At 37.4% G+C, this 60,948-nt stretch overlaps 1 protein-coding gene across 1 annotated transcript; it reads left to right on the forward strand.

Annotated features, from left to right (window-relative positions):
• The first annotated feature begins 18,194 nt into the window (after window positions 1-18,194).
• On the forward strand, window positions 18,195-60,505 carry RAB21 (RAB21, member RAS oncogene family). Its single transcript, XM_047065067.1, has 7 exons — window positions 18,195-18,601; window positions 30,822-30,881; window positions 31,629-31,736; window positions 35,194-35,257; window positions 41,689-41,743; window positions 42,442-42,530; window positions 57,494-60,505. The coding sequence occupies exons 1-7, from the start codon at window positions 18,452-18,454 to the stop codon at window positions 57,634-57,636; spliced, it is 669 nt and encodes a 222-aa protein (XP_046921023.1). The 5' UTR covers window positions 18,195-18,451; the 3' UTR covers window positions 57,637-60,505.
• The last annotated feature ends 443 nt before the right edge of the window (window positions 60,506-60,948 follow it).

Consider the following 60,948-nt stretch of genomic DNA (forward strand, 5'->3'; position numbering starts at 1 on the left):
CAGGTGCCCCAAGAAAGATATTCTTTTTCACACTTTCCTGTTTTAACCAAAACCTCATTCTTAAGCTTTTGGTACCATTTTTCTCCTAGTGAGAAGAATGGGTGCCTATTATTAGGCATAAGGATCCCTAGGCTCTTTGGCCTTATCAATAGTTATTCCCCTACAAACATGACCTTCATGTATCTAGGCCATCTAGACTATTCCTAGTCCTAGAATATGTCCTATGCTTTCCCATATCTCCACATTATTCCATACTTGAGTGTTCTGGCGGAAGTTCACTGGCATCTATAGGCAGACATATGTACTTTCATGTTAAAAATTAGATCCTCAAGTGATAGGAGTATGGTAAAATGATCTCTGTGTCCACTTGACAAATTCCTTTACTCTTCCACTTAATTCATATCCCCATACCCACAGCCAAATACACTTAAAGCCTTTGAGGAAAGAAACAGGAAATATTACAAGTAGTAGGTGCTCTCTAAATGTTGAGATCACCATTGTCCCTGCTCAGCCTCCCTTGGGTGGAAGAAAGGAAAAAAATTGGCTTAAAATGAAGCATGGTCTTGGGGCACTGGGTGGTTCAGTCGGTTAAGCATCTGACTTCAGCTCAGGTCATGACCTCATAGTCCATGAGTTCGAGCCCCATGTCAGGCTCTGTACTGACAGCTCAAAGCCTGCTTCAGATTCTGTGTCTCCCTCTCTTTCTGACCCTCCCCCGTTCATGCTCTGTCTCTCTGTCTCAAAAATACATAAACATTTTTTAAAAATTAAAAAAAGAGAAAAGGAAGCATGGTCTTAGCTATCTTTATGTCATGTTTGCTGGCCTACTTTCCCTAAGAGCTTAATGAGTTTCACCAATTTTTACATAATTAACAAAGCAGGTAAAAATGTGCTCCTGGAAGATTTTCTCACTACCCATCTTCCACCACCAGATTTTTGTGACCTAATCATAATCAGGGTTACTAAGGTGCTCTGACTTTGTTGGTATGCAATTCAAAATGCAGCCTTCACAAGATACAAATGTTCTTATAATTAGCATTTTATTTATTTTTATTAAAAAAAATTTTTTTTAATGTTTATTCATTTTTGAGAGAGAGAGAGTGCACGCATGAGCAGGGCAGGAGCAGAGAGAGAGGGAGACACAGAATCTGAAGCAGGCTCCAGGCTCTGAGCTGTCAGCACAGAGCCCAACATGGGGCTCAAACTCACAAGCCATGAGATCATGACCTGAGCCAAAGTCAGATGTCTAACCAACTGAGCTACCCAGGCACCCCTTTAATTAGCATTTTAGAACAAAAGAAAATATAAACTTTTACACAAAACAGTTTGGCTTTAGTTTTTAAACTTATTTTGTAACGGTGAAACACATACAAAGTAGACAGAATAATATAATGAGCCCTGATATATCTATCACTCAGCTTCAATAATTAATATTCTGCCATTCTTGTTCCATGTATACTACATTCATGTATACTCATTCCCAATTCTCACTTGATTTTTTTATGGTACTATTTTTTGAGGTAAATATTTCTACATTGAAATACACAAGTATTTTTAATTGTACAACTCTGACAAATGATATGCCCATGTGAGGCACACCCTATCAAGATACAGAACATTTCTATCACCCTAGGAATTCCCTTGGTTATTTCCTGTCAATCACTCCCCTTCCCAGAGGTAATAACTATAGATTACTTGTGTCTGTTCTAGAACATCATATAAATAGAGTACAGTACATACTCTTTAGTGTCTGGCATTTTTTTTCATTATAATATCTGAGCTTCATCTAAATGGTTGTATGTGTTAGTGATTTCTTCTCATTGCTAAAAGGATTCCATTGTATGTTGTCATAAACAACCTCTAAGATGGCTCTTGGTTTAGTCTCCTTCCATACTGAATAGAGCTAGTCTGTGCAACCAATAGGATATTGAGGAAATGATGTATATGACTTCTGAAGTGAGGTCATAAAAGACATTACAGCTTCTACCTTGCTTTCTTTTGGATCATTCATTCTGGGGAAAGCCAGCCTCCATGTCAGGAAAACAGTTAAGCAACCAGTGGAGAGGCCCACATGGGGAGAAACTGAGGCCTTCTGTCAACAACCAGCACCATGTGATATAAATCCTCCTGTCAAGTCTTCTACTTGGCCAAATTCTTGACTGCTGCTTCACGAGGGTTTCTAAGCCAGAACCACCCAGCTAAGATGCTCCTGAATTCCTGACCCACAGAAACTATGCTCATGAAAGATGTCAGTCCATAGTCTTCCTTTCTTGATAATGTCTCTGATTTGGTATTAAGTAATGTTGGCCTTATAGAGTAAGTTAGGAAGTGTTCCCTTTGCTTCTACTTTTTACATCATTGTAGAGAACTGGTTCCTTAAATTTCTTCCTTAATTGGTTGATAAATTCACCAGTGAAACCATCTGGGTTTGGTGCTTTCTGTCTTGGAAAGTTATTAATTACCAATTCAGTTTCTTTAATACATAGGCCTACACAGATATTTCTTTTCGCGTGAGTTTTAGTTTATTGCGTCTTTCAAGGAATTGGTTGACTTTATCTAAGTTATCAACTTTGTGGGAATAGTTGTTTATAATATTCCTTTATTATTCTTTTAGTGTGCATGAGATTGGTAGTGACGATACCTCTTTCCTCTGTGATATTGGTAATTTGTATCTCCTCTTTTTTTCTTTTTAATTTCTATCCTTTCTTCTTGGTTAGCTTGACTAGGGGTTTTTCAGTTTTATTGATCTTTCAAAGGACCAACTTTTTGTTAATTTTCTCTGTTGTTTTTGTTTTCAAATTCATTAATTTCTGTTCTAATTTTTAGTATTTCCTTTCTTCTGGTTTAATTTGCTTTGGATTTAATTTGCTCTTCTTTTTCTAGCTTTCCTAAATTGAAAGCTCAGACAATTGACCTTTTTTTTCCCCTAAAATGCATTGCAGGGATTCCTGGGTGGCTCAGTCAGTTAAATGTCCGACTCTTGATTTCAGCTCAGGTCTTGGTTTCAGGGTCTTGAGTTCAAGCCCCACATTGGGCCCCCCACTGGATGTAAAGCCTACTTAAAAAGAAAAATGCATTTCAATGTTATAAATGTCCCCCTAAACACTACTTTCACTGCAACCCACAACTTTGGACAGGTTGTATTTCAATTTTTACTTATTATAAAACATTTTTAAAATTATTTTTATTATTATGAAGTAAGTTCTATACCTAACGTGGGGCTTGAACTGATGACCCTGAGATCAAGACTTGCATGCTCTACTGACTGAGCCAACCAGGCACTCCTTAAAATATTTTTTAATTCCTTTTGAGACTTATTCATCGACTCATGTATTATTTAGAAGTGTATTGGGGCGCCTGGGTGGCGCAGTCGGTTAAGCGTCCGACTTCAGCCAGGTCACGATCTCGCGGTCCGTGAGTTCGAGCCCCGCGTCGGGCTCTGGGCTGATGGCTCAGAGCCTGGAGCCTGTTTCCGATTCTGTGTCTCCCTCTCTCTCTGCCCCTCCCCCGTTCATGCTCTGTCTCTCTCTGTCCCAAAAATAAATAAACGTTGAAAAAAAAAATTTTTTAAAAAAAAAAAAATTAAAAAAAATAAAATAAAAAAAAAAATAGAAGTGTATTGTTTGATCTCCAAATATGTTGGGATTTTCGAGCTATCTTTGTTATTGATTTCTAATTACCTTGTGGTCTAAGGGCAAACTTTGTATGATGTCTATTCTTTTAAATTTGTTAAGGTGTGTTTTATGGCTCAGAACGTGGTCTATCTTGGTGCATGTTTCACGTGAACTTAAGAAGAATGTGTATTTTGCTGTTGATGGATGAAGTATTCTATAAATGTCAATTACATCCAGTTGATTGATAGCACTCTTCAATTCTACACTATCCTTCCTGATTTTTTGCTTGTTGCATCTGTCAATTACTGATAGTTACTGAAGTCTCAAACTCTAATAGTGGACGTATCTATTTCTCCTTGCAATTCTATCAGTTTTTGCCTCACGTATCTTCAAGCTTACTAATTCTTCCCTCACCCAGGTTCCAGTCTATTGATGAGCCCATCAAAAGCGTTCTTCATTTCTGTTATGTGTTTTTTATTTCTAGCCTTTCCTTTTGACTCTTTATTAGGATTTCCATCCCTCTGCTTATATAACTCATCAACATTTTCCACATTGTCCACTTTTTCTTTAAAGCACTTAGTATATTAATCAGTTGATTTTAAATTCCTTGTCTTGTGGAGCCTGACTGGGTCAGTCAGTTAAGTGTCTGACTCTTGATTTTGGCTGAGGTCGTGAGCTCACAGTTCCTGAGTACAAACCCTGAGTCAGAATCCCCACTGACAGTGCAGGGCCTGCTTGGGATTCTCCGTCTCTACTCCTCCTCCATTCACTCTCTCTCTCTTTCTCTCAAAAATAAATAAACTTTAAAAAATAAAAAATAAATTCCTTGTCTCATAATTCCAAAATCTTTGCCATGTCTGAATCTGGTTCTGATGCTTGCTGTCTCTTAAGGTTGGTTTTTACCTGTTAGCATGCCTTGTAATTTTTTGTTGAAAGCTCACATGATATACCAGGTATGGGCCTTTGGTGTGAGTTTTTATGTTTACCTGCTAGGAGTTGGGCTATGTTTAATGCTTGCTGTGGTGTCAGAGACTAAAATTTCCCCTAGGGTCCTTGTTTTTGTCTCCCCTATTGTCTTTGGGTATTCCTAGAATAGGAATTTAAGAATAGTCTGAGTCTTGCAGTTCTTTCAGCCTTAATCTCCAGTTATTATTATTCAGAAGGCCTCTTGATGAGGTGGCAAAATGTGGGAGAAGTGTTATATAATCCTATAATTCAGTCTCTGTCTTCTGGTGAGCTTGAGTTGGTTATTTCCTTTCCTTCCCCCTTGTCAAAGGCTAGAGGAGGCTGGACTTGGGTATTTCCCTTCCCCCAGGTGGGTTAGGCTTTGGGAAAACCCCAGTCAGTTAGGCTTCAGTAAAACAGTTTTCCTTGAAGGACCACTTTGTGAAGGAGAACTGAGAGCTCTTTAGCACTCTAAAAATGATTACTATCCTCCTCCCCCTCAAGGGATTTTTCTCTGCTCCTTACAGCGAAAATTTGGTATAGCTCTTCATGGTAAAATTTAGGAAAGTGTAAGGGCCTTCCTAATCCTGGGCCTCTTAGGTGTTTTAAACTCTCAAGTGAGTCGGCAATGAGTTTCCAACAATCTTTTTAGTTGTAGTTTAAAGTTTTCTCACTGATCCTGGCTCTAGCTGCTGGTTTTTGCTCCTGGGCTTCTGCTCCCTGTAAACTGTGATTCTCTGTATCCATTTGTCTGTCTCAGTTTTTAGGGCAGCAGTTTGCCCTGTGACTTCAGTTCTCTGCTAGATCTGAGAAAAGTTGTTGATTTTCAATTTGTTCAGCTTTTTTCTTGTTGGGAGGTTGGAAGTGATGACTTCCAAGCTCTTTACATGTCAGGTGGGACCAATGTGGTGTCAGTGTTAACCATTTGTGAACTATGTGATAATGAGTCTCATTTTCTCATCTGTGAATAACAATATCTACTTTGCAAAGTTGTAGCTATTTGGGGTTTGTGTATGCAAATCACTTAGCCAAGGTATAGGAGTTTAATGAGTGGTTGCTTTTTTATTGGTTGATGGCACACTTTTCTGAGAATCTGGACACATTCCAAATAGTAATATAATCTGGACTAAGGATTGCAAACAACCTTTCACAATGATTTAACTAAGTCTTTATTTATTCACTTCTTTCATTTGAAAACTAACACTCAGTTCAGTTTTCAACATCTTCTAACACTTATTTTATATTATCATTCAGTAAAAATTATTTTTCTGAATGATGAGTGTATTAAATCTTCATTCATTCCATATATATAAATTACTTTCTTGAGCTTCTTGTTTTATATCTGCAGCAGCAAATCACTTAGTACCAGCAAGTTCATCAGAGTTAGAAACGGAAGAAATGAGAATGAGTCCTAATTCCCTCACTAATTAGCTGAATGATTTTAGGCAAATCATTTACATACTTGGACAAGTCATTTACATACTTCAGTTTCTTCATTCAAATCACAAACTATTTGAAACAGATGATCAAAAACCCCTTTCAGGACTAAATTTCAAGCTTTTTTTCCCCCCAGTAATCTCTACATTCAAGTGGGGCTCAAACTCATGACCCCAAGATCAAGAGTTGCATATTCTTCCAACTGAGCCAGCCAGGCACCCCTAAAATTTAATCTTTTAATCATGGATCAAAATTAAGAACTAACACTTTGTTTTATCATTATTAAATATTTATTTATTTTTGAGAGAGAGAGAGAGAGAGAGAGAGACAGGGTGTGAGTGTGGGAGGGGCAGAGGGAGAGGGAGACACAGATTTCAAAGCAGTCTCCAGGCCCTGAGCTGTCTGCACAGAGCCCGACGTGGGGCTCGAACTCATGAACCGTGAGATCATGACCTGAGCTGAAGTCAGTTGCTCAACCAACTGAGCCACCCAGGCGCCCCAAGAACTAACACTTTTCATTTATTGATTTATTAAATATTTATTTATGAGCTCTTGGGTATATTGCACAGTATTAGCCATAAGGTATTGAGATAAAGAAGTAGAACCAAATAAACATAAAGCTTATAGTCCAGTTAGGAGTCAGGCATTACACCAGTAATCACACAAGTAAATAATTACACATTGTGGTAGGTTCTGTGAAGGAAACTTCAGTGTTGGTGAATAGTGGGCCCTAGAAGGACTGATTTTATTGGAAGGTCACGAAATATTTTTCTAAGTGACAGTAAGCAATGGTCAGGTAAAGTGTAGGGAGTAGAGAGCATTCCTGGTATAAGAATAGCCAATTCCAGGGGCGCCTGGGTGGCTCAGTCGGTTAAGCGTCTAACTTTGGCTCGGGTCATGATCTCATGGTCCGTGAGTTCAAGCCCCACATCAGGCTCTCTGCTGACAGCTCGGAGCCTGGAGCCTGCTTCAGATTCTGTGTCTCCCTCTCTCTCTGCCCCTTCCCCTTCATGCTCTGTCTCTCTCTGTCTCAAAAAAAAATAAACATTAAAAAATATATTAAAAAAAAAAAAAAGAATAGCCAATTCCAGGTATAAGAAAAGTCCTGAGACAGGAAGAGCTTGACACATTAAAAAAAAAAAAATGCAAAGGTGGCTGGCTAGGCTGGAGCCTAGTGAGCAGAGGGGAAATGATGTAAGGAGGCTAGAGGCGCAGACAGGGACTGGATCCCCAGAGAGCCTTGCCTTGTCAGACTTTGGGTTCTCTCTTAGTGTAATGGAAAATAACTAGGTTCTTCCAAAGTTCCTTGAAGCTGACGTTTAGCCTCACTCTGTAGACCTTTTTCTCTTTAAGATCTGTACTCTGCAGAGCAAAAGAACCTGTCTGAAGAAATCATATCTACAATGACTAATACAAGAGTAGCTCAAGAAGCAAACACTGGATTGCCTTTGGTGTAGGGTTTAAGGCAATGGTTCTCATTGTTGGCTACAGAGTGGAATCCCCTGGGAAGTTTTAAAAACTCCCGCTGCCTTGTTTCCCCTTTTGAGAAATTTCATCTAATTAGTCTGGGGTACAGCAAGAAAATTTCTCAAGCTTCTTGGTGATTCAAATGTGGAGTCCAAATGGAGAACAATTGGGAGGGAAAGCTAGAAAGCTCAAAGTTTTAACAGTTTTTGTTCCACCACATATTCATCCATTTTCAGAAGGAATTTTTAAAAACAGCCAATATGCTTGTCAGGAAGTGTTCTCAGTATTTCACAAAAGTAGACCCTTATAATTCTCACAAGAATGCTGTGATTATTTTCCCCACTGGATAAACAAGGAAATTCAGAGTTTGAGTAACTTGCCCAAGGCCACATCATTAGTAAACAGCAGAGCTGTATTTGAACTAAGGCAATCTGGCTCCAAAGTCTTCATTCTTATCTACTCTGTTATAAGGTCTCCATTTTTGGAATCAGAAGAGAAGTGATAACCTGTCTGCTTTCTGCATTATCAGTACAAGTCTAATAACTACTTATTGGACTTCAAGCCCTCCAAAAAAACCACTTATTAGACTTCAAGTCCTTCAAGACCTGATCCCTGATAAGAAAAAGAGAAAGAAAAACAAAAGCACCCCGGGGGTACCTAGCTGGCTCAGTTGGTAGAGCATATGACTCTTGATCTCTGGGTTGTGAGTTCAAGCCCCACACTGCACATAGAGCTTATTAAAAAAAAAAAGAAAAAAGAAAAAAGAGAGAAAGAAAGAAAAGAGAAGAAAATCACCCTATATAGGTAAGACCAGGAAAAGAGTCATAAACAGAAAATAATTTCTCCAAAGAGAACAACTCACATTGTTTTTTAAAACTACTTAATGAAATTCAAGTGCAGTAAAGAAAAAGTACTAGAAACATATAAAACAGAAATCTCCAACTAAATATGTTGGTAGATAAACTGAAAAAGATTGGTCACTGTAGTGGCCTAGAAAGTAAAGTGTAAGAATGCTCTCAAAGTGCAAAGGAAAAGCAGACATGGAAATCAAGAGGGCAAACAAGCAACTAAGAGCAGAAAGGCAAAAGACCTAACATATAAACAACAGGCACTCTAGACAGACAAAAAGAAGCATTCAAGAGAGCTGAAAGATCTGATTTTGTAAATTAAAAAGGCTCCCAGAATTCAGGGTAGACTGAATTGATAAGAAAATATACATACACAACCTGATAAAAATTCCTGAACTCTATGAATAAAGAGAAAATATTATTTGCTACCATTTAGATAGAACAAATTGCTGAAAAGGAAAAAAAGAACCAGATTTGCATTGAACTTACTGTTAACTCCAGAAGCTTCAAGGCAGTAGAATAGGATCTTTACAATGGCAAAAGGCAAGATTTTTAATTTAGCTATGATGTAATTAAATTAGCCCCATCAAATGAAGGAACAGTCCTTTTCTTTTTTTTAAATGCTTATTTATTTTTGAGAGGGAGCAGGGGAGGGGCAGAGAGAGAAGGAAACAAAGGATCTCAAACAAGCTCTGTTCTGGTAGCAGACAGCTGGAGGCAGGGTTTGAACTCACAAACCCTAGTTCATGACCTGAGCCGAAGTCAGTTGCTTAACCGAACCACCCAGGCACCCTAAAGAACAATCTCGGAAAATGTGCAGTAATTCAGGGGTGCCTGCCTGGGTGGCTCAGTTGGTTAAGTGTCCTACTTTTCATTTTGGCTCAGGTCATGATCTCATGGTTTATGAGATTGAGCCCCAGTGTGGGGCTCTGCACTGACAGCATGGAGCCTGCTTGGGAATCTATCTCCCTCTCTCTTTGCTCCTTCCCTGCTCTTTCTCTCTCTCAGAATAAATAAATAGACTTTAAAAAAAAAGAAAGAAAGAAATGTGCAGGAATTCAGAGAATAGATCATTCATATGCCTCATCTAGAAAAATATTAAGGAAAAAAACAAATAAGCTCATGGGTCTGATTAAGTGAGAGAGAGCAAAAATAGACACAATTGGACATGAGAAAGAAGACATACAACATATTCAGCAGAGATTAAAAGGATTATGAGAATACACGACTAGCAATTCTATAACAACAAATCTGAAAGCCTTTGATGAAATGGAAAATTTTCTGGCAAAATATAAATTACCAAATATGTGCACTCTGTGTACAAATCACAATCTTTATAAAAGAGATAGTAAAGATGATTTAAAAAAAAAATTCAGTACTTGAAAAAGGCTCCAGTACCAGAGGAATTCCCAACTTCTAAAGAATAGGTAATTCTGTTCCTTTTAAAGAAAGTTATTGTTTAAACTAGAATGATTCCTAATTTATTTTAAGAAGGCAGAATAAGTTTATGGGGTGCCTGGGTGGCTCAGTCGGTTGAGTGTCTGACTTCAGCTCAGGTCATGATCTCACACTCCGTGAGTTCGAGCCCTGCATCAGGCTCTGTGCTGACAGCTCAGACCCTGGAGCCTGCTTCAGTTCTGTGTCTCCCTCTCTCTCTCTGCCCCTCCCCTGCTCATACTCTGTCTCTCTCTCTCTCAAAAATAAATAAAAACATTAAAAAAAATTTAAGAAGCCAGAATAAGTGTAAAATATAGCATTTAACTTCCCATATGTTAGGCATATTTTATCCAATTCTATAATAAACACAATCGGGGTAACAACTAATTAATACATTACTGGGACTCCTGGCTGACTCAGTTGGTAGAGCATACAACTCTTGATCTCGGGGTCATGGAGTCTCGGGGTCCATGTTGGGTATAGAGCTTACTTAAAGATATTTATATTACATTTGGGGAAAATGTTATTTTAATGCTAACTTCGCATCCAAGAATGTAGTGTGTCTTCCCATATCTTCAGGTCTAACTTTTTTTTTATTGTGCCTACCAATAAAATTTTATAGATTTCATATATTTAATCAATATTTTTCCTAAGCATTTTATATTTTTCCACTATTATGAATAAAACATGGAATATTTTTCTCATTATTTCTAGGTGCTTGTTGCCAGAAAACTGAAAAATCTAATGAATTTAGTATATTGCTTTGATACATAGCCACTTTACTAATCTCTTATTAATTCTACTAGTATTTTATTGAATACTTTTGGTATATAATGGGTAGAAGCAGTAAAGATGTTATTAATGCTGTCACATCCAGTTTCCCGGAAATTTAAAAAAAAAAAATTTTTTTTTTTAGAGAAAAAGAGAGAGTGTGAGTGGTGGAGAGGAGCAAAGGGAGAGAGAAAGAGAATCTCAAGCAGGCCCGCCCCAGGCTGTCAGCACAGAGCCCTTGCACAGCCCGATGCAGGGCTTGACACTCCGGCCCTGGGATCATGACTTGAGGAAATCGAGAGTCAGAAGCTCAACGGACTGAGCCACCCAGGTGCCCCTGGAAGTTGTTTTTTTAATGAAAACCACACTAGGGGGGCATTATAGGGACATAAAGAAGACAAATCTTGTTAATTTCTCTCCCCCGGCCCCAGCATCCTAAGGGATTCCACTGGGGAAGAGAAGAATGGTTGTGTTTCAGCCAAGCTTCATGTCCTTTCTAGTCGATCTTAATAAATAATGTAGCTCACAAAATCTGTGCCTTTGATAGGTTTTTTTGTTTGCTTGCATAGAAATGACAAAAAATAATATACTCATCAGTAAATGGTTTTCATTAATTCATTGATTTAACTAAGTATTTTTAAATGCCTACAATGTGTCAGGCACATTGTATGCATTTTGTGTGCACTGGGCATACAAAAATAAGAAACAGTCTCTGATGTCAGGGGCCTTATGAGATAGTAAGTAGACAAGCTCCTGAACATTTAATTTCGATATATTATATAATCGCAAAAATAAGAATATAGGTAGGGCATTATGGGAGCATTGTGACAAGAGATTCCTAATCCAGTTTAGATAGGAGTGGTTAATAAAGTCAAATACAGTAGAGAGAGCCAAACAGGTAACTAAGACATGTCTACTGGATTTTGCAATATTGAGATCATTTTTAATTATACCTGAGGAGTGCTATGGAAACAGATAGAGTGGTTTGAGTACTGAAAAAGTGGAGATAATGTATGAAGATATCTTATTTAAAAATGAATTTGAAGTGGAAGACTCCTTCAAAGATGGAGAGGCCATATAGTGTGAGATTACTATCTAAAGCTATACTGTTTACATTTGGAATTTGGCTCTAATGTTTCTTAATCTGATCTTAGTCAAGTTACGTAACCTTTCTGTATCTTGGTTTTCCTTCTCTGTAAACTGGGAAAGAAACTAATAGTACCCACCTCATAGCATTGTTAATGGAATTAAATTAGTAAATACATGTAAATAGAAGTATGGTACATAGAAAATACTGAATAATTGTAGCTTTTATTATTAGGTAGGAGAGTTGGAAGTTGAGGAAGAATATACCTGTTGACCTAGTTTTAGTGATCTCAGCAGAGTCATTTACTGAGAGTACCTGTTGTAGGTTTAATTAAGACCAGGAATACCAATTAAAAACCAGAGGTTGTCAGACTAGATTTAAACAAAACAAAACAAAAACAAGACTCAACCGTATACTGTTTACAAGAAACCCATAAACATAAATTAAAACTAGAAAGACAGAAAAAGATATACCATACAAACAATAATCAATACAGCGTTTACAAAGAATTACAACAGCTATATAGATATTTTTTTTAAGATTTTATTTTTAAGTAATCTCTACATGCAATGTGGGGCTTAAACTCACAACCCCAGATCAAGAGTCACACACTCCACTCGAGCCAGCCAGGTTCTCCTGCAATAGTTATATTACTATCAGACACAGTAGACTTCAAAACAAGGACTGACATCAGGAATAATGAGGGGTATTACATAATAATAGAGGGTCAATTCTCCAAGAAGATCTAACAGTAGTAAATGTATATGCACCTAATAACAGAGCTTCAAAAATAGACGAAACAAAAACTGATAGAGCTGAAAAGAGAAATAGACAAATCCACAATTGGGGTTGGAGACTTTGTCATAGAAGTATTAGAAAATCAATATAAAGATAGAGAAGATCTGAATAATTCTATCAATTCACTTGACCTAATTGACATTTATAAAAAAAAAAAAAAAACTTGTCCCAACATCAACAGAATGCACATTCCTTTCAAATAAATAGAATGTTCATTAAGACCAGATTCTTGACCATAAGACAATTTAAAACAAATTTAAACAAACATACGAAGGATATTCTCAAATGATGACAATTAAATTATAAATCCAAAACAGAAAGATATGGCAAATCCTCAAATATTTGGAAATTAAATGACACATTTATAAGTAACTATTAGTTTTATATTGCTGCTATAACACATTGCCACAATTTTAATGGCTTAAAGTAAAATAAATTTATTATCTTACAGTTCTATAGGTAAGACACAACATGGGACCCCACTTGCCTTTTCCAGCTTCCAGGTGCCATCTGCATACTCAGTTCATGATACCCTTCCCATATCTTTAAAGCTAGCAATGCTGGATCATCACTCTAACCTTGTTTTTGTTGTCACATCTCCTTTTCTGCTTCTGGCTTCCACTTTTAAGGATCCCTGTGATTACACTGGGCCTGTCTGGATAATCCAACATAATCTCACTATTTAAAGGTCAAATGATTAGCAACATTAATGCCATCTGCAACCGCAATGCCCCTTTGTTGTGTAACCTAACATATTCACAGGTTCCAGTAATTAAGGGCTGGGAGAAGGAGAAGAGGGATGTTATTCTGCCTTCCACAACAACCGCATTTGCTCAAAGAAGAGAAAGCTTCAAGGGAAACGTAAAATGTGTGTGTGTGTGTGTGTGTGTAATGAAAATACATTGTGCTAAAATTTGTGGATACAGCCATTATAAATACTTGTAATAAAAAAGAATAAAGATCTCAATTCAGTAATCTAAGCTCCCACCTTAAGGAACTGGAGAAAGAAGGTCAAATTAAATCCAAACAAGCAGAAGGCAGGAAATAATAAAGAGTAGAAATCAATGAAATTGAGAACTGAAAAATAATTGAGAAAAATCAATGAAATCAAAGCCAATTCTTAGAAAAAACATAAATAAAATTGATAAATCTCTAGTGAACCTAACCAAGAAAAGAAAAGAATACATAATAAGCAATATCAGGAATAAAAGGAAGATCAGTACAGACGTACCGACACTAAAGAATAATAAGGAAATATTATGAAGAACTCAAATTAGAACCAGAAGTAGAATGAGAAAAGCCTAATAGTGATAAAAGGGTATGGGAGGAAGCTGAAGCCAGAAAAGAAAAGAAACTGATAGGTAGCCCTGAGAATGAAGTTAATGACTATGAATTTGTATTGATGCACAAAATCCAGGTGGCTCAGAGAATTTTTCCAGTTTACTTGAAAGGTGGTGTTCTGTGATGATGCAGTAGAAATATAAGGATATAAGACAATAAAGCATGTTGGTAAAAGAAGAGTTTAGTTGCTCAATATGGAGGCCAAGCCTGGTGATGAGGGAAGGCAAGGGTATGAGGGAGTTAGAAGTAGGGGGGATGGAGAGACCAAGAGAGGGCTGATAGATGGACTGGGGATGGGGGTGAATTTTCTGCATTATAGCTCCTCTGTAAATGTTCTTTCCTCAGCAGCTGTTCTTGGTTCAGCCTCATGGGGTTTACACACAACCTGGAATTTAGTCTAAATGATTCAAGGGAGGGACACATACGCAAATAGGGTTGGGGAGTCAGCAGCAGATGGAGGCTCAAAGAATTGGAGGTTTGTACAAAAGAAAAAAAAAAGATTTATTGAAAACGAAGGCATAAGAGAGCTGGTATTTGTGGAGGGTTGTTCATTTATTTTACATCTCCCATGTTCTAGGCATTATTCTGGACACAGGGTATAATGAATGGTGAGCAAGGCAGACAGATCTTTACTACCATAGGGTTTATGGCTGTAATACTGATAAATAAATAGGTAATTGTAATATTTAATGATATATGCTAGGAAGTACTTAGAAAGTGGCATAGAGGAATGGCAAGATTTTAAATGAGAACTTACCAAGCAGGAGTGAGTAGCCAATAGGAGAAAACACTCAAGCAAGTGGGACTGAATGTTATAATCCTCAGTGTATATATATACTTACAAACTTCCCATTGGAAAGCTCTCCAAAATCACAAATCTCTCATAAGAGCACTCAAATTATTTCACCAGGGCAAAACAATTTCTCTGGTAAGAGACTTTTCCATCACTATACTGATTTATTACTCAAGAAAATGGAAAAGTATAGTCATTCAGGCCTAGTTGAAGTGGACAAGTCTCTTTAGAATTTCAGCTCTATATAACTACTGATATTTAGTTTTAAGAAGAAAACTGGCCTGACTCAACAAGACTGCTAACATTCTGAACTGAACCTTTTCAGTAATTTAGAAATTGCTGGTACACAATTCTATTGCCAATCACACCAAACAAACACTTTCATCTGATACAACTTCATGTTCTGGTTATTTCAAAATACAATTTATAAATGTAAATATAAAATAAACATCAAAGGAGCCTGGGTGGCTCAGTCAGTTAATCATCCAACTTTGGCTCAGGTCATGATCTCTCTGTTTGTGAGTTTGAGTTCCACATTGGGCTTCCCACTGTCAGCATAAAGTCTGCTTCAGATCCTCTGTCCCCCTCTCCTTCTGCCCTTCCCTTGCTCTCTCTCTCTCAAATAAATAAACATTAAATAAAATAAAATACACATCACAAGTAAACAAAGTGGCTTCTTGTCCTACCTTTTTAACTATTGAGAGTGTATGTTTTTAGTGGAAATTGGTAAGTTGTAAGAATCTCAAAGTTTGGCTTAGATTCCTTCTTCTTCTTGTTTTTTTTTTTTTTTTAATTTTTATTTTAGAGAGAGGGACCGCACACAAAAGGGGGAGAGGGGCAGGGCAGGGGGTGGGGGTGGGGAGAGAGAATGAATATCACCATCCTGGGATCATGACCTGAGCCTAAAACAAGAGTTGGATGCTCAACTGATTGAGCCACCAAGGCGCCCCTTAAATTCCTTCTCTGACAAAAATATATATCTCAAGATACTTTTTTTTTGCGACACTTTTAATTAATATTGTCACCTTAGGGATAAATACCTTGGAAACTGTCCCTTCCTCCCTTCTCCTAGACTACATGTCTCTTAGAATATTCTCGTTTTCTATAACTCAGAAGAAAATCTCCCAATGGTTTTTTTCTTTTTCATGTTGAGGCACTTCTGAGTTAGTCTTGGGTGTGCTCTAGCCAACCTGGTAAATTTCATTGAGCTGCTTGTGCCCCTTTGTGGCCGCTGCTTACAATTACAGCTCAGTTTTGTTTGCCTTTGCGAAGCCTCTGAACTGTTGCCTCAGATGCATGAATAGTTGCCTCTGAAAGCTGGAAAGAACCACAGGAAAATGGGAAGAAAGCCAGCTAGAAGGTAGGGGCATATGGGCTGCACAAGAGGAGAAGATACCTGAGCAAGGACCAGATTCTGATTGAAAGCAGAAGGAGGTATGGATGCCAGGTTGGCATCAAACATGGCCACTACACATTACTGTAACTGTGTTGCCTCCCACACTAAAATATGATCAAGCCCCATGAAGGCAGAGACATCTTGCATGACACTCTGCAAAGATTGTTGAATGAGCAAATGGAGGAACAAATGGGTTTAGTCTATAGCAAGTTCACAGGAGAGAACAATTTTTCTTTCTATTGTCCTTTTGTTTTTTAAGTTTTATTTATTTAAGTAATCTCTATACCCAACATGGGGCTTGAACTCATGACCCTGAGGTCAAGAGTTCCATGCTCTTCCAACTGAGCCCGCCAGGTGCCCCTCTTTCTATTGTTAATTACTAGTACTAGATGCTTAAAATGGAAAATGTTTTGACAATTCTGTTTAACAAAGCCCCATATGTCCAAGAGCATTTTTCAAACCTAGTATTTTATAGGCTTAGATTTATGTGTTCACTTGTTGTAATTAATAAATGTTATTTATTACATTCCAAGGGCACTTGGGCACTACATTCCAAGATCTGAAGATTTAAAAAATGTGAAAGACACAGTTCTAGCCCCCAGAAGAGAGCACATCAGATTATAGTGTTATCCTTTCCAATCCATTTTTCAAATTATAGGCAGAGTGATTTTTTTTTAAATTAAATCTGATTATGTCAGCCCCTTGATTAAAATCCTTCATTGCTGAAAGGCTCTTTCAGTATTGGCCCCTGGCTTCCTTACAGGTCTCATCTGGAGCTCTTTTCCTCTCTGCATTCTTACCACATTTTCAGTTGCTGAACTTTAGATGCTCCTTCCTACGTCAACACTGTTGGACATACTGTTCTCTCTACTTGCAAAGCTATCCTCCCTTCTGGCCTAGATTACTCCTAACCAAATGCATGCATTACTCTAGAATGCAAAATGGGTTGAGTCCTGATATACCTTTGCAGGATACTCTGAACTGCTTTATCAAGATGAAAGCATTCATTATGTAATTGACTGTTTTTGTCTTCTGCTAAAATGTAAGCTTTAAAAAAAAAAAAAGATTTTCTTTTTAAGCAATCTCTACACCCAACTTGGGGCTTGAACCCAGAACCCTGAGATCAAGAGATGAATTCTCAACAGACTGAGCCAGCCAGGCACCCCTAAAATGTAAGCTCCTGATGATTGAGATGTTGTATCATGTTCAGTATAGTGCCTGGCACATGGTAGGCACCTTCAAATATTTGTTGAATGAATGGACTATCGGGTTTGAAGTGGAAAAGGAGTCTAATGAAAAAGAATATGTTTGCTTGAGTGACACTAGATTTCTAGTTGCCACATTTCAGAACACCTGTGTGGTTTCTTAGAAGAGTGTGTTTCATGAAAGAGGAGGGAGGCAGATCAGGAAAGATAAGCAATCATCCAAAAAGTCAGTTCTCTCCAGGTGGAATCAATATGGAATGTCAGAAGCTTCATGGAAGACAGAAAAACTGGGGAGCCAAGACATACTGGCTTAAGATGTATCATTCATTCATTCCCAAGTATTTCTAGAATTCCTATTATGTGCTTGGAACAGGAGTTAGAAATTCAAAGGTGGGCCAGTCTTACACAGTTCTTGCCCTTAACAAATCTACAGCCTACTGAGAGACAAATACTCAGCGAAGTAATTTCCGTGAAGTGTTGCTAAAGAAGGTATGTACACCGGTGTCATGAAATACCTAATTAGGGGTGGGGGCCGGGGGAGAAGGAGAGGGATGGACAAAGGGACAAGGATGGGCGGTGAGGCGAGCCTTTTCGGTTTAAACTGAGACCTGAAAAATGAGGAGCCCTGACGGTCTGCGGAACTGAAAGAAGTTCAACAGCTATGATTTGGAATCCCACCAAGAGTGTCAAGAGATTGAAGGGCACCTTGGTAGATTTGGCTTACAGCGACCCCGGTGTGAGGGGTCATCAGCCTGGTGAACATTCCCTGGGCACGAACGATAACGTTCTGCCTTTCCACATTCCAGCAGAGCTGGGCTCCCTTCAAATCATCTATCCCTTAATCCCGCAGACTTCCACCAACTGCGGAGTGCTGGTAACCCGCAGACAACCTAACTCAACCGGAGACTGCGCGGAGGAGCTCCAGTCACAGCCAATTCCACCCCGGGAAGAGGCTCCAGAAACCCCACCCACGTCCAGGCACGTTTTCCTGGGCCGAGTCCCAGGGGCCGCCCGCGGCCGCCACGGTCACGTGACCCGAAGTGTGACGTAGGAGGAAGGAGACGCCATTAGAGGGAGGCGGAGAGGGAGTGCTCTTCGCCTTTCCTCGGGTGCCTGACGTGGTGGCTGGGGGGCCCTTCATTCTCGGACTTCCCTCGGCCCTTCCAGGCTTCGCCCGGAGGCGAGAGTGGAGACGGCGCCCCGGGTTGACGGGTCGGTGCGGAGGGGCCTGCGCCGGCCGCGGCTGTGAAGGCGCTGCGGCGGCTGTGGGGAGCTCGGCGCAGCTCTAGGGCTCGGGCGGCGGGGAAACGGGATGGCTGCGGCCGGCAGCGGAGGGGCGGCGGCGGGCAGAGCCTACTCATTCAAGGTGGTGCTGCTGGGGGAAGGCTGCGTGGGGAAGACGTCGCTGGTGCTGCGCTACTGCGAGAACAAGTTCAACGACAAGCACATCACCACTCTGCAGGTGCGGGCCCCAGGGAGCGGAAGGTGGAGCCTTGGGGCCCCTACCCCTCCGGGGCTGTGAGGACTTTGCTGCCCTGGTCCCCTGGATCTGGGCTTACAGATCTCAGGCCTGTCACCGTCGTCTTCGTTTCGGAATGCTTTTCTGAATGCGTCCTAGGGACACGCGGGGTCGGGGCATCCTGTAGACGTAAGGACAGGCTGTTGGGAAGGGAGTGGAAGGGCCCTGAAAAGTCCCCCGTGTGGCTGCGCATATTGTGGAGTCCCCATCGCTTGGCTAGTTTTCCCCTTTGATTCACTTCCGCTTGTGCCCTAGGTGCCTTCACCCTACAGTCACTGACTGTCTGCCCTTTTTCTTTCGGAATTAGGAACTTAGCTGCGGATTTTATTTTGCGAACCTAGGTGCTTTGTAACTTCAGCGCTTACTGATGACTAAGTGTTTACGCAAGTTCCATTTTGTCCTGGCTTCGAGTAACCTGCTGATTGGCGAAAGAGTCATCTTTGGAGGGTTTTTGAAATGACCGCTTGCGGGCGTGGGTTACGCAGTTTCCTTGCTGCCTGCATGGGTCTGACTTAAGGGGCAGTCATACTGTGAGGTCCGTCGACCCACATGCACTGGGAAACGTCATGTGAATACTAGCCAACAGTTGGTCCCCAAACTAACAGCTTCGTTGCTGCTGCTACTTACTTTCTTTGTAGCATAGGGCCGGCTTTCTTCTGCAGTTACTTTAAGGTTGGTAGGAAAAGTGTTAAAATGTAATCGTAGATTGGGAGTGAAGCCAGCCCTTTGAGGCAGTTGTAGCCTCCTCCCTCTTCCAAAGAAATCAGTTTGCACGTGTTAGAAAAAAATATCCAACTGATCTTTCTCAATTTAGTTACAGGTAGTAAAATCGAGTGTACTTTTTTTTCCCTTATGTTTATTTATTTTTGAAAGAAAGACAGAGTGTGAGGGGGAAGAGAGAGGGAAACACAGAATCGCAAACAAGTTCCAGGCTCTGAGCTGTCGGCACAGAGCCTGACGCGGGGCTGGAACTCACAAGCGGTGAGTTCCTGCCTGAGCTGAAGTCAGATGCTTAACTGACTGAGCCACCCAGGCGCCCCCTAAATCGAGGGTACTTTTGAGCCTGATTGTCCAGGTTCATATTCCACCTCCATCTATTTATCTGTGATCTGTTATCTATTTAGTATGTTCTTGGGCATGTTAATTAACCTGTTTGAGCCTAAGTTTCTTGGTCTGTTAAAATGGCCATAATAATAATACCTAGCTCATAAGGTGGTCAAGACAAGTATACGTAAAATCACTTAGGACTTGGTCTGTTGTAAGCTCTCCATCTTTATTACTGGCCCAAATTGCACAATAGACTTTCATTAGTGATTGTGTAGTGTGTAAGAACATTGACACTATTTAATAGAACACACAATCTCCTAATTGTTGTGACATTTGATATTTGATGCTATTATTAAACTACTGAGTCTAGAATACACAAAGATGCTCTGATGATTCCATGTTCTATTTTTACTCCTGTTTTTACTCCTCTTACGTAAAGCACAATATCTGAAAAAGTGAATGTCAGGAAACTCCTTTTTTTTTTCTTTGCATCCTTGTACAAGAGCACTTACACAATTTTAATAGTTGTTATTGTTGAGTGTTGCTAGTGAAATCAAGGGAATTTGTAGGATAAATACCTATGATTATTTGGAACTTAGGAATTCATTTAGGTAAAGTAATAACAATAGTTAACATTCAGTGAATTCTTACTGTACCAAGTACTGTACTTTTCTTCTGTCATTTAATTCTTATTATAGCCTTTGAGGTGGTAGATAGTTTTATTAGCCCCATTTGCAGGCAAAGAAACAGGCTTGGTTAAGTTGAATAATTTGCTGGGTGGTAGATAGTTTTATTAGCCCCATTTTGCAGGCAAAGAAACAGGCTTGGTTAAGTTGAATAATTTGCTGGCAGTCATTTTGCCATAAGTCATGCAGGGTACCCAAGCTGAAATTTGAACCCAGGTCTGACTTGGATTTTGAGCAAGTAAGTCACACTGCCTCTGGATATTGGTAAATCACCCCTTTAGTGGTTATCTTTGTGCTACAAATCTTACATAAAAGAGGAAATCATTATAATTGAGCCTCCCCCTTTAAGATAATTTAGTCCTTCAACCCAAAAATCGCACCTTCATTATGCATTTCAAAAACATCCTTGAAGCTAAAAGCAGCCTAAAGGTTTTTAAATATTAGAGACCACTTCAACTATACTGGAGAGGATGAAGTTTATGGTAGATTTTCAGTATCAAAAACATAGCAGTCCTGATTTTAGTATTTATATAACTCTTATCATAAACAGTGTCTGGATATTATATTGTAGAATTGAGGATTTTGTTGCATACCAATGTGTGGACGCAGTATTTAATCTCTTTCTCTTACATATCAGTTCCTCTCATTTTAATTTTTTTAGAGAATTGTGACCTATTAAATAACAACCATGTATAATTTTAATTTCTAAATGGAGAGGAGATCATGCATCAGAACATCAGAAGACAACAGAGGAAGAGTCCCTCTTTTTTTCTCAACAGAACTAGCTACTACCTATCTTTTGACATACTTTGTGTTTTGCAAGGTACACTATCTTACAATCATGTTCAAACAGTTATGAGACCAAGGAAACCTAAGGTAGTTTATGGTTCACTGTTTCAGTCTTTTGTTTAATATTTCAGTCAAGTGATTGTTCACTCTTGTCTGAACATCTTGGAGGTGAGGTGAACTGGTACAGAAAGTGGGAAACTTACTATGTCCTAAGATGGCCCATTTCATTTTTGGACAGTTTTAATTTTCAATAAATTTTTCTGTGTATAAAGCCAAAATCTGTTTTCCTTGTAGTTTCCAGTTCTGTCCTCTGAATCTTGATCACATAAGATATCCCTTCTGATAGTTGAGGACAGCTGTTCATATCCCTTGGTCTTATCTTTTGGGTAAACAGCTCTGGTTCCTTTAAAGGAATCTCTTATGACATCTTTCTAAACCATTTCACTATTTAATCATTGTCCTCTTTCCTTAAAATGTGATTCTTTGAGCTGTAGAAATGATTCCAAGTGTGCTTTGAATTTAGTAAAGTACAGGCTATCACCTTCCCTATTGAGAATCCTTTTCCAGCACTGAAATAGAAAAGATTCTATGTGCTTGTGGACAGCTGCTACATTTATTAATATTGGGCTTGCTGTCTTAATCTTAATCCCCCTCCCCAAAAAGGCATTACATCCCTCAAAATCTTTTTTCTTTTATAGCTTTTTTTTTTTTTTTTTTGGTCCCTAAGGTATTTGAACCATTAAAATAGGCTTTGATAAATTTACTCCAGTGGTCAGAGGCTGTTAATGTCCTTCTAAAGTTTGATTTTAAGTTCAAGAAACGTTGAGCTCCTGTGGGTCAGATACTTGGTTGGGTTCTGGGCATGCAAAGAAAAAGAAGGTTATGTTCCCTACTGTCTGGGTTAACTACTCATTTTAGCTTTGTCACCTGAAGATTTGCTAAGAATGTCTTCATTGTTTTCATCAGGTCATTAATAAAGACTTTGAAAAGTGGAGACAGAGGGAACGAGAGACAAAGCTCTGCGGCAGGTCTCATTATAGTCCAGTGATGTGTGACCAGAGATGTATTTTTCTTTAGTTGTGCAGTTTTAGGGTGGGGCTTTTTCAGACTATGCTTGAGCCATAGTCTTTCTCTTTGAGTGAGAAACAGTTACTGGTGGAGTGTTGTACATACTAATGATAATGGAAACAGAAAACAGCCTGAGATTTACTGTTATGGGCTATTAACTAGTGGGTACAAAGCCTTTAATGAAAATGTTCTTCCAGCATTATAAATCTAGCTTTTTGCCCTAGCTACATCAGTCTTGCCCACAGGGGATATCATGAGATGCTTTGTCAAATGCTTGCAGAAGACAAGATACACTGTGTTTCTGCATTAGGAAGCCATATGATATGGTAAAAAGGGACAGGATTTTGAAGTTAGACTTGGTTTCATATTTTGGCTCCTACTTCATAAGTCTTTATGATCTTGGCAGGTTATTCTAACGTTTGTAAGCTGGCTCTTGATCTATAATATGGGAGAATCTCACTTATAGGGTTTTTTTTTTTAGTTTAGTTTTTTTTTTTTTTTTTAAGATTTTATTTTTAGGTAATCACTACACCCAGTATGGGGCTCGAACTTACAGTCCCGACATCAAGAGTCAGTGCTTACTGAACAAGCCAGCCAGGTGCCCCTTTACTTATAGGATTTTTATGTCAGCCATCATAGGTAAACCTCTATCACAGTGCCTGGCACATGTTTGTTTTATAAATGTTTGCTATTGAATGAATAGATGGTGCTTAATTTGTGTTGGTTTCTTTCGTGGTAAATCAGTGAAAAAGGTAATGGAATTAGTTTGGCATGAATTATTTTGAGAACCCATGCTGTCTCTGAAAGATCACTACATTGTCTTTTAAAATTGTTTATAATTTTATACTTAATATAATCATATATATGTACACATATATATGTTATGCTTTATATACATTTATTATTACTATACATATACATATATATTTGCTTATTCATTCTAGAGTTTTGGCTGGGATTGGCTTTTCTGGAAATTAACTTCTTTCTACAAAATTGTGACATTGGCCATGCTTTAATGTTTTAGCACTGCTCCCTTTTTTGCAGGGCTCCTCCTAGGTTACTAATAATTAAGACATAGTCTTGTAGGTGAGCTCTCTAAGAACTCAAAATCTTTTACCTAGCTCAGGAAACTTGATCTTATATAGAGTCCCCAAGCTCTCTTACGTGATTAACCTAAGCAATTAAAGTCAATGATTATTTCACACATGTTAAATATCAAACATTGTAATAGCTGGGGAATATAAAGAATAAGGTATTTTGACCATCCTTTAGCTTTCTTGATTTTATTCTTAAATGTTTGTGCCATTTTGATTGTAACTACCTTTTCTCTTTGGTATGTCTTTTTATGTCTGTGCTCTTGGGTGATCACTTCCTTTTCTTTCGTTGTATGCCCTTTCCCTCCCTTATTTGAAGGTGTTTTCAGATCGTGCACTTAGAGTGTTTTCTGGCACTTTCCACCAGTCCCTTATATAAAAAGTAACATTTTTATAATCTGAATGATCAGTCATTTTCCGTTTTAGAATCCTAACTCGAATTCCGCCTATCTGCCTTGTGTAGTCGGGTAGGTGGCTGTCACTTGATGAGCAAAGCAGTGCTGTAAGGTTGGCTAGGCAGATAGTATCCTGATAGTTTGGCAAATGAAGAAACTAAGCTTTGTATTCAATTTCTGAGGTCCCACAAATGGTGATGGTGTACATGTTTTCTTAAACTTGAAGTCTACTACTTTTATCCCCCATGCACCTTAACCTCCTGAGCAAAACTTGGCATTCAGATTCTAGCAGTTGATTTTACACTTGGCGTCATAGTCTCTAGTCTAGGAATCTTGGTTTGCTTACTTGTAAGATGAATGTTTTGAATGTCTGAAACATCTTCCAAGTAGTTCTGGAAGCCACACCAGTGTTGAGCAGTTAATTCATTTACATTATCTTTTGGAGAGGGACGGGGTGGTGGGGGGGAAGAGAGAGAGAATCTTAATCAGGCTCTATGCTCAACGGCTGATGGGGGGCTTGATCTCATGAGAGTGAGATCTTGACCTGGGCTGAAATCCAGAGTCAGACGCTTAATGGGCTGAGCCACCCAAGCGCCCTACGTTATCTTTATAAAATAACAGTAGGTGAAATCTTCATGTCACCCCCTCTTGGCATTTTACTAGATACATGTAGGTTATGGAGGGTGGGTGATTTTCTTTTTTTAAAAGAAAATAGTTTTTCTGAATTTTGGTTTTAAGTTCCTAATATATAATGTCTGATTGCCATTTTCTGTTTTGTGTTTTGAGCCACTCCTGAGAAGTAACTTTTTGACTCTTATTTTCAAAGTAGTCACTTGGACTGTAAACTGATTATGATTCTTGTATTTATGGAAATTAAGGACAAGAAATGAAGTATTCAGGCAGCCAGCTTAGTTTTCATTCTTTTATTTAATTGAAATACATTTGACATACAACATTGTATAAATTTAAGACATAACATGTTAATTTGTTACATTTGTATGCTGTGATAATGATTGCCATTGTAGCAATGCAGCTTAGTGTTCTGATAGCTAATTTTTTTTTTTTTTTTTTCAACGTTTATTTATTTTTGGGACAGAGAGAGACAGAGCACGAACGGGCGAGGGGCAGAGAGAGAGGGAGACACAGAATCGGAAAGAGGCTCCAGGCTCTGAGCCATCAGCCCAGAGCCTGACGCGGGGCTCGAACTCACGGACCGCGAGATCGTGACCTGGCTGAAGTCGGACGCTTAACCGACTGCGCCACCCAGGCGCCCCCTGATAGCTAATTTTTATTGCCTTGCTACAGAGGACTATTTTATAAATTATCTGCCTGAATCTTTTAATGCCTTTAGTACTTACATATTAAGTAATAGATACTTTAAACACTTAAGTCTGAAACAGTGTTAGTGACTGTAACAAAAATAATGTCAGCGTTTAGTTTTATACACACACACATACACACACACACACACACACACGGACACACTAATGAAGATATGTTGAACTTAAAAGATAATAAACACAGGAAAGTATTTGCCTACAATTCAGTTACTTTGCTGCTTTAGGTATATTACTTTGCCAGCGGTTAGGAAGCACAGCAAGTGATCTGGCTAATAACAACAAATACAAAAAAAATGATTAAGTTATGAAAAGACAGATACAATTTTTCTTATTATTTTCTATAATTCTTTCTTTCTTTCTTTCTTTCTTTCTTTCTTTCTTTCTTTCTTTCTTAATAGAGATTTAAAAAAAATATCCACTATGCTTTTGGATAAGATGTCTGGTAAATAAGTATCAGGTGCAAATGACGGATGTGTGCCTCAGGTAATGAAATTGTTGATTTAATACCCCTAAAGTTTGGAAGATGAGGTCATTGGAATTATAAGTAGTGGTGCTGTAACTCAGGGTTTGGAGGAATAAGGTGGGACATCTGCCATTACTCTGATCCTCATTACTTTGTGCCTACCCTGGGAATATTTTTGTGAGTTGAGTTGGTATCCAGAACACTTAGTGTCCACGTGGAGGAGTGCCAGGTTAGGAATGTGTATGTTCTAGAATAAACAGCTTTGTGCAATGGAAAAAGTACTGTGGAGTCAGACAGGCTTCTACCCACTGCAGTACCCAAATGAGTTGTCTGACCTTGAGTGAGTCACTGTATTTCTTTAAATCTCGGGTTCACAACTGTAAAATGGCTGTAAAATAGCTACTTCACACGGTTGTTACAAAGAGTAAATGAGAAAGCCCAGCTTAGTGTTTGGCACACAGTATATATGTACTATTTATTTTCTTCCTATATTTCTAGAACCTTTTGAATTGATACTGTAATGCCACTTTCCCTTCCCCTTTCTAGACTGGGGATTCTTCACTGAGATGTTGCCAGGGATTTAGAAATCCCTTGGGTTGGGGCGCCTGGGTGGCGCAGTCGGTTAAGCGTCCGACTTCAGCCAGGTCACGATCTCGCGGTCCGTGAGTTCGAGCCCCGCGTCGGGCTCTGGGCTGATGATGGCCCAGAGTCTGGAGCCTGCTTCCGATTCTGTGTCTCCCTCTCTCTCTGCCCCTCCCCCGTTCATGCTCCGTCTCTCTCTGTCCCAAAAATAAATAAACGTTGAAAAAAAAAAAATTAAAGAAATCCCTTGGGTTAAGTGTGTGAAATTGTTTTTTGGTATGTGCATGTGAGCAGTTTTCTTGGGAGTAAATCAGTTCATAGCTCTCATCAGATTCTTAAAGAAGTCCCATGATTATTTCTCCCTTACACTTTTATGTAACAGAATTAAGAACCACTGCCCTAGATTAAGTATCACTACAAGTGGCATCTGAGTGGTCTGCCCAAATTAAGTATGCCTCATAGAGGTGGTTAAAAAAGATAAGACAAATGTCAGCCTTTTAATTTTTTGCTATTCCATCTTGATATTATGTAAAATCTTTCACCTTTATTTTCCAATCTAATTGTATTTGCTTTTAAAACAGATGATATTTGTTCTTTAAGAAAATGTCTGTACCATATTAAAAACTTAGAATATATATAAAATGGGACAATTTATATTACACGAGGAATTTTCCATATAGTGGGACTTAAGTAGTTCATTATGAAGGAGAAAAAAAAGATTTAGTGAGGATCCTTGGATAATATAGTAGATATTTCAGTTAAAATAATTAGATTTGGGGCACCTGGGTGGCTCAGTTAGTTAAGCAGGTGACTTTGGCTCAGGTCATGATCTCACGGTTCGTGGGTTTGAGCCCCGCATCAGGCTCTGTGCTGACAGCTCAGAGCCTGGAGCCTGCTTCAGATTCTGTGTCTCCTCCTCTCTCTCTGCCCCTCCCCTGCTGGTGCTCCGTCTCTCTCTGTCTCTCAAAAATAAATAAAAATGTTAAAAAAAAGTTAAAAAATACAAAATAAAATAATTACATTTACAAGGAAACTTTTAGAAGCACATCTCTTCATAAATTGAGTTTTACCTTCATCTATTTATCCAGGTACATTGTAGATATGTTTATCTGTAATAACAGTATTTGTATGTCTGTTGTATTTGTGTGTCAGCACTGGCTTCTGCCTTCTCCATAAGAGAAGTATTATCTCAGATCTCAGTGTGGAAGATATGCTAGCATAGTGGTTATGAGTCGTGTCTGGAGCCAGCCTACCTGGATTTCAAATCCTACTCTGTCACTTACTCTGTGACCTTGGGCAAGATACCCTTCCTGTGTCTTAAGTTTCCACATCTGTAATATTTGGATAATTATATCTAACTCAGCGTACTATGACATTGAATGAGTTAATATTGAAAAGCTCTTAGAATACTGACCATTTCATTGTAAGCCTCATGAGCATGTTAAATAAAAATGTGTAATCTAGTTGACATATTTCTACCCATGAAAAGATAATTTACAATATAAGCAAGGCAGTATATGGTATATATTAAAGATTAGGTTCCCCGTAATTCTTCAGGATAGAGAAACTCATTGTGGGTTGTATGGGTGGTATGAGAAAGCTTAAAAATTCAAGGAAGAAGAGTTTGGGTCATGAACTGGACTTGGATAGATGGGATTCAAATAGAGAAAAAAATACATCCAAATTAGAGGGGGAATTTTATGGACAAGCAGAATTGGAGGAATGTATATAAACCATATAAGCTGGAAAGTAAGTGGAAAAATACTAGAAGCTATGGACATGGACAATTGTGCAGGCCCTTGGATACAAAGATAACACTTAGAGATTTTTAGTTGTAGATTATGGTTCCCTAACTTTTATAAAGGAAAAGCTTATGAATGCTCTTATAAAAAGTACTCAGCACAGTTCTTGGTGGAAAGTAAGCATTTGGTAATTGTTAGCTAGTATTAGCAATAGTAGTAGAAATAAAAGTGTAGAGTTTCACTGTATGGATGGGCTGTCTGTGTATCTTTTAAAAATTGCATACTGAGGGACACTTAGGCTATTCCTTTTTTCTTTTATAATCAATATTGATGAGCAGCTTTCCATAAAATTGTATATCCGGGGTTCCTTAGGAGAGACTCAACACTGTCCCTTAAACTCACCATGGGAAGGCGGTGGTAAGTTTCCGAGGAAATGGTAAAAAGGGAAAGGATGGAGCTTTATCAGCTCTAATTGATTCCTGTCTATTGAGAAATCCTCACAAAACTCATGACAAAAAAGTTATTTTGATATTAGCTGCCAGCAGGGATATAGTTCAAGCAAACTTATTAAAAATGATATCTTACTAGAATACTTGAATGAGTTATGGTAAGATTTTTTTAATCATGGAGACTTTAGGAAGATAATTTGGCATGTTGACTAGAGTGTGAGGTGAGACCAAAGTTGTTATAGTAGTATGAGATTGGTTGTCAGAGAACTCCAGAAGAAATATGAAGACAAGTCTTGGTAGTTTTGTTTTTGTTTTTGGAATATGGAATGTCAGAGGAGGAAGAATACTTAGAATATTTCTAAGAGTCTAAACCTCAGTGACTTGAGAATGTGATCAAAATACTGAAGTTGGAATGGAAAGCCAATTTTGTAAGGAAGATCAGTTTAATTTTAAATATATTTGAGACAAGAGAGGCATTTAAGTTGACCTATATATTAAATATTTGGGTGGGATTCAGATTTTGAGTTTCTTCATATAGCATTGATGTTGAACCCATGAAAATGGTTGATGTTAAGTAGGTCACACAACTAATAAGTTGCAAGGTAAGATTCAAATCCACAGTTCTGATTCAAAGTTCGTATTCTTAGCCCCTATGCTCTAATGAGTGGGAGAGGTCCTTTATTTAAATTCATTGTGGAAATATGTATGTGGTCTTCACATTTTCCAAGTTATTTCTTTTGTTATTTTGCCATTTATTTTATATATGCCCCTTTCTATGTAATCTTTGTTTCATTTAATAAAATATCTTTAGTGTAGTTAAGGTTTTGAAGGAAGGCATTCCTGGATTTGATCTCCACTCTGCCATTTGTATCTATCTGTGTATTCCTTTGTTAATCACTAAATTCATTGGCTTTTTCTTAGTTCTAAATTTCCTTGGTGTACATACAGCAGAAAGCACTTCCTGAAATCTAGGTTCCTCCTTCAGTAATAATTCACCATCTTAGCTTTTTACCTGTTTTACCTTATTTCTCTGTACTTTCTTTTAGATACACCTAAATGTGACTGTCTCTGCATAACTTTGGACTTGGTTCTCTGTTCCTTTTTTTAAATGTCACCTGACTCTGAGTTCTGATTATATTTCCTCTTCAATCACTCTAGATTCTGTTTTCTCTTTTCTATCTTTGTGGACTTGGTTCAGGCCCTTTTTGTTTTTCTCTCCAACTCTGTAATAGTCGCCTGTTTCCAGGTCCAGTCCTGTCCTTTCCAGTCCAACCTCCTCTCCTATTGCAGAGTCATTCTCTTAAAATATAGATCTTATACTGCCCCAGTGCTTAAAATCCCTTCAATGATTCTCCATCATCAACAATATTATTCTTAACATGTATTCCTTAGGATGAATTAGGCATTTCTCTAGGGGAAAATAGGTCAAATGAGTTTGGGAAATGCTCGTATAGATGTAGTTAGTTTTTTTTTTTTTTTTGGCAGAATCTTAGTGTGCCAGTGTGTATTATGAATGTACAGAGGGAATGCAGAGCAATATGCTGCATATCCCAAATACATCTGACTGTAGTATACATTAAAAGACACGTCTCGAGTCTTGGAACAGGTGTTATTAAGACCCACAAAGTAAAGTCTCTACATCTAGACATGGAACGCTAGCACTTTTTTTTTTTTTTTTTTTTTTTATATTCATTCAGCCTTTGTCTTTTTCTGTAGTCTCATCTCTGGCATTGACCGTACTACCTTGGAGTTCTCCATGGGGAGGGAGTTATATGTTTCAGGCTTTGGTGGCTTTACCCATCTGTCAGGGAAAACCCATACTACTCCTAAAGGGGAGACCATCACCTTCTCTCTGAAGCCTTCTCTCATCTAGGCAGGCTTTACATTTCCTTTCTCAGTACTGTCTTTAGAGTGTACTTGGCAAGACCCTCCCATTTTAACAATTGTCACATGATACTACTTTTCTTTACATGTTTATTTCTGCTGTATATAGACTGTAAGCTCCTTGAAGGCTGGAACCATTTCCTTTCATTTCTGTGATATTAGTACTTAAGATAATTATTAGATATGAATTAAATAATTGAATTATAAAATAATTGCGGGAATATTTCAAGTAATATTGGTATTCATACAGTTAAGTAAACTACCAGTAAATATATGTTTTATCTCACTTAGAAATCTCTTAGTTCTTTCTACAATGATTGGGTAAGGTGACATTAAATGAAATGCTCTAAGAGAAATTTTTATGGGGAAGATCTAGGGAAATGTTTAATTACCATTTTTTCTTCTTATTTTTCATAACTTGTGTCCATAAAACAAAAAACTTTTTTATATTAGGATATAACTAATGTTTTGTCTTCAGTGAAAGTAATGTTTAGTCATTAATAAAAAATCAGTGATTACTTTTTCTCTCAGATAACTTGTTTCATATTGAGATTATTCTTCCATCTGTAGTTTTTAGGGTAAGAAACATATGAAATATTGTTTAATGTATATCTCTTTTCTTAGGCATCATTCTTGACAAAGAAGTTAAATATTGGTGGGAAAAGAGTAAACCTTGCTATATGGGTAAGTTAACCTCTTCAATTGAGTTTGTGAAGTCTTCTGCTATTCTTGATAATTTAATAACTAATTGGCTGAAAGAATAGGAATTTGAATTTCTTTTTTTAAGTGAAGTTTAGCTGAAACTTTTTTTTAATAAACTTTTTTTTTTTATGAAATCAGGCTAAGAATTATACAGTTGTATACACGAATATTGCTTATCATAACCTTTGAGTTGGGGAAAGAGTAAACTCAGGGATTCCATATCAGAGAAAGAACAGGGTGGGTGAACAGCCTGACTGTCCTATTTTTCCTCTGTGTTTTTGTTCCAGCTTTCCAAGGGAGTGCCTAGTAGAGAGTAGGGTAATGCATCAGACTACCTTTTGGCCAGTGGTCCTGGTGCATACTGTCTTTCCTTGTTTTCTCCCTTTGTGGGAAACCTAAATTTAGGGCAAGGCCTGTTCCTGGCTTACAATGCCATCTTGGGCATTCTGATCCTCTGGCAATTGAACTGTTTTTTTTTTTTTTAGTGGGTGTGGGAAGATTGATGAGGAGTAAGAGGGTTGGGAGGGAAGAAGTAACCTTTGTATAATGGTAAAACATTATTGGTTATAACTTCTAAAGAATTTTTGTAACCTGTTCTTTTTTCTTTTAACAGTGCTTTGAGATTATCTGTAACTTCACCACTTTCCAGTTAATTAAAAGTTAACTATAGTTGCAATAGCAGATTTATTTTTTTCTTCTGATCTAATAAGTATTTGTTGCTTTATTTAGGATACAGCAGGTCAAGAGAGATTCCATGCATTGGGTCCAATTTACTACAGAGATTCAAATGGAGCTATTTTAGTTTATGATATAACAGATGAAGATTCCTTTCAGAAGGTATTCCATTTACTTATAGGTAGATGATTTGAAGAACAACACTGATTTTTCAAGTCTCCATTCACATGCCTTTGTTTACTAATGTGGTTAATCTTGGTTTTAAAAGTAAAATATTGTTTGTACATAAATGATTACCACTAGTATTTGTTAATGCAGTATTTAATTGATTAACAGAGATATTAATAGTTTATTACATGGCTTTCTCAGATATTAGGAAAGGGAAATAATTTGAAATAAAACCAGAAAAATTGAAGGGCTTTTTTTCTCCCTGTTAAAGAAAAATTACATATATTTCTTGATTCCATATATAGTAGGCATGTGAATACTTGGTATGGTTGCATGGGCTCTCTAATTGTAAAGACAAAAAAAGAAGAGGGGCACCTGGGTGGCTCAGTCAGTTAAGTGTCCGACTTTGGCTCAGGTCATGATCTTGCTGTTCCCGAGTTCAAGCCCCACATCAGGTTCTGTGCTGACAGCTCAGAGCGTGGAGCCGGTTTCAGATTCTGTGTCTTCATCTCGCTCTCTGTCCCTACCCCACTCATGCTCTGTCTCACTCTCAGAAATAAGTAAACATTAAATCACCTTTAAAAAAATTTTTTTTGTACTCTGTATATCTCCCTCAAAAATAAAAATAAAACATTAAAAAAAATTTTTTTTTTAAAAAAAGATGATAAGAACTAAATCGAATTAAGCTCTTTCTTCTCAGTAAGTGTCCTGGAAGATACAAGTTTTAAAGGACAGTCTAGGTAGTAGTTATTTTAAAGTTTTTTCTTTCTTTTTTTTTTTTTACCCCTCATTTAAACATACACCACAAAAGTAGAATTTTTAAAGTTGTTTGGAACCAAAAATAAGTTACCATTAAACTTACCTCTGAATTCTCATCACAGTCAGGATGGTGACTAATTGCTTATTTGAACCTTTCTCTGAGAGCCCCTTTTAGAATAAATGTTCAAGGGTGTGAACTAAAAGGGGCAATTTCCAAGGCAGAACGTTTTCTTTCCTTAAGTTTCAGGTTTGTTCCTGTTGAAATTACTTGCTGTTATAGATTCAGGTTGTGTGTGTGTGTGTGTGTGTGTGTGTGTGTGTGTGTGTGTTTTCCATTTGTTTCCCATTAGTTAACAGATGAAGCAACTATACAAGTTAGTCTTTGGATTATTACATGTGGAAAAATTTAATTCAAGGAGTAGAAAAATGAAATGATAAGTAATTTGTAGATTTAATGATACTTGAATTTGGGGGGGGGCTGTTATCTGTTATCCCTTCCTACCTTTTGGCATAAATAGAAATGGTTTGAGTGTTTTATTAAGAGAAGGTTGAGTCTTTTAAGTTGAAAAGTGACCAGTTATCTCTTGCTGTATAACAAACCCCCCAAAACCTGGTGGCTTAAAACAATGATTTATTAATCTCATGATTTTGTGGGTTGACTGGGCAGGTCATGTGGTGTCACTCATGCAGCTGCATTGAACTTGGAGTTTGGCTGGGTAAAAACCATCCAGGAAGGCCTGTTCTCCCCCATACGGCCTCTCACTCCATCTGTTTTCTTATCCTCCAGTGTTCTCTCCACATGCTCTCTCATTATTCCATATTTTAGCCTAAGCTGCTTATATAACAACTGGATACTAAGAGTAGCTGCCAGGCCCTCTTAAGTCCGAAGCTGGCATAGCATTACTTCTGCCACATTCTCTTGGTCAAAGCAAGTTACAAGTCTAGCCCTGCTTTACAGAGAGGGGAAATAGAATCTGTCTCTTGATAAGAAGATAAAGAATTTGTGACCATCTCTAACTCACCACAGAATGTATAGGGGTAATGAATAGGATGCCTGCAGAAGGGGATCTAATGGCAGATGAGTAACAATTTTTTTAAAAAATTGGTTAGATATAGTAGATTGTGGTAATATCTGTAGAGTGAGTAGAGTAATACATAATTGGATTCTGGCATGGTTCCTTTGAAATGATGAGGATGTACATTGTATATTGTTAAATTTTTCTTATGTGAAATCAATTGTGGATGGAAGTTCATTGCTTCTCTGAAAATTTTATACAAATGTGAATGAAACAAAAAGATGTGACTGTACTGAGAAAACTATTGTTCAGTGCTAAGAGAAAGATAAGGTGATAATATTGATTACCTTTGCTTTTGTAAAGGTTTGGGGTTTATTAAAGATAGTTCCTCTGCATTCTTGCAGAGAGCAGGAGTATGGAGCTGTTACATTTGTACTGTAGGACCAGATGCACAATAAGTGCTTACTTACCACGTATTTAATGTAATTTTTATAATATAAAGAAGTGTGTGAATTTTTTTTTAGGAAAGTGTATAAGTTCTGTGTGATTTGATTACATACAAATTAAATTGCATTATAAAAAATGAAAGGAGGTATTCAAGTTTGTTCTTTATCCTATTTTATTGTAATCAATATATTTAAAATCATGAGTTCAAAAGATTAATTTACTTAATTTGAATTTACTCTCAACTGTGCCTACTGCTGTGCTTCATCCATAGTGAAGAATTTATTACTGGAGTCTTTGTACACCCGTGGTTTTCTATCAGGAGGTGACAGTGACTGGAGACATCTTTGGTTGTCACAGCTGGAGGATAGTACTGAATGATATCTAGTGGGTAGGAGGCCAGGAATACTGCTAAATATCATACACTGCGCAAGATAGTCCCTCACAACAAAGAATTAATCTGAGCCAAAATACCAGTATTGTTGAAGTTGAAAAATACTGTCATACACTAAAGGATGAAAATTTATTTTGCCGCCCTTTTTGGTGTCCATATACATTTTCCCCCTTTTAAGTGTGTGATACAGGAGCTCTGTGCCCTCTATTTGGAACCAATAAAGACTTTTAAAAAAATTTTTTAGATGTTTATTTATTTATTTTGAGAGAGCACACACGCATGAGCAGGGAAGGGGCAGAGAGAGGGAGAGAGAGAAAGAATCCCAAGCAGGCTCCATACTGCCAACGCAGAGCCTGACGTGGGGCTCAAACTCAGGAACCGTGAGATCACGACCTGAGCCAAAATCAAGAGTCGGACACTTAACCGACTGAGCTACCCAGACACCCCAACCAATAAGGACTTAATTTTAAGCCTGATATTTTTAAGTTCAGAGTGACTGTACAAGCATCTGTTATTATCAGAAGCTGGAGTTGACATGCTTTTGCTCGGGTAACTAGCTTTGTTTGGATCTGTGCAAGATTTATGAAAATTTATAATTAGAGGTGTCTCTGTCTATACTATATGTAGATATAGAGAGAAATCATTCCATTGGATATTTGTGTGCAGTTTGCAATATAATCTGTCAAAAAATGATCCTACATTAATCATTTCTAGTAACACCTAAATATATGGGCTGTTAGACAAATTCTTGGTACTTTGACAGTGTGGGGCTTGGGATATTGTAATGGTGGTCATTGTAACAGGAATTGTTTTAATATTTACTCTTTTGTATACACAGGTAAAAAACTGGGTCAAAGAATTACGGAAAATGTTGGGAAATGAAATCTGTTTATGTATAGTTGGTAAGCATCATCACTTTTTAAAAAATATGTCCTCTATTTTCTGATGTTTTATTAGAGAATAGCAAATAAGTAATTCTCATTTTTAAAGTTATGTGAGAAAAGAAGAATGATATTTTAATATTCAAATATTTTAGAATAATTTAGGATTTGGAAGTGATCTTTCAGAAGATTCAAACTTCAGGGAAGGCCTTGGGGAACAGGTGGGAAACTAATCATGTAAGGCTTCAACTGCCAGCCTTGCTTCAGTTTGATCTTTAGTTTTTCACTGTAAGATTTTTTTTTTAGAAAAAAGAGTTTAGGATCTAATTTCAAATAAAATTAAAGCTAATGAATTCAGCAAGCATTCTTGTTTTATACATTTAACTATGCACATTTTTGAGTTAAGGACAAATTTGACTCCAAGGATATGAGTAGATTATGATACTAGTGTAGAGGAATATTCTTAATGGGAAAAATAAAGGAACTGTAGAACTCATCCTTGGACTTCTGGAATTTCTCTTTGGTTCCCTTTTTCTTTAGTTTATTATTTCTATGATCTAGTAACTAATTATTGAGCAGGAAAGTATACCAGACACTATCCTGTGTTCTTAGTAGATATTATCTCATGTAATCCTCATAACCTTATGAGGGATTTATAGAGGAAGCTGATCCCTGGAGATATTTAATAATGTGCCCATTATCAAGCAGCTATCAGAGATGGAGTACAAATTGAAATCATTCTGACTCCTGTGCTTTGTTATTAATTCTTGTGATGAATAACCTCATAGTGTTTTCTTTCTTTCTGCATGACTGGTAGGGTAAAAATGGCCTCGGAAAAACCAGGGTGGGTTTAGTGGAGGACCTAGAATGGAATGATTGATGTGGGTGTATTTGGCTTTTTTAAGAATATTTTTTTTAACTAGAATTTACATTTCTTACATTGTGTCACCATTAAATCGGTAAACTTTACAGTTCCAGTTCAGGGTGCAAGTCTGGGGGAAGAGGACACAGAGATGATCTGGCCTGTTTTTTAAGTCTAGATGCTAGATGGTAGGCTAGATGGCAGGAGTATTTCAGAACAGAACCCTGGAGTAGTAGACTACATGGGAGTTTGGGCCAAAGCTGCAGCTAGTCATTACTGAGTTTGGCCTGGCTTTGTCTAGTAACTGGGACTTACTGGGAGTGGAAGTGGCCACAGTAGGTGAATGACTGAAGATTTGATTATTTGAGATTCTGGTTATCTCTCAGAAGAGGGAAAAAAATGACTAACATATACTTAAAGTCAAAGAAGCCTCCAGTTTGTTATTTGACCAAGGTTACAAGTATTGTTTTTTTACTTTTTAATTTTTTTAATTTTATTTATTTATTTTGAGAAAGAGAGTGTGTGAACATGAGCAGGAGGGGCAGAGAGAGAGAGAGAGAGAGAGAGAGAGAGAGAGAGAAAGAAAGAACCCCAAGCAGGCTCCACACTGTCAGCACAGAACCTGACACAGGGCTTGATCACTGGGGTCATGACCTGAGCCAAAATCAAGAGTGGATGCTTAACTGACTAAGCCACCCAGGCACCCCTAAAGTAACATTTTTTAAAACATAGCTGGATAGGGGCCGCCTGGGTGGCTCAGTCGATTAAGCATCCAACTTCAGCTCAGGTCATGATCTCGTGATTCGCGAGTTGTGAGCCCCTTGTTGGGCTCTGTGCTGATAGCTCAGAGCCTGGAGCCTGCTTCAGATTCTGTCTCCTTGTCTCACTGCCCCTCCCCTGCTTGCGCTCTGTCTCTCAAAAATAAATAAAAACATTAAAAAAAATAGCTGGATAAATAAAGCTTATGAATAATTTGAACTGTGTATTGTTCATGTTCATACTATAAGAAGGTTTAGGAATAAATCTGGTAGCTTACTGCCCCTCGTAGAATCAGATAATCCTCATTTAATATTATATAGTGTTTAATAATTATTGGTATGAAGTATAAAAACCTCTCACTCCTTTTCTGTTGGCAAATGTGAGATGGAATTTTGTTGTAATTCAGTGATGAAAGAATTTTGAGAGCCCACTTACCACAAAAGGAGAATTTCACAATGTATCTGTTTAAACAGTAACTTGGAGGGCTCACCTGTTTCTTTTTCATCCCAACCCAGCTGTCTTTCCGTCACGAACGCCCACCTCCAGATACTGTCTTGACTTTTTACTGCATGGACTAGTTTTGATTTGAATTTTATATAAATGGAATCGTATAGTATGAACTCCTGTATCTGGCTTTTTGTTTTTTTGGCTTTACATTATGTTTGCATGATTCCCCTTTGTTCTTGTATATAGTTGTAGTTCATTTTATTCTTTGCTCTCTGGTGCTTTATGAATATTCCACAATTTATCCTTTTGTTATTGATAGCCATTTACATTCTTTTATCCCCTATTGATTTTCATTCTATTTTTTATAGCAGTTCAGTGTTTATTCTCTCTTCTGTTTTATTACTAAATTCAAAATAATAACACTACTTCCCAGGATTGTGGTGAAGAATAATAAACACTTGGCATAGAGAAGGCATTTGACAAATGTTTGTTGCTTTTCCTTTATATAACACAGTCCTTCAAATATTTGGACGGTTTACCTGAAGTGAAGGTCTTCACTTCACTTCTCTAGGTCTTCACTTGTTTTTCATTTGGTCTAACTTCTAGGCATTCTCATCATCCTGAGTCCTTTTTCCTAGGTTTGTTTCAGTATAGAAGTGTGTTTTCTACACTTGAACACTAGAATCTAGACATTGTTGAGCCAGTGTATACTTACATAGCTCTCTTTAAAATTCTCCCATTATCATTCTACCAACAATGGCCAAGATTGCGTACACTTTTTAGCATCCATGTCAATTCAGTGTTTCTTTTACATAGATTATAGTTAACAAAAATCTGAATCACTGTTTTATAAGTATCGCTCTTCTGTCAAGCTTTTCCCATCTTGTTGTTGTATAATTTATTTAAACTTAAGTGTAGGAACTTCAACTCATCATGTTTCTGAATCTTTATGTTTGATGATATCATCTCCTGGCTTTCTCATGTAAATTAAATAGTCCTTATCTAAACCACTTACAATGTGTTAACCAGTAATGGAGAACCCCATATTTGGCTAGCAAAGACTTTTTCCTCTCAATTTTAGTTAGTTCAGTGATTAGCATTCTTAGCTGTGGTTGCTTTGCTTGATAGTATTTTGCTTCTAGTCTGTCCTTAACATTTGTATGTTTATTAAATAGTTACTTTTAATAATAGTTACCATTTATTAAGTTCTAAGTACTGTTCTAAGAACTACACATTTATGATTTCAGTAAGTCTTCTGGCAACACTACAAGAAGGTATCATTGCCATTTCCATTTCACACATGAGAAGTGGGCTAAGAGCTTGATACTTCCAAAGTACATAGCCAGATAGAGGTAGACCTGGGATTTTAACTTAGGTCTGTCTGCTACATCAAGAGTAAGTGAACAAAGGTGCCTGGGTGACTCAGTTGGTTAAGTGTCTGACTTGAACTTAGGTCAAGATCTCATGGTTTGTGAGTTCGAGCCCCGTGTTGGACTCTGGACTGAAGCTCAGAGCCTGGACCCTTCTTTGGATTCTGTGTCTCCCTCTCTCTGCTCCTCCCCGGCTCGTGTGCTGTCTGTCTCTCTCTCTCAAAAATAAACATGAGAAAATAATTTAAAAAATAAAAATAAAAAAAAAGAATAAGTGAACAAAATAGATATGGTCCTTGTCTTCCCAGAGCTTATGTGTAGGAAGAGAAAGAAAAACAAGTTATTACTATATATTACAGTAAATGCTATGAAAGGGGAAGTACAGAGTGCTGTGGTAGCACAAAAGCAAACCTAACTAAATTTGGGGGGTGGGGTGGGGATGTTAAAGGAAGATTTCCTAGAGTGTTGGATTAACTAAATAAGCTAGACGAAGCCAGTGGGGTGGTGGTAAAAAGTGTGTTGCCTATCATGGGCTTTAATTTTCTCCTAACACTGTTAATTTTCCATTTGATCATTCACTGTGATGAATATGGCTATTAATAACTGCTCCTTACTGAGTATATACTATATACTAGGCCTTTTACTTGTATTGTATTTTCACATCAACTGTGCTAAGTTTGTTAGCTACATTTGTACAAAGTGATACTAAGAGAGGTTAGTAATGTTCCCCAAATTATATAGTTATGAAGTGACCCAGGACAGGAAAACAAGTTTTATCAGGGTTAAAGCCTTTGAAGGCTTCCTTTGATTGATTAGGCCACATACCATTGGGTCTCAGCAAAACAGGTTTCTAGCTCTTTATTGCCATTAGGTCATCTGCCCTTAGCAATGGGTATATCCTTTCCATGATCTTAATTCAAATGTGTTTTTATAAAAAATAAAAGTTTTTGCTTCTTAGCAGGGTGGCTTTTCACCTTCCTCTTCAATAGCTTCAGCCAATTTTTCCCCCTCATCTTTATAGTACTGTACTTTACTTGTTGGTAATCTTTTTTCAGGTGTTTCAAGTCTATTAGAAAGTTCCCTACATAGCTATATAGTAATGTTGAAACAGATATGAACCTCAAAGCCTTAGTCCTTTAGATGTCTTGCTTTTTTTTAATGTTTTTATTTTTGAGAGAGAGACAGAGCATGAGCAGGGGAGGGGCAGAGAGAGAGGGAGACAGAATTTGAAGCAGGCTCCAGGCTCTGAGCTGTCAGCACAGAGCCTGATGCAGGGCTCGAACTCATGAACTGTGAGATCATGACCTGAGCCAAAGTTGGATGCTCAACCATTTGAGCCACCCAGCCTCCCCTAGATGTCTTGCTTTTAAAAGAACTGTAGGCACTAAAAAAATTTTGAGTTTTGGAAGGATGTCAGTCACCACAATGTGTTTTTTTCTGACTTAATCTGTGCTGTCACTCCCTATAAATACCGATTGTTCAAAGAACTAGTAGTAAACAAAAATTTTTTGTTTAAAAAAATAATTAGGTTATTAAGATAGCTATTTTAATGATAACCAGATTTATTAAAGTTAGGTAAGTTTAAAATGTTATTAGATAATATTAGATCATAGCAGTGTCTGAATAATTTCCCCCAAATATTCATTTGAGGCAGTACTCAAATTTTCTACTTTCTGTATCCTCATTTTTTAAGAACAGATGTTGATAATCCTGGTGGAATTTGAAAACAGAGGCATTAAAGATTGAGAAAAACAACTCATAGGGTTTTAGGTAATTGGGACAAAAGTCTTCTTGATCGGAGACTCGTGGCAGTCTTGTGCCTCTGTTGGAACCACAGACCACTAGGTGGTGCTTTTTGCTTTCTTCATAGCATAAAACAACTTCTGGTGACTGTCCGCTATATTGGCTGCAATATTTAGCAAATTTAAATTTTTATTGACAAGTAGAATGTAGAAAATCAGAATTAATATGGTTTTCTTGCTAAGGTAAACAATCCCCAAAGAAGGAACAGTTCATTATAGAATTTGTTGATAATCACTGAGCTTTAGTATAATCTGTTTCCCTCTCCTGCTTTGGCTATGTTGTAAAATAGTGACTTGCAGCTGCCCACAATTGGGTGCTCAGTTTATTTGAGGTCCTCCATGTACAGAACCTCCGGGCTTCTACTTCTCAGTTGTAAGCATCTTTCATTGGGTGCTTATCGTGCTTTATCTGAAATCATCTAGATTCTCCAATGTCCCAAGAAAAGATGACCTTATTTACAAAAGTTTCTTTTTTCCTCTGTAAGTCAAAATAGAAGATATTTGTTTGAAATATCCTTCCTTTAGTGTTGTCTGTCCAGCCAACTCACCTTAACCTCTATTCTGTATTTAAATAGGGAATCTGCATTTTGCAGTTTCTTCACTTTTATTCTGGTGGCTTTTTTAGCATAATTTTGGTTTCGTCCCATTGTTTAAGAAGAGTTAAACTTATTTTCAGTAATTTTAAATTCGTATGATATGCATATATTAAGCCCTCTCATGTTAAATAAACAGTGCAGTTTCCTCTCCAGTGGTGGTGAAATGCTTAAAGAGCCATAATACCAAATACCCTTAGGTTAGCCTAATATCTTTCATGAATAGTAAGATAGCCTTGCTTAATTATTGACTGGCTCTGTGTTGACTGGGGACCATTTACACTTGGCTAAGAATCATAGGTTCCCAAGTGTATGTTGTCTCACTTATCTCCTAAATCAAAGAATAGTGCCCATCTCTTTGGAAAAGTTATTTTCTCTGCTTCAGGAGGGATTTGCATTGAGCCATTTGAAGGAGGTTGAGGCATTTACCTTGACAGTCACAATCTGCCCTTATATTATAGGGTTTAACTTTATAGTTTCAGGACATGTAGAAGTTTGATGGGAATTTGTATTATTTTTCCAGGTGATTAAAATGGCAATTGTGTATTTAGAATTGACTTAGTTCTGTTATAAAAATGAATCAATATTAAGAATTGGCATCTTTATTTTTTCAAACTAGGTAATAAAATAGACTTGGAAAAGGAGAGACATGTTTCCATTCAAGAAGCAGAATCGTAAGTGATCACCCTTTCTCCCTCCCGTCACTCCCTGTAGAAGTCCTTTTCTTTGCACAGTGTATTTTACCATTTATGTAATAATGAAACCTGTTAATCTAAAATGAGCTATTGGAATCAGTGAAGCATATTTACATTGGTAATTTCTGGACTTTTGACATTTGAAGTTACTCCATTCTCACTTCTCTTTTTGATTTCAGTAAAAAATATAAAGAGTGATGCGAAAGAAAACTATCATCAAATAGTGAATCACAAAAACTTGTATTTGGGTTCCAAATTAACTTAAACATTTCAAGTGTTGTTATTCTCATGTTCTTAATTAAAATTTGGTTCAGTGCATCTTAATTTCACTAAATGTATGGGGCGCCTGGGTGGCGCAGTCGGTTAAGCGTCCGACTTCAGCCAGGTCACGATCTCGCGGTCCGTGAGTTCGAGCCCCGCGTCGGGCCCTGGGCTGATGGCTCAGAGCCTGGAGCCTGTTTCCGATTCTGTGTCTCCCTCTCTCTCTGCCCCTCCCCCGTTCATGCTCTGTCTCTCTCTGTCCCAAAAATAAATAAACGTTGAAAAAAAAAAAAAAAAATTTCACTAAATGTGGGTTAATTAGTAATAAGTCACTAAAATTGCTACTTAAAACATGACAAAAACATGAAAAAAATTTTTGCAACAATCACTGACGTTACTCTTTTTTTTTTTTTAAGGTATGCAGAATCTGTTGGAGCAAAACATTATCATACTTCAGCCAAACAGAACAAAGGAATTGAGGAACTCTTTCTTGATCTTTGTAAAAGTAGGTGTATTCAGACTTTGTATATTTTAGAAATAGCTCTTTTAAAAATATATTTTTTAAGTGATGTTTTACAGTCTCAGTTAATGACCACACTGATGATTTATCACATCTGACAGCACTATTATTTAGTTAATATTTTTTTCTTAAACTCATTATTTAAAGCTTAAATACCTATTTAGCTCTATTTCAAGCACTAGTTAATGGATATGAAATCAGCGGATATGATATGTGCTAAATACACATTAAAATAAATACATAACTGTCAAAAATAAAAATAGAGGAGAGTATACAGATTAAAACAGATTTAAGAGGTATAACAACCTGTTGCACTGGATGGACCTTATTTGGATACTGATTCGACAAAGTAGTGAAAAAGGACATTTGTTAAACAATAGGGACTATATGAATACTCACTGGATATTTGATGATATTATTAAGGGGTGTCTGGCTAGCTCAGTTGGTAGAGCATGTGACTTTTGACCTCAAGGTTGTGAGTTGAAGCCTCACATTGAGTATGGGTGCCTGGGTGGTTCAGTTGTTTAAGCATCTGACTCTTGGTTTCAGCTCAGTTCATGATCTCACGGTTCATGAGTTAAAACCTCACATCAGGCTCTGTGCTGCTAGTGCTCCCTCTCTCTCTGCCCCTTCCTCACGCTCTCTCAAATATAAAAAAAAAGAAAAAAGAAAGAAATTATTGAGGTTTTGCTTCAAGATGGTAACATCAGAAGATCTTGAACTTATCTTTTCTCATTGATACACTGAGTCTAAAGGTACATATGATACAGTTTCCTCTTTAAAAAACATAAAGTCTTACTGAATGACAACTATACCTTGGACAACTATAAGAAAATGACACTGAAGAAGGTAGAAGAGGCTGAAACACAATCTTGCCATAAACCGCATCCCTGGTGTGATGACCCACAACTAAAAGGGAACTCAAAACCTATAGCTTCTCTGTAAGGAGTGAAGATTATGAACCCCACAGTGGGCATCTCAACTTTTAAGACATTAATGAGATGAGTCCCCCAAATATCTAACTTTGAAAATCAGCGTGTCTGACATCCCAAGACCTACAATACTGAAAGTCTGAAAAACTGTTTTTTGGGTTTTTTTGAGATAGAGAAGAGAAGGCTCAAGTGAGCAAGGGGCAGAGAGAATCCCATGAGGGGCAAAGAGAGAGAAGGCGGGACTCAAGCTCACCCAGTGCAGGCCTCAAGCTCACCCTGTGCGGGACTTGAACTCAGCAAAAAGTGAGATCATGACCTGAGCCAAAGTCAGCTGCTTAACCGACTGAGCCACTCGGGTGCCCTGAAAAACTGTTCTTAAAGGGCTGTGTGCTTGGACTCACCTGCCCCAGAGCCTAGGTCAGAGGCAGCTGATCACACTAACTTAAAGTGAGGGAGCCTTAGGGTACCTGGGTTGTTTAGTTAGTTAAACATCCAACTCTTGATTTCAGCTCAGGTCATGATCCCAGGGTCATGGGATCAAGCCCTGTGTCAGGCTTAGCACTGAGTGTGGAGCCTGCTTGAGATTCTCTCTCTCTCCCTCTGCCCCCTTCTCTGTTTATGCTCTAGTTCTCTCAAATTAAAAAAAAAATGTTTTAAAGTGAAAGAGATTCACCTGCTTAAAAGTGTCTGCCCGCAGGGCAGGCATCTAATCTAACACACACATATAGGAGCCTGCTGGTGTAATACTTTCCTGGGACGGAGGCTGGCGGGTGTCATCTTCATGCTTTTCCTTTGCTGCATTCCCCCTTTGCTGTGCTCCAGAGTACCAGTATCTCTGGTAGGAGAGCTTTTGCACACATTTGGTGCCCCAATTTTTGCACCTGCCACCCAGGAAACACCTCTTAATCACCTGGCCTAAAGGCCAGGGGAGCTTATATTCTTAGTCCTATTGGACTATAATAATTGGTGTTACTCAAAAAGGAGCTCATACCCCTGTCTGGCACCCCAATTTCTGTAACTGCTGCCAGGGGATCCCTCTATATTACCTGGCTCTGGTGGCCAGTGGGGCCTATGTCTGTGGGTCCCACAGGACTGTAATCAACAGAGAAAGAGCTCTTAAACAGCCACCACCCACAGGACACAGCAAGAAGCAACAGATCCACAAGCTCAATTTTTTCGTGAAGGAGGCCCATTCGCTAATCGTCATGACTGTGGCCTGAGGGGCAGGTTTTAGGTTTGGCACACATTTAGTGGCCTGTGGAACTGCATTCAAGGAATGTAGGCTGTGGGCACCATCTTTGTGCTCTTCTTCTACCTTGTTCTGGCTTGCTAGTATAACCTAGGAAAGAGGTTATACATTTGTCTAGAGCCCTAATTTTAGTGACTGCTGCCCAGGGGACACTTCCAGATCACCTGGCCCTGGTAGCCAGTGGGGCTTCTGCTTGCAGTCCCAGAGGACTGTATATCTGCATACTTTTAAAAGCTGATACCTAAAGATCGGGCTTCCAGTCAGCCTGAATCTAGGTGCTGAGATTCTCCCATTTGGGACACTGATACATCTTGGCACATCCTCAACTACTGGGAGCTATTAAAAATACAATAGGTTGCTTGGAGAAGCAGCCTGTTCCATTTACTGTACAGAAAGCAACATGGAGAGTCACACAAAATGAAGAAACAGGAATATGTTCCAAATGAAAGAACAAGATAAAACCTCAGGAAAAAACCTGAATAAGACAGAGAGATAAGTAATTTACCTTACAAAGAGTTCAGAGTAATGGTTATAAAGATCCTCACAATTTCAACAGGAGATGGAAGATATAACAAATAGAAGTCAGAGCTAAAGAAAACAGTAAATGAACTGAAAAATACACCAAAGGTATTCAACATCAGCCTAGATGACGCAGAAGAAATGATCAGTCAACTCAAAGACAAGGCAGTGACACCCAGTCAGAGCAGCAAAAAGAAAAAACGTGAAAAAAGGTGAAGATAGTTGAAGGCATTTATGGAACAATATCAAGCAGTCTAACATTCGCATTCTAGGGATCCCAGAAGGAGAGAGAGAGAAGGGGGGCAGAGATCTTATTTGAGGAAATAATGCCTAAAAACTTCCCAACCTGGGTAAGGAAACAGACATCCAAGTGCAGGAAGCCCAGAGAGTTCCAAATAAGAGAAACCTAAAGTGATCCACACTGAAGATACATTATAATTAAAATGTCAAAAGACAAGGAGAGACTATTAAAAGGGGCAAGACAAAAACAACTTGTTACATACAGGGCAATCCCCATAAGATTATCAGCAGACCTTTCAGCAGTAGTTTCACAGGGCAGAAGGAGTGGCATGATATGTTCAAAGTACTGTAAGTAAAAAACCTTCCAACCAAAAATTCTCTACCTGGCAAAAGTATCATTCAGAAGTGAAGGAGAGATAAAGGATTTTCCAGACAAGCAAAAGCTAACATTCATCACCACCAAACTTGCCTTAAAGATATGTTGAAGGGACTTCTTATATCTGAAAAGGAAGGGTGCTAATTAGTAGCAGGAATACACATGAGAGATGAAATCTCACTGGAAGGTGAATAGTAAAGGTAGTATATTAACTGATTATAAAGTTAGTGTGAAAGTTAGAAGACAAAAGTAGTAAAGATAACCATAATTGTGATAATTAGTTGAGGTATACGTAAGATGAAAAGATGTAAAACATGACATCAGAAACATAGGGGAGTAATAATGTTGAGCATTACAGTAGGATCAAGTTTAAGATGTTATCAACAGGGTGCCTGGGTGCTCAGTTGGTTAAGCGTCTGACTTTGGCTCAGATCATGATCTCACGGTTCATGAGTTCAAGCCCCGCGTCAGGCTCTGTGCTGACAGCGCAGAGCCTGGAGCCTGCTTTGTATTCTTTGTCTCCCTCTCTCTCTGCCTCTTCCTGCTCATGCTGTCTCTTCCTCTCTCAAAAATAAATAAACATTAAAAAAATTTTTTTAAGATGTTATCAACTTAAAATAGACTATTACAGACACAAGTTGTTATATGTAAGCCTCTTTGTAACCACAAAACAAAAACCTATAGTAAATATACAAATGATATATCAAACCTCAAAGGGAAGAGCAAGAGAAGAAGAAAGAAACAAAGAGGAATTACAAAAACAGCTAAGAAATAGAATGGCAGTAAACATACCTATAACTACTTTAAATGTAAATGGACTAGGTTCTCAAGTCAAAAGACATAGAATGGCTTGAGTGGATTAAAAAAAACAAGACCAGGGTGCCTGGGTGGCTCAGTTGGTTAAGCATCGACTCGATTTCAGCTCAGGTCATGATCTCATGGTTCATGGGATCAAGGCATGGGTTAGGCTCTGCACTGAAAGTGTGGCACCTGCTTGAGATTCTCTCTCTACCTCTCTCTTTGCCCCTGCCCCACTCACACGTGTGGGCACACACTCTCTCAAAATAAATAAACTTAAAAAAAAAGAGGCCTTAAAAAAAAAAACAGACCCATGTATATGCTGCCTATAAGAGACTCGGTTTATTTATTTATTTTTACTTATTTTTAATTTAGATCCAAGTTAGTTAACATACAGTGTAATAATTTCAGGAGTAGAAATTCATGATTCATCACTTACATATAACACCTAGTGCTCATCACAACAAGTGCTGTCTTTAATGACTCTCACCCATTTAGCCTATCCCCCCACCCACCATCCCTCCAAACCTCAGTTTGTTCTCTATATTTAAGAGTTTTTTATGGTTTGCCTCCCTCTCTGTTTTTATCTTACTTTTCCCTCCCTTCCCCTATGATCATCTGTTGAGTTTCTCAAATTCCACATTTGAGTGGAATATGATACTGCTTTTCTCTGATTGACTTACTTCACTTAGCATAATACACTCTTCCATTCACATTGTTGCAAATGGCAAGATTTCATTCTTTTTGATCAGTATTCCATTGTGTGTGTGTGTGTGTATATATATATATATATACACACACATTATATACCACATCTTCTTTATCCATTCATCAGTTGATGGACATTTGGGCTCTTTCCATGATTTGACTGCAGTTGATAGTGCTGCTATAAACATTGGGGTGCCTGTGGCCCTTCGAATCAGTATTTTTGGAACCTTTGGATAAATACCTAGTAGTGCAATTGCTGGGTTATAGGGTAGTTCTATTTTTAATTTTTTGAGGAATCTCCATACTGTTTTCCAGAATGGCTGCACCAGTTTGCATTCCCACCAGCAGTGCAAAAGGGTTCCCTTTTCTCTGCATCCTCACCAACATCTGTTGTTGCCTGAGTTGTTAATTTTAGCCATTCTGACAGGTGTGAGGTGGTATCTCAATGTGGTTTTGATTTGTATTTCCCTGATGATGAGTGATGTTGAGCATTTTTTCATGTGTCTGTTAGTCATCTGGATGTCTTCTTTGGAAAGTGTCTAGTCATGTCTTTTGTCTATTTCTTCACTGGATTATTTATTTTTGTGTATTGACTTTGATGAGTTCATTACAGATTTTGTATACTAACCCTTTATCCAGTATGCCATTTGCAAATATCTTCTCCCATTCTGTCATTTGCCTTTTAGTTTTTTGCTGATTGTTTCCTTCACTGCATGAAGGCTTTTTATCTTGATAAGGTCCTAATAGTTCATTTTTGCTTTTGCTTCCTGTGCCTCTGGGTGACATGTCAAGTAAGAAGTTGGTGTGGCTGAGGTCAAGAGGTTGTTGCCTATTTTCTCCTCTAGGACTTTGATGACTTCCTATCTTACATTTGTTTAGGTCTTTCATCCATTTTGAGTTTATTTTTGTGTATGGTGTAAGAAAGTGGTCCAGGTTCATTCTGCATGTCACACTGTCCAGTTTTCCCAACACCATTTGCTGATGAGACTGTCTTTTTCCCATTGGATATCCTTTCCTGCTTTGTTGCAGATCAGTTGGCCATGTATTTGTGGGCCCATTTCTGGGTTCTCTATTCTGTTCCATTGATCTAATGTGTCTGCTTTTTTGCCAGTACCATACTGTCTTGATGATTACAGCTTTGTAATATAGCTTGAAGTCCAGAATTGTGATGCCTTCGGCTTTGGTTTTCTTTTTTCAACATTCCTTTGGCTATTCAAGGTCTTTTCTGGTTCCATATGAATTTTAGGACTGTTTGTTCTAGTTCTGTGAAGAATGCTGGTATTATTTTGATAGGGATTGCATTGAATGTGTAGATTGCTTTGGTAGTATGGGTAATATTTTAACAATATTTTTTTTTCCCAATCCATTAGTGTGGAATGTTTTTCCATTTCTTTGTGTCTTTTTCAATTTCTTTCATAAGCTTTCTATACTTTTCAGTGTGTAGATCTTTTACCACTTTGATTAGGGTTATTCCTAGGTATTTTATGGTTTTTGGTGCAACTGTAAATGGAACAGATTCCTTGATTTCTCTTTCTGCTGCTTCATTATGGGTGTATGGAAATGTAACCAATTTCTGTATTTTATATCCTGCAACTTTGCTGAATTCATGTATCAGTTCTAGCAGTTTTTTGTGTGGAGTCTTTTGGGTTTTCCACGTAGAGTATCATATCATCTGTAAAGAGTGAAAGTTTGACTTCTTCCTTGCCAGTTTGGATGTCTTTTATTTCTTTTTGTTGTCTGATTGCTGTGACTAGGACTTCCAACACTATGTTGAACAACAGCAGTGAGAGTGGACATCCCTGTCGTGTCCCTGATCTTAGGGGGAAAGCTCTCAGTTTCTCCCCATTGAGGATGATGTTAGCTGTGGGTCTTTTGCATATGGCCTTTATGATGTTGAGGAATGTTCCTTCCATTCCTACTTTCTTGAGGGTTTTATCAAGAAAGGATACTGTATTTTGTCAAATGCTTTTTCTGAGTCTATTGAGAGGATCATTGTGGTTCTTATCCTTTTTTTTTCTTAATGTGGTGTATCACATTGATTAATTTGTAGATATTGAACCAGCTCTTCATCCCAGGAATAAATCCTTCTTGATTATGGTGAATAATTGTTTTCATGTATTGTTGGATCCGGTTTGTTAGTATCAGTTTAGATGTAAGGATACACACAGACTGAAAGTGAAGGGATGAAAAAAGACATTCCATGTAAACGGAAACCAAAAGAAAGTTGAAGTAGCTATTCATATATCAGACAAAATAGAATTTAAAACAAAGACTGTAATAAGAGACAGTGGCATTGCGTAATGATAAAGGGATCATTCTAACAAGAAGATAAGACATTTGTAATATTTGTGCACCCAATACAGGAGCACCTAAATATATAAAGCAAATATCAACAGACCTAAAGAAAGAAATAGCAATAAAAATAATGGTGGGGGACTTTAATACCCCATTTACATCAATGGATACATATGCAGACAGAAAAGCAGTAAGGAAACATTGGCCTTAAATGACATGTTAAATCAGATGTACTTAACAGGTTTTTCGAGAACATTCTATCCAAAAGCAACACAATGCACTTTTTTCCCAAGTTCACCTGGAACACTTTCCAAGATTGTATATCATGCCACAAAACAAGTCTTAATAAATTCAAGAGGACTGAAATATCAAGCATCTTTTCCAACCACAATGGTATAAAACTAGAAATTAGCTACACAAAGAAAACTGAAAATTTCACAAATATGTGGAGAATAAACAACATGCTAATGAACAGCTAGCAAGTCGAAGAAGAAATCAAGAGAAATAAAAATATACTTTTAGATAAACAAAAATGTAAATGTAACATACCAAACTTTATAGGATGTAGCAAAAGCAGTTCTAAGAGGGAAGTTTATAGCGATACCTAACTCAGGAATCAAAAAGAGTCTCATATAGGGATGCCTGGCTGTCTCCGTTGGAAGAGCATGTGACTCAATCTCAGCGTTGTGAGTTTGAGCCCCATGTTGGGAGTAGAGATTACAAAAAATAAATAAAACTTTAAAAAAATCACAAAGAAACAACATGACTTTATATATCAAGGAACTAGAAAAAGAAGAACAAAGCCCAAAATTAGGGGAAGAAAGGGAACAACAAAAATTGGAGTAGAAATAAATGAAGCAGAGACAAAAAAAAGAAAAAAGATCAATGAAACTAAGAGCTAGTTCTTTAAAGATAAAATTCTAAAAAATTTAGTTAGACTCACCAAAAACAAAGAGTACTCAAATAAAAATGAAAGTGGACGGGTGCCTGGGTGGCTCAGTTGATTAAGTGTCCAGCTCTTGATTTTAGTTCAGGTCATGATACACAGTTCGTGAGTTTGAGACCCATGTAGGGCTCTGTGCTGACAGCACGGAGACTGCTTGGGATTCTTTGTTTCTCTCTCCTCTCTCTCTGCCCCTGCTCCCGTCACACTTTTCTCTCTCCAAATAAATAGACATTAAAGGAGAAGAACCAGCATTTCCCAGATGGATTGGATGTCGAACCCCTTGTTTAAGGAAGGAGGGGAGGGAGGGAGGAAGGGGAGGGAGGGAAGAAGGAAGGAAGGGGAGGGAGGAGGGGAGGAAGGAAGAAACGAAGGAAGGAAGGAAGGAGAGGGAGGGAGGAAGATGTGAAAGCAGACGCTTTACAACTGATACCACAGAAATACAAAGGATCACGAGACACTACTGTGAACAATTATGTGCCAATAAATTGGACAACCTAGAAGACATCAACAAATTCCTAGAAATATATAACCTACCAATAATGAGTCATGATGAAATATAAAATCTGAACAGACTGATTACTAGTAAGGAGATTGAATCAGTAATCAAAAACCTCCCAACAAACAGAAATCCAGGACCAGATGGCTTCACTAGTGAATTCTACTAAACATTCAAAGAATGTTCTACTAAACATTCAAAGAATACCAGTCCTTTTCAAATTCTTCCAAAAAGTAGAAAAGAAGGAAACTCCTCCACACTCATTTTGCAAAGCAAGCATTACCCTGACACCAAAGCCAGACAGGGACACCACAAGAAAAGAAAATTACAGGCCAGTATCCTTGATGAACATAAATGCAAAAACCCTCAACAAAATATTAGTAAACTGAATTCAGCAATACACTGGAAAGATCATAACACCATGATCAAATGGGATTTATTCCGGGGATGCAAGGATGGTTCAACATCCATAACTTAGTCATTGTGCTACACCATGTTAACAAAATGAAGGATAAAATCATATGATCATTTCAGTAGATGCAGGAGAAGTATTTGACAAAATTCAGCATCCATTTATGATAAAAAACAAAAAAAACTTCTTAACCAAGTGGGTGTAGAGGGAATGTACCTTAGCATAATAAAGGCCATATGCAACATACCCACAACTAGCATCATACTCAATGGAGAAAAACTGAAAGCATTTCCTTTAAGATCAGGAACAAGACAAGGGATGCTCACTTTTGACACTTTTATTCAACATAGTATTGTAAGTCCTAGTCAGAGCAGTTAGGCAAAGAAAAAGAAACAAAAGGCAAAAGGTTAGAAAGGAAGAAGTAAAACTGTCAGTATTTGCAGATGATATTATATATAGAAAACCCTTAAAGACTCCCATCAAAAAACTGTTAGAACTAATAAGCAAATATAGTTCATTGTAGGATATAAGAAATCAATAAGCAAAAATCAGTTGTGTTTCTAGACACTAATAATGAACTATCAGAAAGAGAAATTAAGAAAACAATCCCATTTGCAGTTACGTCAAAAATGATAAAATACAGGCGCCTGGGTGGCTCAGTCAGTTAAGTGTCTGACCTCAGCTCAGGTGATCTTACAGTTTCTGAGTTTGAGCCCTGCATCGGGCTCTGTGCTGACAGCTCAGAGCCTGGAGCCTATTTTGGATTCTGTGTGTCCCTCTCTCTCTGCCTCTCCCCCACTTGCGTTCTATCTCTGTCTCTCTCTCTCTCTCAAAAATATTTAAAAAAATGATAAAATGCATAGGAATGAATTTCATGAAAATGAGGTGAAAGACTTATATGTTGAAAACTATAAAACATTAAAGAAAGAAATTGAAGACACAAATAAATGGAAAGATATTCCATGCTCATAGGCTAGAAGAATTAATATTATTAAATGCCATACTAGTCAAAGCAGATTCAGTGCAGTCCTTATCAAAATTACAATGGTGGGGCACCTAGATAGCTCAGTCGACTTCAGCTCAGGTCATGATCTCCCAGCTTGTGAGTTTAAGCCCTGCATTAGGCTCTCTGCTGTCAGCACAGAGCCCACTTCAGATCCTCTGTCCCCTTGTCTCTGCCCCTCCCCCCACTTGCACCCTTTCAAAAATAAATAAACATTTAAAAAAATTACAATGGCATTTTTCGTAGAAGGAGAATACCCAACCCTAAAATTTGTATAGAACCGTAAAGGACCCTGAATAGCCAAAGAAATCTTGAGATGAGGAACAAAGCTAGAGGATCACACTCCCTGATTTTCAACTATATTACAGAGCTATAGTAAAACAGTGACATAAAAACACACAAAGATCAATGGGACATAATGCAGAGCCCAGAAATAAACTCATTCATATATGGTCAATTAGCTTACGACAAAGGAGCCAAGAATATATAGCTAGGAAAGAACTGTCTCTTCAATAAATGGTGTTGGGGAAATTGGACAGCCCCATACAAATGAATGAACCTGGACCACTATTCTACACCATAGACAAAAATTAATTTAAATGAATTGAAGAGTTAAGCCTAAGACCTGAAACTCCTAGAAGAAAACATAGGCAGTAAGCTCCTTGACATAGGTCTTAGCAATGATTTTTTTAATCTGACAGCAAGAGCAAATGCAACAAGAGCAAAAAGAGACATTAGACTACATCAAACTAAAAGGCTTCTGTCCAGCAAAGAAAACCATCAGCAAAATAAAAAGGCAACCTACCAAATGGGAGCAAGTGTTTGCAAATCATGTCTCATAAGGGGCTAATGTCCAAAATATATAAAGAACTCCTGCAACTCAATAGATTAAAAAGAAAACCTTACAGACAATCCAATTAAAAAATTGGTCAAAGATCTGAATAAACATTTTTCCAAAGAAGACACAGAATTGGCCAATAGGTACATGAAGAGATGTTCTGTATCGTTAATTATCAGGGAAATACCAAAACTTATCATGAGATGAGATAATACTTCATACCTATTAGAATGGCTAGAAGCAAGTGTTAGCGAGGATGTGAAGAAAAGAGAACGCTTGGGCACTATTGGTGGAATGTAAATATGTCCAGCCACTAGGGAAAACAGTATGGATTTCTTAAAAAAATTACAAATAGAACTATGACATGATTCAGCAGTTCTACTCCTGGATAGTAAGTGGAAGAAAACAGAAACATTAACATGGGAAGATAAACCTTATTCGTTGCAGCATTATTTACAATAGCCAAGATATGGAAACAACTTAAGTTTCCATCAGTGGGTGAATGGATAAAGAAAACGTCCTGTATATATAGAGAGAGTGGAATGTTATTTAGCCATAAAAAAGAATGAACATCTTGTCATTTGTGACAACATGGATGGACCTTGAGGGCATTATCCTAGTGAAATAAGTCAGAGAAAGATAAATAACATGATCTCTCCTGTATGTAGAATCTAAAAGTAAATAATAAAATCAATCTCATAGATACAGAAAACAGAGAGGCGGGGTTTGCGGGGCGGGGGGGAGAAATGGGTGAAGTGTTTTGTTTGTTTTTAGTTTAAGTAAATTGAATTATTCTTTATTTTTAAAATTATAAAAATTTTAAGTTGTGATTATAGTTATTGTGATTCTGCTTTTTTAAAAAGTTCTTTTTATTTATTTTATTTATTTTTTAAAGAATATTAACTTAAAAAAAATTTTTTTTAATGTTTATTTATTTTTGAGAGAGGCAGAGACAGAATGCCAGTGGGTAAGGGGCAGAGAGAGAGGGAGACACAGAATCCGAAGCAGGCTCCAGGCTCTGAGCTGTCAGAACAGAGCCCGACACGGGGCTCGAACTCACGAGCTGTGAGGTCATGACCTGAGCTGAAGTCGGACACTCAACCGACTGAGCCACCCAGGCACCCCTAAAAAAGTTCTTTTTAAAAAAGAGTTCTTATTTTTTAGAGATCTTATTAAAATAATTTATAAATAAAATTATGTGTCTAGAATTTGATTCAAGATAGTGGTAGGGGGCCACCTGGGTGGCTCAGTCAGTTAAACATTCGATTTCGGCTCAGGTCATGATCTTAACTGCTGTAAATTCAAGCCCTGCATCCGGCTCTGTGCTGACAAGCTCAGCCTGCTTCGGATTCTGGGTCTCCCTCTCTCTGGCCCTCCCCAGCTCATGCTGTGTCTCATTCTGTCTCTCAAAAAAAAAATGTTAAAAAAAAAAAAAAAAGATAGTGTTAGGGATGCTTGCTGAATATAGATGAAATTGTATGATGGACATAAGGATTTTCATTATGCTGTTTTTTCTGTTTTTATTTATGTTTGAAGTTTTTCAGATTAAAAAGTTTTTTAAAAGAGAGAAGGGAAAATGTTTATCACCAATAGAATGTATACCATAGTTAGGAAAACCCTAGTCTGTGGAATATTGGATTGAAATGATTTTGTCAAATTATATTCCTTAATTTATGGACCACACACTCTTGAGAATTTGATGAAACTATGGTTTTTGTCTCTAGAAAAATGGACATAAACACAAACTTTGGAGTAAATTTCAGTTTTACAAAAAACTGAAGGTCATTCATAATTCTTGTAGAGCTTTAATTCTCTAATGAGGTCTCCTGACCAACAGCATCAGTATCACTTGAGATTTTTTAGAAATGAAGATTCTTCTGCCCTACTAAACCAACTGACTCAAAGTCTCTGGAGGTGGTACCTAAAATCTATGTTTTAACAATTTTTCCATATGATTGTGATGCACACTGAAATTTGAGAATTTGTTTGTATTCTTGCTGCTTGTGTATACATATCAATCGCTTGGGGATCTTGTTAAAATACATATTTGATAGAGTCGGTTTGGTGTGGGCCTGAGCTTTTCATTTGTAACAGGCACCCGTGTGGCGATGATGCTGGTCCTCAGACCATACTGTGAGTACCACGGTTCTAGCTCTATAGCTTAGAAGTGTTATAAATCTCATATATCTTCCTAGAAAAAAATTTGAGTATTTCTAATATGCTTGTTTAAAAACTATTGAACATACAGAAATACTCATATATTTTACACATTTTTGTAAAACAAAAAATAGAGATTTTGAAAAGTTGAAGAAAAATAAGTAGAAGTTAGAATTTGTAATGTTTTCTAATTTCATCTCCTTGGATTTTCCTGTACAACTAAATTTGGAAACCATTGTTCTAAGGACTCCCTGTTTTCTTTCTTCATTTTTCCCGCTATATATTTTGTGAATATTTACTTTTTTTTTTTTTAATTTTTTTTTCAAAGTTTATTTATTTTTGGGACAGAGAGAGACAGAGCATGAACGGGGGAGGGTCAGGAGAGGGAGACACAGAATCGGAAACAGGCTCCAGGCTCCGAGCCATCAGCCCAGAGCCTGACGCGGGGCTCGAACTCACAGACCGCGAGATCATGACCTGGCTGAAGTCGGACACTTAACCGACTGTGCCACCCAGGCGCCCCTGAATATTTACTTCTAATCTGTGCCTTATATTTTCATTTTTTAACTGTGTCTTCAGAGCAGAAGTTCTAAATTTTAATAAGGTCTTATTTGTCATTTTTTCTTTATGATTTGTGGTTTTTGTGTCTTATATGAGGAATCTTTGCCCAAATCAGAATCACAAAGATTTTTTTTCCTACAGAGATTTCCTCCTATGTTTTTTTTCTAGATATTTCTGGATAATTGTGCACACCTTATGTTTTACATCTAGGTTCATAATTCATTTTTTAATTTTTGAATATGGTCAGAGGTATAGATAGATCAAGGTTTATTTTTTATATGTAAATGTTCAGTTCTAATACTGTTTCTTGAAAAGATTATTCTTTCTTCATTGAATAATCTTGGCACGTACATCAAAAATCAAGTGACCAGGGGCGCCTGGGTGGCTCAGTCAGTTAGGTTTCTGACTTTGGCTCAGGTCATGATCTCATGGTTCATGACTTTGAGCCTCACTCACATCAGGCTCTGTGCTGACAGCTCAGAGCCTGGAGCCTGCTTTGGATTCTGTGTCTGCCTCTCTCTCTGCCCCACCACCCATCTTGTGCTCTGTCTCTCTCGGTCTCTCAAAAATGAATAAATGTTAAAAAAAAAAATTTTTACTAAAAAAAAAAAAATCAAGTGAGTATATATGTGGGGGTCTATTTCCAGACTCTGCTCCATGATCTTTAGAGCTCTCCTTTCACCAATATCTCACACTCCATTGGGGTAACTATGTGCTATATCTTTAAGTTAGATAGTATGAGTCTTCCAGCTCTGTTCTTTCTCCCTCATCTTAAACTCTTTCATTCTTTCAAATATTATTTGCATAAAGGTATTACATTATTTGTTGACGAGTAAATCTTGTTCCCTAAATATCAGTTGTACTTAGAATAATATGAACTATTTTTTTTAATTAATTTTTTCTTTTAGTTTTTTTTTTCTTTGAGATAGAGAGGGTGTGATGAGGGAGGGGCAGAGAGAGAGGGAGAGAGAGAGAATCCCAAGCAGGCTCTGCATTCTCAGCACAGAGCCCGATGCGGGGCTCAAACTCATGAACCATGAGATCATGACCTGAGCTGAAGCAAGTGCTAAACTGATTGAGTCACCCAGGCACCCCAGAATAATACAAACTTTGACATATTGCCAAGTATATTAGAAAATCTTGAGGGTATTACTTGTATACAGACATTTGTTCAAAGTAAAAACCTTTTTCTCTCTCTTGATGTCACTGTGGCCATTATGCAACTGGACAAATGCAGTTGCTATTAAGTTTTTTAAACTTGCAGGAAAAGCTATTCAGTGAGCTGACAAAATGTTCATTATATTTAGTTTTCCTGTTGGTTGGAAGTCAGAAATGGCTATTGTGGTGGCATACTGAAATTATAGAAAGAGAAAATTCATAGATTGTGGTCTTAAATTTCTGTTTTCTCCTTCTCTTAGGGATGATAGAAACAGCACAAGTGGATGAGAGAGCAAAAGGCAATGGCTCCAGTCAACCAGGAGCCACAAGGCGGGGTGTACAGATTATTGATGATGAACCTCAAGCCCAGAGCGGTGGCGGAGGGTGCTGTTCTTCTGGATAACTGATCACACTTAAGAGATTAAACAAACAAACTGTGGATCATTGCCCTCAACATGAAGACTGCCATATTCCAAGTCACATTATTTTACCAATGGAATTATAGAATTAACAGTATTTTAAATTACGTTTATAACACTGCAGAGACCTTAAGTGCTAAACTTAGTGGAGTTTGTGACCAGAGAATTGGCATTTTTCTACAAATGTTAACAAAGCAATTACCAATGGCCTTTTTACATATTTTTTTCTTTAATAAGGAATAATATGCATGTAGAAAAGACCTACTTAAAGGCTTCATTTATATTCTTTTAAATCAAATCTTTATTTAATAACTTATATATGTTGTTGGAATGGTATACATTTTTGCAGCCCTTTGTATTTTGTGGTAGTTTGAATTGTATCACTTCTAAACAGCAAACTGTTTTTGTTTTCTTTTTTTTTTTTTTTAAATTAGCAGATACCTGAAGTACTATTTTTGCAGGGTTTGCACAGGCCCCTTAACTGTCTACTACTTTGATATAATCTATATACAACCTGTATGCTGAGCTGGTAAAATACATTGTAAAATTACATATTAAATATTTTATCTGCTTTTACAAGCGCAAGGTGCAAAACTACATACAGTAGTCTCATTGATGACTGTAAAGTGAATTAACATTTGGTGATAATGCCTAAGCTTTTTGACTCTGACATAAAGATCATAGCTCCCCTTCACTTTTGTCTTAACTTGAAAGTGGCGTGTTTCAATTTTCACATATACTTTACTTGAATTATTGCTGTTGTCATATTTTTGCCTCTGTAAGTCTTTCTGATGATTGAACAACAGCATTTGCCTTTTGGTTTGTTGGGGTTTGGGGGGGCTTTTTTTGTTTGTTTTTATTTTTGTTTGGGGGGGATTTTTTTTGGATAAAAGAGATGAATTCTGCTGATTTTGTTTTAGAGTGGTTACCTTAGAAGTATTTGAGTGGAGCATGCTGAATTTCACTTCTGCAATGGCTTTAGTTTTCTCTTAGGCTTTATATGAGATGGGTTCACTGGTGTCAGAAGAGAGGAAGAGGTACCAGACAGTTGCCACTCACCAAGACTCATTCATACAGCATGTTAATGGGTAGTTCATGCTCCTGGGGCAGCACTTTTAAATCCTTTGTGAGCAAATTGTATTTGTTCATTGCTTGCCAGAGATGAACACAGAAAAGTTTGTTCCATTTTATAAGAGCTGTCCTGAGTTTCTGTGAAGGGAAACATTTCATGTAATGCGGTTATAGCAAACACTGGAAAGATTTATTATAAAATTATATTCTTGTATACTTTGTAAATTAGTCTCATTAGGTTTTTTTTTTTTTTCCTAAGCATAGGACTGAACTTAAATTTGTTAATTTTAATAGAATCAGACAGTGCTCACAGAAGGATCACAAATTGTGGAAATTAACATACATTGTTCTTGTTCTAATATATATATTTTTCCATTTCTGTCATGCTTGGAAAACTAGTAAATGTTATGTCTAAGATAAAATGGAATGGTTCCTGGATTTACTTCTTACAAGAAGCAGTAGTATGCAATAAAGTCGTTGGCATGAGCAATTAAGAGGATGTAAAGAGGTTATAGTTACTAAAGAAGTACTACCATATTTTTAAGAGCTTAAGGTTTCCCAAATGGGTTTAAAGTTGAATGGATTGACACCTTTATGCTATGCTGTTAAAATTTTAACTTAGTATTAAGGGTTCTGTGAGCCCTCACTTTACCTTCTTTAGTTCCTCTCCTTCCCAAACTCAACACACTGTTCTCTCTGTTGTGTGTGTTTGGGGAGGATGGTATGGGAAGAGTCAGAGAGATAAGCTAACATTTGTTTTATTTTGTTTTGTTTTGTTTTGTTTTGTTGATTGTATAGTCTCTCAGTTTCCTATGAAGTTTGTGTTTATGCAGGGCATCATGGGAGACCAGAGGAATCATGAGTATAAATACAGGAAAAATTGTTTTTGCTCTTCTGGTTCTTCCACAGGTAGTAAAGAAAGCCTTGCCATTTCTACTATCGTACGTGCAGATGGGAAAGAAGCTCTTGTTCAGAGTGAACTGTTTTTTAAACTAATGAGAGATGAAATTGAGCTTGATTTCAAAAAGTAAAATCATAAAGCCTGATAATTGAAGAGTTGTACTCTCAATTTTTGACCCTATGTTAATGATATTAAGTCCAGATAAGAACCTCTGCTCCAAAGTTGCCAGATAATTATTGATGGGGTACAACCACTCTCCATATATTTTTTTCTTTACTCTCCCTTAGTTTCTGTCTATCATTCTTAACCTCAAGCATTTCATTCTGTTTTTCACCTTGTAATTTAAGCTAATTCAATAGCAACAATAAATAATAGGGAATACCTGTCCTTGCTCTAAAGTCTGACAGTTCTCTAGGTAGGATGAAGGAGGAATGAAAGAGGACCAGCCAATTGCAGTATGTGCATAAAGGAGAGATAAAGAGATGAGAAACTAAGGCTGAGGAAATTTCTCTGATACTTTCTTCACTTCTTTAACATACTTTTGTGTTCCTGTCCTTATGAATTGTACTATTAGGAAGAAGACATGAGTTGTTGTATTGTATATTAAAAGTAGTAGGTAGGTAGAACCAATATATTTTTCAGCTAGTAAGTGTATACATTTAGTATATATAATTAAAAATTGGTATAAGATAGTCATTAAAAATACCTGAATATTATGTTAAAAGTATACAATCGTTTCTGTAATGATGATGAGTATTCTGCATCTCGTTTTGCTTTGTGATTATAGAGGAAGATCATTGTTTTTAAAAATGTATATTGCAACAATTTGGGGGTAAACAGCAATCTCAAAAAAAAAAAAAGCATCATGTGATTGTATGAAATATGAGTGTTTGAATTTGTTTTGTTCTGGGGAAAATCACCTGAAAACACCCTAAAGCTATGGCTGTTATAGCTAAATTGAAGTCCTTTTTTTTTGTTTGTTTTTAATATTAGCTATATGTTATTAATGATTACATTTTATTTGGCATTAGAGTAAGAAAGAAGAATGATATAGGTTTTCAGCAAGAAAAGATAAAATTTGGGATATATGACAGGAGGTTAGTGAGGAGTAGACTAGAAGTCAGATATGAAAGTCTACAACCTGACATTTTTATAATTGTTTTGAAATACATTATCATGTCTAAATAAGGCAAGTTATGCATTGTACCAAATATTTAGAACATACACAAAATGAATTGGCATACTATGTAATATGATTTGCAATTTTCTGTATTGTAAATGCTACCAGGAATCTAGATCATTGATGTTATCTCCAAATAATAGA

Source organism: Lynx rufus, unplaced genomic scaffold (assembly GCF_022079265.1).
Source record: "Lynx rufus isolate CCGP_SWC_20201006 ecotype Redwood Valley unplaced genomic scaffold, mLynRuf1.p SCAF_7, whole genome shotgun sequence".
Lineage (NCBI taxonomy): Eukaryota > Metazoa > Chordata > Mammalia > Carnivora > Felidae > Lynx > Lynx rufus.

Bases quoted from the DNA above. Each gene is read 5' to 3' on its own strand.
- RAB21 (XM_047065067.1), top strand. From the start codon at position 18,452: ATGGCTGCGGCCGGCAGCGGAGGGGCGGCGGCGGGCAGAGCCTACTCA. The intron at 30,882-31,628 runs GTAAGTTAACCT...TGCTTTATTTAG, and splicing joins GAGTAAACCTTGCTATATGG to GATACAGCAGGTCAAGAGAG. The intron at 41,744-42,441 runs GTAAGTGATCAC...TTTTTTTTTAAG, and splicing joins TCCATTCAAGAAGCAGAATC to GTATGCAGAATCTGTTGGAG.